The sequence below is a fragment of the Cucumis sativus genome, chromosome 1 (assembly GCF_000004075.3).
Source record: "Cucumis sativus cultivar 9930 chromosome 1, Cucumber_9930_V3, whole genome shotgun sequence".
NCBI lineage: Eukaryota > Viridiplantae > Streptophyta > Magnoliopsida > Cucurbitales > Cucurbitaceae > Cucumis > Cucumis sativus.
Window position 1 is genome coordinate 16,462,056 of NC_026655.2, and position 72,089 is coordinate 16,534,144.

Genomic DNA, 72,089 nt, shown 5'->3' on the forward strand with positions numbered 1-72,089 from the left:
TTTCAAAACCCAAGGACTTGGTTCAAATCTCAACTAGTGTCCCCCTACATATGATTTTTGTGTATCAATAGCCAAATATATATATATTTTTTTGTATTTGACTAATTATTGTTTTAGTATGTTTTAGGGCTGAGTGGGACTATAGAAAATTACTATAAATTAATTAAGGATGTAGCAAATCTTTAAAACAATTGCAAATATGACAAATTTTAATTAAATTCTAAGGTAAAAGATGAAAATGCCCCACAAAATACACTTTATATATATTTCTAAATTGTTATACTGCATGGTTGTAACTATTATTTTGCTTTAAACAGTGAAAAGAACTAATTATTCCCAATGATAGATTGCTCTCTACAAATATATGTGCGTAAGTTTTTTTTTTTATTTAATACTGATTAAATATTTTTTATAGATATTTGTGGTCCCTGTTGTTGCATCTGAAGAAGAAATGTCATCTGAAGAAGAAATGTCATCTGAGTACTTTCAATATTTTGTGGAGTTAGAAAATGATAGATTGGTTGAAGAAGCATATGTTGTAAAGGATAAAAATATTGTAGAAATAATATCTTCTTTACATGAAGATATTGAAGATTTAAAAAAACAGCACAAAAAAGATTTAGACCACCTGAAAAAGGGACAAGAGGAGATCGTTCATTTGTTACTTTCCCTAACAAAAGTTGTGAATCAAATACTTCCACACAAATGTGAAAGTGAAAAACAATCTGAAGAGTCCTTGAAAAAGAATCATCCTCCATCAATGAGTCTAGAAATGATAGATGTTGATATTGATACTAACATTGATCAAGCAGTTGCTTATGCAACCTCTTGCGCAAAAGACAAAGAGGTAACATTATTAAAGCTTCTGGTTCTTTTACTTATATTTTTTCCAAGACTATCACTAGAGTGTGTTTGTGAGTGAACAGTCTATCAATGATAGATCTGTATCAGTGATAGACTATTTTTTCTTTGATTGAATATTAACAGTTTCTATAATTTTTTTCATTGCAATACTAATATTAATTTCTACAAAAGATTGTAGATAACGACGAAACTAAGGAAAGATGATGATAATCATCGTGAAAATAAGTAAAAGACGGTGCATGACATATCAAAGAAAGTGAAGGTATTATAATAATCACAATTGTTGTTTTATGATAGACTCAATGTGTCTATATGTAAACTCTAATTCAATTATTTTTTTCAGGTTGTTCAAGAAAAGGCAAAAGCAAAAACTATGGAAATAGTGAAGAACATTGAAAATGTTAGGTCGAAGAGACAACCTAAACCGTCAAAGAAACTGTTGAAGAATCTGAAAGATCAAAAGAAAGAAAAAGACCAAAAGAATCCAAAATATAAGAAGAAAGAATCTCTAGAAGCAACAAGACAATCTCTTAGAAAAAAGAATTTTGCCCCTAGTTTTGATTTGAAAATCTCTCAATTATGAGTATGGATATTGTAGCTAATGCATTAATTTTGTGGTTTTTTGTGATAGTTCACATTGACATTGTAGTACATTAGGAATTATGGTTCTTTGTCAATGATAGACCATATCGATGATAGACTCTACAATGCATTTACATCTTCATATGTAGTTTGATATTATTATATTAATTGATAGAAATGTTGGATTACAAGTTACTTTGTCTCTGTTTGCATCGAGATTAGTATTTGACATGAATCACATGTTGAACTATTGGCGATAGACTACAAAATAATGGTTTTTTATCACAGGTTGAACTAATTGGTGCATTTTATGGTTTCTGTCACTGATAGAAGCTATTGACGATAGACTACACAATAATGGTTTTTATCACAGGTTGAACTAATTGGTGCATTTTATGGTTTCTAACACTGATAGAATATATTAGAGATGGATTTTTATATGTATTAGTACTTTACAAAATGTAGATTATTATTGACTACTTAAATAAAAAGGAAAGAATGTTCTCTATGCTCAAGCTAAAAGAGTATTATAAAAAACATAATGTCATATCATTGTAAAAATTGTGGAAATTTACAATATCTACGATTGTGACCAGCACGACGACAATGACTGCATTTTGATTGACTTTTCTTCTCGTCAATTGATAATATTCTTTGTTTTCGTGGTCGTCCAGCTCGACGCTTGAAAACTAGAGGAAGTATGTTCATGTCAACCCCAATAGATTTCCAATTAGAATGGTTCCCAACTAGACGAGCTGATCCAGTATAAGCTAAAACCAAAGTGCTTGACAAAAAATAATTGGAAACAAAAGAGTATGTATTCATATTGCGCCCACGAAGAACAACAAGTGCATGAGCGCATGGAATTTCATCACGATCCCAAACGCAACAGGTACATGATTTGCAATTTAAATATACCATAAATTGTTTTCTTCCATCAATCACTTGAAATTCAACATCATTAATAGCATTAACCTGAAAAGAAAAGAAAAAACTAACTTAGTCAACACATATAGTCTATCACTGGTGCATAATAAGAATCTATCGGTGATAAAGTCTATCATTGATAGGTCTTGTTATATTACCCACTAATTAAGTAAATAAGCATTAAAACACAAAAACTTACTGTGAATCTTCTTGAGTTTTGATGTTGTATACATAATTCTCACTCAGCCCAACTAGTTAAAGTAGTTCTCATACAACATGCAACTTTTCTTCGATCATAAAACCAATTTTGAAGTATTTGCCTGATAGAATCGAGTAATTTTGCAACAGACAAATCTCTAGATTCTTTTAGAACTGAATTTAAGCTTTCTGAAATTTTTGTAGTCATCATTTGATATCTTTTCTTTGTACAATATGCTCGAGCCCACTTTTCGAAACCAACCTTACTAAGATAGTCTCGTATACTAGGATACATAGACTCCATCCATCTCATATTAGTCTCAAAATCAACAACAATATATGTTTTTCCACATCTAAAAAAGAGCTTATCAATTATAGGGTCCTTATACATCAGCTTCAAACTTTTTAGAAGGTGTTGCAAACAAACGCAATATTCAGCATTTGGAAAAACGTTATGAACACTTTTCGGAATACTTAAATGTCGATAAGATATTACAACTAAACCTTCCCGATCCCCTAAACTTTTCTTTATATTCTCAAAAAACCATCTCCAAGATTCATCATTTTTGGAATCTACAATACTGAAGGCCAATGGAAAATTTTGATTATTACCATCAATTGTTGAAGCCATCAAAAGAGTTCCACCATATTTAGATTTCAAAAAAGTGTCGTCAACAGATATGTTGGATCTACAATATTTTCATCATTCAATGGATGCTCCAATAGCCATAAAACAATACTTAAAATGTCCGTTTGTATCAGTTTCATAAACAGTGAATGAACCTGAAATAAAAAATACATATATACATTATATCAAAGACAAATAACATGTTCTTTTATTATATATTTGTCACTGATGTAGTCTATTACTGATACTTTATAGTAGTTAGCACACCACCATAACTATGAAACTAATATGGTCTATCATTGATAAGGACTATCACTGATAAGTGCTATCACTGATAGAACCTATAGTAAACCACCATATCGTCAGTTTGATTATATACTCATTCACTATCACTGATACGATCTATCACTGATAGATCTTATAGTAAACCACTATGTCATCAGTCTCATGATATACTCATTTACTATCACTGATACGACATTTATCACTGATAGGTTATACAGTAAACCACCATGTCATCTGCTTATTTACTATCAATGAGACGATATTTATCAGTGATAGACCATATCATTAAGAGCTTCATTGATGATATATATTGTAAGAATAAAAACATACCTGGGTTAATTTCTTTTAGTTTTGTAAAAAAGTTGGGAATCAAGGCATAAGATTCTTTTGCTTCACCATTTAAAGAATTCATAACAATTTCATTTGCCCTCCACGCTTTATAGTAGCTAACATTTGCACCAAGTTTAGTGCGCATGTGAATCATAATCTCATTTGGAGTTGAACGGTCAAAAGAACTAAAGTCTTTTATCATACAATCACTAATCAATGATGAAGATGCTTATCTATGAGTAGTTTGAATAACATTCATGGAGTAATCATGATTAGCAATATAATTTCTTAGTTGCCATAATTCCCCACCCTTGTAACGAGATGCATATACATTCTATGAACAATTATCTTGGGAGTACTTAAACTCAATAGATTTAGAATTTGATCTCACAGTCTTGAACTCGAAATTGTTCTTTATAGCAATGTAGTAAATGACTTTGATAATAGTTTCTTGCTAGCAAACATATCATTTTCTTTCAAATCAAATGTAGAAGATAGCCTACTAACATGAATATCTATAAGAATTTGAAAATCATCATCAATTGAAGAAGAAGGTAGCAAAGAAGACATATTATTTGTCCCACTGTTAACAACACTAGATGACTATTATAAATCCATAGAGACATGAGGAGCATGGACAACTAATGGATGTCTTGTAATTTTCCCTTTAACTAAACTTAGAAACCAAGCAACATCTTTATCTTCATGAATTTCAACCACAGTTTGAATATCAGTGATGCCATAATCCAATAAGATTGACAATTGTATTGAAGAAGGAGATGCATCCAATCGAACTTCCCTTAATATCAAGCTCACTAAATTTTCAAAACAAATTGTCTCATCAAACAATACACCCATAGTTTTGTAATTCAAGTATTTATTTGTATCATCCCACTATTCACTATGAAACACTATTATTGGAAGCTTAATCATAATTCCAAATTAGTGTAAAATAAAAGAAAACAATTATCATCCTACTATTACACTAAGGTATTGATAAAATCTTTAAAGAAAACAAAGATCAAATGTAAAATCTTTAAAGAAAACAAATTTAATTACATACCAGATGATTTAATGAAAGATTGTTGTAAAATTGTTGGACTTTGAGAGCGACTAGTTGGAGGACGACTAATTGTTGGCGCACAATGAAGAAGGTGATATTTAGGAGAAAATCACGAAGAAAATGGAGAAACGACGGTGAAGATGGAGAAAGGAGAAAATAGTGAAGAATATGGAGAAGAGAGAAAATAGTGAAGAATATGGAGAAGGGAGAAAATCGTGGAGTAATGACGGTGAAGATGGAGAAGGAGAAAATCACGCCAATTTCCTTTTAAACTGATGGTAATTTTGAAATATTTTAAAGAATAATTAAAGATTTGTTATATATGCAAATTGTTAAAAAAATTGTCATATACTTAATATTTTATGCCAAATAGGTTACCCATTACAATTAACCTATGTTTTAATAATATTTTTTTATTTTAATTGTTTTTGGAATTTTATGTTTTAGTCGGTTGATGAGAAAATTGGTGTAAATTTTGGATTTTTAAACTTTTCATTCATGAAACTTTTCAATGGTTTGGGGTACTTTTGAACTATTTTCAAAAGATTAAAGATGTTTATGAAACATTTTAAAGTTTAGAGACATTTTTTACGCACTACAAAGATTAGGGGTATTTTTTTAATTTAATAACCTAAATATTTTGAATAATTGTTTTGAATTGTTTATATTTGAATTCAATTTAGGAAAATGCGACTCTATTTTAGTTGAATATGATTGTTTATTATGAGATTAGATAATTTAAAAAGAGTAAATAAAAATAAAGTTGTTTTAGGCACATATATGTTTGGTAGCATAATATATAAGTTGGATTCTGATTTGAAATTATTTGTAGTTACCTTCCATCTATTAGTTTACAATAAGTTATTATTGTTCAACTATTATTAATTAATTTATTAACATGTTTTATATTAAATAATGATTGTTTTGAAATATTATATAATTTGTATCCTACGTTATTTTTCTTCGATAGAATATTATCAATTTTCTAAAGTATGAAATTATCCTTGTTTATAAAAATAACTATTAGAGTATACATTTAAAAATTTATTCATAAAATTAAAAAATTCGTACAAGAAATTAAAGATTAATGTATAATATTCTAATAAAGCTTCAATTACATCATATTTTTTTTATTTTTTTAAGGCCCAACAACAACGTATCTTTTAAGAAAAGTTTATAACATAGAAATGAAATTAGGAAAAAAATAAAGAAAAGAAGGAAAGGAAGAAAAAAATGAGAGAAATGGGAACGACACCCTATCAATCAAAATAGATTTATGGACTAAGTTGTGCAAATTAGTTGAAAATAAACTAAGTTGTGCAACACAGGTGGAATCTTTATCGACTCATACTTCAGTTGGAGTGGGCTGGACAAATTGCTACTACTCTTAAACTTAAGCTCGGCTTAGGTTGAGAACAAGTAGGATGAGGTGTCCAAGCCTATATCTCTCCTTCTCATTTTGCTATTCAGTCTGAATTATCCTATATACACCTTTCATAATCTAAAACTAAACAATTTCAAACATAATTTTATCAAAAAAAAAGGAAAGAAATGAAATTTTATCTGATTTATAATAAAGTTGATAAAATTTTGAGAAAGAAGATAAATTTTTTTTCTTAGTTTACTTTATAAGCATTTAATAGAAAGAATTGTTAAAGCAGTTTGGGAAGAAGGAGTGGTAATGTAAGTGTGAGATATGAAATTCATTTATTAAATTCTAAAGAAGGATTCTATTAAAATGGTTTGAGGGTAAGAAAAGAGAGAGTGTAAAAAGAGCGCTCAAAATTCAAAAGAAAAAAAAAGAAAAGAAGAAAGACTCTCTCACGAAACAGAAAAAACAACGATGGAGAGTGATCCCACACTGCGGATCCAACGGTCAGAATAATAGCTTCATTTGAAAGCCAAACTACGCCCTTTCCCTATAAACCCTCTCCTCTTCCTCTTACTCTTCCACTCTCAAACCCCCCCTTTCTTTTAACCTAATTCTCCATCGCCGATTTCTTCATTTCCAATTCGACGCTTTCCCATGGTGATACCTCTTTACTCTCTCACCTCCACCCACTCCTTACGCTTTCTCACTCTTTCTCACTCTTTCTTCTTTCTATTTCCCAGGCTTTGCCCGACCAGAAGACTGTTGATTATCCTAGTTTCAAGCTCGTCATTGTTGGTGATGGCGGCACTGGTATGTTCTTTCCTTCCTGCCTCCCACTCCTAGTATTCTCTTCCAATTCCAGACTCAAGAACAAACCGTAAAGCTTTCAAATCGTGCCTTAATGCCGTTGATTTCAACCAAGATTGATGCGAGATTGGATTCCTTTTCTCAAACTATAACTTTTCTTTCCTTTATTAGGGTTTTATCAATCCGTTTCATTGCATCCGATACTCCAAGGGCATTCTAGATCAATTCTTTTAAGACCATCTATAATATAATCCAGTTACTTTGTTTGTGTTTTTGGCTTACATAATTTAAATAGGAAATCCGTCATTCTTCGTTGCTCTTTGTTGGTTGTCATCCAATACTTGACAAGGCTTCTAATTCGAGTATGACTGAATCATTTCTGTTATGTTTGCTCAGGGAAAACAACGTTTGTGAAAAGACATCTCACAGGGGAGTTCGAAAAGAAATACGAACGTAAGAATTGTTGCTATCCCCACAATTTTTTTTGGATTATTCATTGTTTGGAATAGGGTTTTAGTTAAAATTAATAAACAACTCTTAAGTATGGGTTTGGCTTTCTGTTGTTTCTTATGAAATTAGCAACCATTGGCGTGGAAGTGCACCCTTTAGACTTCTTCACAAACTGTGGAAAAATTAGATTTTACTGCTGGGACACTGCTGGGCAGGAGAAGTTCGGTGGTCTACGAGATGGCTACTAGTAAGTTCATAAATGAGGCCTTCTATTCTTTCGTATGTTATGCTCCCGAGTTTAAATATTCCCGGTTGTACTTCGTTGTTGCTCTAGCACATTTTCCTCATTTCTGTAGGGAGCTTGTTTCCCTCCTGCAACAATGTTAAATTTTCTATTTTCTTTTTGTACATTTATTTGATCTGATAGATTATTTTATCTTTACAATCTTGTTATCCCTTGGTAGTATTTTTACGATGGTCCTTTATTTCTGTTAAGGACTGTTCTGATTTCAATTTCCTCCTACTGATGAAGTTCCTTATTTTGTGTCTTAATTCATGATTGCAGCATCCATGGGCAATGTGCAATCATCATGTTTGATGTTACTGCTAGATTGACATACAAAAACGTCCCTACATGGCATCGTGATCTTTGCAGGTAATCTAACATTTGTTTGTAGGAAACTGAATTGTTGCAACGTCAGGGCACTCTTCTTCAAGCTGCCTGCCATCTGATGACTTATTAACCTGCAGGGTGTGTGAGAATATTCCAATTGTTCTTTGTGGAAACAAGGTGGATGTGAAAAACAGGCAGGTTAAGGCCAAACAAGTCACGTTCCACAGGAAGAAGAACCTACAGTACTATGAAATTTCTGCAAAGAGTAACTACAACTTTGAAAAACCATTCCTCTACTTGGCCAGGAAGTTAGCTGGGTAAATCCATTTCCTGGTTTAGGTTGTGTTAGTTTTTTCTTTAATTTGGAACATTCATGACGATGGACTTCATTTTCTTATGGTGATTCAGGGATCCCAACATTCATTTTGTGGAGTCTCCAGCTCTGGCTCCTCCTGAAGTACAAATTGACTTGGCTGTCCAGCAACAGTGAGACATCCTCATCCTAAGTCATTACTAAGGAAACCATTCACATTCTTTGGTGTAACCCATATCTATATGTTGTTTGTTTTCTGCAGGCATGAAGCTGAATTGGTAGCAGCTGCCAGTCAACCTCTTCCCGATGACGACGATGATGCTTTTGATTAAGACTGGTCGATCATCTGATGACGTTGCCCTCTGCATATCTATTTTAAGTGAGGTTTTTTTCTTCTTGCTATGATTAACAGAAGGGAATAGCTGCGCAGGGTATGGCTGAGGATTGAAACTTGATATTTTGAAAACGTTAGTTTTCTGCCCCCTGGATAAGAGAAATTTGTTGTGATGTAGATGGTGTGTTTTCTGTTGGTGAGATTCACTATCGATTGTAGTAGAGCCACATGGCATTTGTTGAAAGTTCATCATGCAGAAAATTTTCTAACGAGTGTTGCACTATTTGATTTGTGTTCATTGTTCCTTTGTCTTCTCTGGGGTTGTCATTTGTTTTTCAGAAAAAATGGGTTTGGTGAGGTGTTGAAGATACATAATGGTTATCAATACTTTAGGAACTCGGTTTATGGTTGACGATGAGATAAAATAGGATGATTAGTGGGTTTTTTATTTTTCTGTGGATTCTGGGTGAAATTAAAGAAGAAGCTAATAGATCCAAAATCTTATAAAATATGAGCTATGCAAGTGATGGAATGGGTTTACTTTTTATTGTTAGGAGTTGTATTGAATGTCATAATCGTCTTCTAATCAAATCTATGCACTTATGTTTATGGGGAACAAATCTTAAACATGTCAAACCAACATCAAAATACATTGGTGTTTTGAAAAACAATGTAACAAAGAAGTTATTCGTGTTTAGTTAATGAACCACGTAGGTTTTAGTTTTGTTTCAATTTAGTAAATTTGGATTATTTCATTTGATTTTGAGTTGAGCTTAGAGGTAAAATATCAATTTTTTTACAAGATCCAGTAGTTCTATGTTTCCATTCTCATTGAAACCCAATGTAGGCAAGCTTTTGTTGTAGCTTTGTGTAATTGAATGAGATATCCATTTGAGAGAAAAAACATTGAGTGAAAAGGGAGGATGAGGAAGAGAAAAGATGGAGGGAAAGATAGGAGAGAGGGAAACATATGTGAGATGAGATAATCTTATTCTTATTTTACAAGAAATACTTGTGCATTTTAGATCGTACTCATTCTTATGTTTCTTTTCAAATCTAATGTGCCACATGGGTAGTTATAATTGAATATTGGTAGGTTGAGTGATGTGTATGATATGCACCAAAATATTTTCTTTTAGAATTACTGATTTTGAAATGTCAATCATAATTTAATTAAAGTAATAAATACTAACTTAAAAGCAAAGAGATAATTGCAGCTATCAATAAATTGTAAAATCATAATTGCAACCATGAACAAATTGCAAGGGCATAATTATAACCTTAGTTTATGGTGGTTAATGCAAATTTTTCTTAGATTTAGTTAAAGTTCCAACTAAAAGTATGATGTTAACCTCATGTGATACGATTTGATTTGGGATCAAATCCATTTTTTACCTCTTGCATCCGCATTTCTTTTAATGAATCTAATTGGTTTTTATTCTTTCTTAGTGTTCAACTAATTCTTCTTCGCCTCAATTTACAATTCTTTTTTTTGGAGAATGAAGGTGTGGAACCGAGAGTTGAGATACGAGAACATTTCTAGTTATACAAAAGCATATCGAGAAGGATTTCTAACTATAAAAAAAGCATCCTGAGAAAAATTTGGGAGTTGAACAGTTTTGGAAAAGTTTTTTTTTGAAAATAAAGAGTTTTAAGATAAATGAGGCAGTGACGTATTCAAATTACCTCTAGTAAAAAGAAACCCTAAGATGTTGGTTCCTTCCCTCCGGTATCCTCCATCTTTGCGATTCCCATATTCTCTCACGCCATAGTTGATTTAACAAACGATGATGACGAGGCTTTGGACGGAGGCAGCATAACATATTGATTTTGGCAGCAACTTTGGCCGCGAGTGAGGCAAAGTTATTTATAGCGACTACTTGACAGGGAGCAACAATCAACCTGAGCGAAGTTTAGCAACTTCTTTGTCCTTGTAGTAAAGTTTGTAGAACAATTTCTTGTATTTTTTTAAATTTTAATTTGAGAAACATTTTCCATTCTCTCTTGCACACTCTTTTTTTGTGGAGAAGAAAAGAAAAGACAAACATGTTAAAACACTCCAATTTGAACATTACAATTTGGAGAGATCACTCTAAATAACGATGTATATTACAACTTTTGAATTTGAGAGATATCTCACCGAGATAAAAAGCAATAGCTAAAAACTTTATAAAACATGTATAAAATCATCCTAGATCACCTAAAACAAGTATATAATTGATTTGAAATTGAGTATATCAAGTTTTGAAGTTGCGAAATACTTATGAAATGTTTGCAAGATGTTCTTGAGATAAAAAAACAATAGCTACAAACATAAAACATGTGTAAAATAACCGCAAGTTACTAAAAACAAATACATAATTGATTTGGAGTTGGGTACTTTAACTTTAAGTTGAGAGATAAAAAAACATTACTATAAACTCCATAAACATATGTAAAATTACCCTAAATTACCTAAAATAAGTATGCGATTGATTTGGAGTTTAAGTATTTCAACTTTTGAAATTGTTAGATGCCTACAAGATGTTTGTGATATAAAAGATAAGCACAAAACTCTATAAAACATGTGTAAAAGCACTTGACACAAGTATAAGATTGATTTGTGAGATATTTGTAAGATGCTTTCAATATAAAAGATAATAGCTAAAGAAGGCCGCCATAGAACATGTGAAAAATCACCCTAAATTACCCCAAACAAATAACAAATATAGAATTACAAGCCAAACATCCCTAATAAAAATGATAATCACCCGATAACATATATTTATTCCAAGGATATGACAAATAACAATACAACTTACTTTGAAAGGAGATTTGGGTAAATATCCGCGAAAGTTTAGAAATGAAAGGTATCAATGGAATTTTTAAGTTAAGAAATACTAACGAAACGAGAAACAACGTTATCATGAGGTTGTGAGCAACCTATAAGATATATAGAAAATCGAAAATGAGTTTGAAAGATATGAAGACATCTATTTTATGATGACATTTAACGACATATTTGAGAAGGGGCAGGGGTACATGCCTCCTCACATTCTTGGTTTTCGTATTTTAATATTAATTTTGAAGTTTAAAATACAATATATATTAAATAGTGTTTCTCTAAAAGTAAATTTGGTTTATGGTGTAGTGGTTGTGCCCTCCTTTATATTCTAACATCCTGAATTCGAATCATATCTCTTGCAATTATTCCATGAAGAAGATACTATTTTTATTTTTTTGATGCAATATTTAAATTTACATATTTACTTTACTTTTACTTATGTATATATTTCAAAACATGAAAACTCGTAGAGGATAATTGTAATACGTATTAAATTATACTTAATATTTTTTTAGTATGTTTGTTATATAGCGTTCCTATATAAAATTTTTGGATCTACGACCGGTGACATTGTGCTATTATAAAATGTAATGATATTTATTCATCAACTATTCACCTCAATATAAGAATTAATACGTGTTAATAATAATGAAATTTCTTTCCCTCCCATTCTATTATAAAAATGCAATGTCATTTTGGAGTCCAATGGACGTTGTTCCCCCAAAAGATAACCCCAAAGATGAAGAAATGGAGAAAATGAGTACACAAATCAATAAGTGGAACACTCAGAGAAATTTCATAACAAACTTTCATCAAAGACCATATGGCTCTAATCACTAATCGATAGAGAAGGTCACCAACAGAAACAATCCATCTACACCACAATTTTTCATTCATCCCAGGGGAAAAATCAACATTTTCATAATTCAAGTTTCAATCCTCAGCCACACTCTCCCCACCTATTCCCTTCTATTAATCATCCTAGCAAGGAGAGAGCATCTTACTCAGAGGGCGACAGTAGGAAATAGATAAGCAAACAGCATCATCACCAAATGGTCGATCATTTATACTTGAAAGCATCATCGTGGTCACCGAGAAGAGGTTGACTTGCTGCTGCTGCTAATTCAACTTCATGTCTGCAGAAATAAGCAACATATAGATATGGATTTAGAATGAGGATGATTTCGTTATTAATGACTTAGGATTCAAAAGTCTCACTGTTGCTGGGCAGCCAAGTGAATTTGTTGTTCTGGAGGAGCAAGAGCAGGAGATTCAACAAAATGAATGTTAGGATCCCTGAACCACCATAAGAAAATGAAATCCATCGTCATGAATGTTCCAAATTAAAGAAAAAAAACTAACACAAAGTAAACCAGGAAATGGATTTGTAGTTACTCTTTGCAGAAATTTCATAGTACTATAGGTTCTTCCTGTGGAATGTGACTTGCTTGGCCTTAACATGCATGTTTTTTACATCCACCTTGTTTCCACTAACAACAATTGGAATATTCTCACACCCTGAGAGTTATTAAGTTGACAATTGTTCTTACAACAAATGATAAATTATTACCTGCAAAGATCACGATGCCACGTGGGAACATTTCTATATGCCAATTTGGTAGTAACGTCAAACATGATGATTGCGCATTGCCTGTGGATGCTGCAACCATCTATAAAGATGCGTCTTTAGGATTAGGGTAATTGAAATCAGAACAGAAATGAAAGTCCATCACGAAAAAAACAAAAACAATCTAACAAATCAAGTGTGCTAGAGAATATTGAAATTTCAACAATAGTGTTCAGAATAAAAAGTGAAGGCCAAGTTAATTATGAGGGAAAATGATAATTGAAACAAACTCCCTTCAGGTAAGAGGAAATAGTGCAATAGAGTATTTAATGGGAAAGAAAGAAGTTTGTAAGGATAAAAACACATCCTGAAAAAATAAACTGACTAATTCATTAACTTACTAGTAGCCATCACGTAAACCACCAAATTTCTCCTGCCCAGCAGTGTCCCAACAGTAAAATCTAATTTTTCCACAGTTTGTGAAGAAGTCCAATGGGTGAACCTCCACACCAATGGTCGCTAAAAGTTCAAAGAAACAGAACAAATTCATAACTATAAGGTGTTTGTTCATTTTAACTAAAATCCTAAGAGTGAACAAACCACAAAATGGAGAAATTTTGCAATATTTCTTACGTTCCTATTTCTTTTCCAACTCCCTTGTGAGATGTCTTTTCACAAAAGTTGTTTTTCCTAAGCAACAAAAACCTAACCAATTCACTTATACTTTTAATTTCAAGTATTATATGAATCCATCTTAACAAACAAAGATCATTCAAAACAAACCAATAAAATTAATCAATATGTCCGTTTGAATTGACTTTACAAGTGTTTATTAACATATTTTTTTTGCATTTATAAACCCTTAATTAGACATTTAGAAAGTCAATCCAAACACACTCTACGTAGATTTACAAAACCTATTATTCTAATGGATGAATCCCTTTTTTGTTCTTTCTTCCTTTCATACTACCCTTATAACATTGGAACTCCGAAACAATGTCATGATTTTCAAGTTTTTAGAGCGAACCAAACAAACAACGACCAAAAGAGGGAAATCTTCATGTTCAAGCAACCTCACCCAAAAAGATAAAGAAGTTCAAGTGGCTTATAAAAGATATTAAAACAATAAATCTTTGAGTAAAGGAAATTAGAAACTCAACTTCTCCCTTAAATCCTATGTGTGGTTTTTATTGAATATTTGTATATTCCATTGATATTTTATAGAAATACATGTTTAGTACCATAATAAGGTACCAATCTTATTCTTATACTATAAACTCTTTAAGTTGATCTCGAACATTGATTCTCGTATGTCTCTACATATTTTTTAAGATCCGTCAAACAACCTAAGATATTAGTTGACTGAATTTGGGTTATTAAGACAAAACTAATAATATAATCAATAATAATTATTACAATAATAACACTTTATTAATAACAGTCAATAGATTAGATTTACAATTTACGAGTTTTAGGATATAAATCACAACAAAAGCATGCTGAAAGAACTCGTGTTGGTTTGTGAAGACAACTTTCACTCTACTCTACTAAGCCTTTAGGACATGAAAAGATGATATTGTCAGATTGTAGGGATGCACGGGAATGTTGTGTATCTAAATTCCAAAATTTGGGGCCTCATTTGCTTGGTAGACTTAAGCTTATTATTTCTCTAGCCCAGTTTTTTCATTAGAGCCTTGAATTTGGTTGGATAGGAGAAAACTTAATTATTCAAACTCAATCAAATTATAATTATCACAATGTTTGTTGGGATGGTGTGGCAGAAATTAATTGGTCGAAATTTCTTGCTGAACAAGGGTGTTTATTGCATGTTAATTTCTAATAGGATTAGATGTAATTAGAGTAAATTAGATCTGTTTTCTTCTGCACATGTCTACCATTTCCATAAAGAACAATATCAAAATTATGAAAGTACAATAATCAATAAAATGCAATAGAAAAGATGCACAAATTGATAGAATAGAAGAAGATTAAAGTAAAAGTATGAAGATTGTTGAAGATATTCAAGTGGGTTACATTTTAAAAGACTCTGTGAGGCCTCAAATGTCACGATGATTATAAGATTTGGTCTTTTGTTTATTGTTGTTTTGGACAATGGAATTGACTTTTTAAATAAATTGTTTAGTTTTAAGTTGAGAAATATTAGATGAACTGCTTATCTTTTTTTCTTTTCTAAAAAAAAAAAATGTCAGCACAAAAATAGATATGTTGAATTATGTGTTACATACGTCATCACATAAACAAATACGCAAAATCACATATCACATATATTTGAGAAGTATTTGTATCTAATAGAGATTGTTTTTGTCTCACAAAAAGTATTTGTGCTTCGAAGATTGGGAATGACCTAAAGATCAAGTGGTCAACTATACCGTGTAATTGCATCATGGATGCTTTATGAAAATTAAGGGATTTAATATTCAAAGTCTTCACTTGTTACATGTTTATGTTCTATGGTTTAAATTTTGGAGTCAAGATAAGTTATCTTTTATTATATATAATTTATTTTCAATTCATTGAAAATTTTAAAAATTGAAAGTTCAAAATAACAAGGTTAGAAATACATTAGATTGATGTCAAGTTTTAGCGGAGAAAATACCTAACATTCGATTGACTTTAATGATAAATTTGTAATTTAGAGAACATATGTTCTACAAATCAAATAAAAAAGGATTTGATGCTTAAGTTAGGAAGAGAATTATATAATGGAAAATCAATAAGAACTTTTTAGCTACCTTCTTCTATGATCACATCACCTATTTTATTGTATTATTCTACTCCTAATCCTTATCGGAATAGGAATTCCTCATTGTTCTTTATCCTAGGATCTCAAACTATTTTTTGGTTTGACCACAATCGGGGATAGACCGAGTTGTCCAACACAAGTTTCTTTAAAATCTTTATTGGCTCATAATCAACTTAGAACCCATATTGCTACTGCTCTTGGACTCGAGCTCGATTTGGGTTGAGGACGAGCCGGATGAGGTGGTAATCTAACCGTGAGTCGTGAGATACGAAAACATACAAAATTCGTTCATTAAATTTTAAAAAAGGAATCTATTAAAATGGTTTGAGGGTAAGAAAAGAGAAGAGTGTAAAACGAGCGCTCAAAATTCAAAAAAAAAAAAAAAGAAAGAAAGACTCTCTCACGAAACAGAAAAAAGAACGATGGAGAGTGATCCCACACTGCGGATCCAACGGTCAGAATAATAGCTTCATTTGAAAGCCAAACTACGCCCTTTCCCTATAAACCCTCTCCTCTTCCTCTTCCTCTTCCTCTTCCTCTTCCACTCTCAAACCCCCCCTTTCTTTTAACCTAATTCTCCATCGCCGATTTCTTCATTTCCAATTCGACGCTTTCCCATGGTGATACCTCTTTACTCTCTCACCTCCACCCACTCCTTACGCTTTCTCACTCTTTCTCACTCTTTCTTCTTTCTATTTCCCAGGCTTTGCCCGACCAGAAGACTGTTGATTATCCTAGTTTCAAGCTCGTCATTGTTGGTGATGGCGGCACTGGTATGTTCTTTCCTTCCTGCCTCCCACTCGTAGTATTCTCTTCCAATTCCAGACTCAAGAACAAACCGTAAAGCTTTCAAATCGTGCCTTAATGCCGTTGATTTCAACCAAGATTGATGCGGGATTGGATTCCTTTTCTCAAACTATAACTTTTCTTTCCTTTATTAGGGTTTTATCAATCCGTTTCATTGCATCCGATACTCCAAGGGCATTCTAGATCAATTCTTTTAAGACCATCTATAATATAATCCAGTTACTTTGTTTGTGTTTTTGGCTTACATAATTTAAATAGGAAATCCGTCATTCTTCGTTGCTCTTTGTTGGTTGTCATCCAATACTTGACAAGGCTTCTAATTCGAGTATGACTGAATCATTTCTGTTATGTTTGCTCAGGGAAAACAACGTTTGTGAAAAGACATCTCACAGGGGAGTTCGAAAAGAAATACGAACGTAAGAATTGTTGCTATCCCCACAATTTTTTTTGGATTATTCATTGTTTGGAATGGGGTTTTAGTTAAAATTAATAAACAACTCTTAAGTATGGGTTTGGCTTTCTGTTGTTTCTTATGAAATTAGCAACCATTGGCGTGGAAGTGCACCCTTTAGACTTCTTCACAAACTGTGGAAAAATTAGATTTTACTGCTGGGACACTGCTGGGCAGGAGAAGTTCGGTGGTCTACGTGATGGCTACTAGTAAGTTCATAAATGAGGTCTTCTATTCTTTCGTATGTTAAATATTCCCGGTTGTACTTCGTTGTTGCTCTAGCACATTTTCCTCATTTCTGTAGGGAGCTTTTTTCCCTCCTGCAACAATGTTAAATTTCTATTTTCTTTTTGTACATTTATTTGATCTGATAGATTATTTTATCTTTACAATCTTGTTATCCCTTGGTAGTATTTTTACGATGGTCCTTTATTTCTGTTAAGGACTGTTCTGATTTCAATTTCCTCCTACTGATGAAGTTCCTTATTTTGTGTCTTAATTCATGATTGCAGCATCCATGGGCAATGTGCAATCATCATGTTTGATGTTACTGCTAGATTGACATACAAAAACGTCCCTACATGGCATCGTGATCTTTGCAGGTAATCTAACATTTGTTTGTAGGAAACTGAATTGTTGCAACGTCAGGGCACTCTTCTTCAAGCTGCCTGCCATCTGATGACTTATTAACCTGCAGGGTGTGTGAGAATATTCCAATTGTTCTTTGTGGAAACAAGGTGGATGTGAAAAACAGGCAGGTTAAGGCCAAACAAGTCACGTTCCACAGGAAGAAGAACCTACAGTACTATGAAATTTCTGCAAAGAGTAACTACAACTTTGAAAAACCATTCCTCTACTTGGCCAGGAAGTTAGCTGGGTAAATCCATTTCCTGGTTTAGGTTGTGTTAGTTTTTTCTTTAATTTGGAACATTCATGACGATGGACTTCATTTTCTTATGGTGATTCAGGGATCCCAACATTCATTTTGTGGAGTCTCCAGCTCTGGCTCCTCCTGAAGTACAAATTGACTTGGCTGTCCAGCAACAGTGAGACATCCTCATCCTAAGTCATTACTAAGGAAACCATTCACATTCTTTGGTGTAACCCATATCTATATGTTGTTTGTTTTCTGCAGGCATGAAGCTGAATTGGTAGCAGCTGCCAGTCAACCTCTTCCCGATGACGACGATGATGCTTTTGATTAAGACTGGTCGATCATCTGATGACGTTGCCCTCTGCATATCTATTTTAAGTGAGGTTTTTTTCTTCTTGCTATGATTAACAGAAGGGAATAGCTGCGCAGGGTATGGCTGAGGATTGAAACTTGAATTTTGAAAACGTTAGTTTTCTGCTCCCTGGATAAAAGAAATTTGTTGTGATGTAGATGGTGGGTTTTCTGTTGGTGAGATTCACTATCGATTGTAGTAGATCCACATGGCCTTTGTGGAAAGTTCATCATGCAGAAAATTTTGGAATGAGTGTTGCACTATTTGATTTGTGTTCATTGTTCCTTTATTTCTTTTCTGGGCGTATCATTTGTTTTTCAGAAATATGGGTTTGGTGAGGTGTTGAATGTTTGATGAAGAAACTTAATGGTTATCAAAACTTTAGGAACTCGGTTTATTTGTGTTTTGAAAAACAATGTAATAAAAAAGTTGTTATTTGTATTAGTTGATGAGCCATGTATGTTCTAGGTTTGTTTTTAAGTAAGTTAATTTGATTATTTCATTTGATTTTAAGTTTGAGTTCAGAGCTAAAATGTCCAAGTTTTTTTTACAAGATACAGTAGTTCTATGTTTCTAGATTCGCATTGAAACCCAATTTAGGGAAACTTTTGTTGTAGCTTAGTGTGTAATAGAAAGAAATATCCATTTGAGAAATAAAAGACAATGAGGGAAAAGGGAGGGTGAGGAAGAGAAGATGGAGGGAAATATAGGAGAAAGGGATACATATTTGAGAGATGAGAGAATTTTTATTCTAGTTTGAAGAGGAATACTTGGTGGTTCGTCTGTACTCATTTTCTTGTGATTCAAAATAAAGTTATGAAGATACTTAAGAGTAATAAAAGACTAATTTAAAACAAATAGATAATTAGAGCTATTAAAAAATTGTAAAATCATAAGTGCAACCATTGATTGAAAGGGCATAATTACCACCCAATTTTTATTACATTTAATTAAAGTTCCAACTATAAATATCATGTTAACCTCATGTGATAAGAATCAATTTACAACTTTTTTTTTTTGGAGAAAGACAAAAAGAGAGATCAAGGAGTGCAACCGAGAGTTGAGACACGAAAATATTTTTAACTATAGAAAAGCATATTGAAAAGGAGGATAAAAAACCACGTATAAAACTTTTGAATAAATAAGCTTGTAAAGTGGACCAAAGCCCCTTTCAAGAATATTTTGTTGCATCTAACAAGTCCCGTATCATGGAAAATTACCAAAAACAGAATAAAATTTTGGGAGTTAAATAGTTTTAGAGAAGGTTTTTGAAAATAAAGAGTTTTAAGACAAATGAGGTAATGAGCATATTCAAATTAAGCATAGTAAAAAGAAATCCTAAGATGTTGGTCCCTTTCCTCCTGTTTCCTCCATCTTCGAGATTCCCATAGTTGAAGTCAACAAACGACGATGTCGAGGCTTTGGACGAAGGCAGCACAACAGGGTAATTTTGAAAGCGACTTTGTCTGTGAGTGAGGCAAGTTATTTATAGCGGTGACGTGATAGGGAGCAACAAGCAACATGAGCGAAGTTTAGCGACTTCTTTGTCCTTGTAGTTCTATTTGTAGAACAATTTTATATCCTTTTTTAATTTTATTTTGAGAAACATTTTTCATTCTCTGTTGTCACTCTTTTTATGGAGAGAGAACAAAAACGAAAACATGTTCAAACGTTATAATTTTTCGAACAATTTGAACAAGTGTAAAATCACTCTAAATCTCCTAAACACTAGTGTTACAATTGGTTTGGAGATGTATATTACGACTTTTGAGTTTGAGAGATATTTGTAAGACGTATGCGAAATAAAAAAACAGTAACTAAAAACTTCATAAAACGTAATCATCCTAGATCACCTAAAACAAGTATATAATTGATTTGAAGTTGCGAGATACTTATTAAATGCTTGCAAGAAGTTCCTAAATTAAAAGACAGTAACTACAACGCTGCATAAAACATGTGTAAAATAACCTAAGTTACTTAAAACAAATTTAGAATTGATTTGGAGTAGGGTACTTCAACGTTTGAAGTTGCGAGATAAAAAACATTAATCACAAACCCTATAAAACACGTGTAAAATCACTTGAAACAAGTATAAGATTGTTTTGGAGTTGGATATTTTGAGTTTGAAAATTGCGAGATATTTGTAAGATGTGTGCAAGATAAAAAAAACAGTAACTAAAAATCTCCATAGAACGTAAAACACACACTAAATTACGTAAAACAAATATAGAATTACAAGCCAAACGTCCCTACTAAAAATGATAATCATTAAAGAACATATATTAATTCCAAGGATCTAAAAAATAGCAACATATGAATGAAATGAAAATACAAACAGAAAAATTACTAAATTACTTTTACACATTAACGAACCATATATGGCAACAGAACCTAAATCACCAGAAGTTTCAAATTAGGGAATCATCCATAGTTATTTGGAAGCTAGGAAGGAGCTTCAAAAAAAGAAGCACTGTGAAAGAAATCTCTAAATCCGACTAGAAAAATTAAAAGGAACCGATGATTCTCGCAATCTAGAACCACCAATTTTTCTACCTCGAGGACCCTAAAAATGATACGAATTGAAAAATTGTTCAAGTGGTACACAATAAACATGTATGCGACATGCCATAAGCGGATAATGTTGAGAATGACCAACTTAATGTATTGAAAATCGTCGTCGGACATCGAGTGCCATATTGACACTTTCTTTGTGACCACTATATGACTCGAAATTTCTAGGTGATTTATATCGTGTCTACATTAATAGTCATTCGTTCAAATTTTGTTTGGATAACGTTTTAATTACACTAATTTGTTTGATTGTATGAGCAATCAAGTGCTTGTAAGGCTGCTAGAGCGAAACGACTTAGAACCGCAACAAACTTACAACCACAGGAGCGGTTCTAAGTCGTTTCTTCAGCGACAAGTCGAGCTCATTGTAACACGCGATCACCCAGTGGATCATCTTGAGTTGTTTAGGGAGACACACGCCAGTAGTACTTGCGAGTTCGTTTCAACGGCGGCAGAGGATGCACATGTAAGTTCATCATAACTTATTAATTATTAATTTCTATTTAAATTTCGATGACCTCTCATAATCTCAGTTGTATTATTGTGCAGAATCAAATGTTACAACTTCAGTTGCAACATGTCCCATAGGGTTCTCAACCACTCTCGAACGATGAGATATGCAATACTATTTTGGATAGACGACTGGGCTACTCAAAAGGCCTTGGTTGGGACCCCAAACCCATGTCTAGGAAGAGTTCTGCTTCCTCTGCTTCTTCCTCTTCTTACGACCACAAAGCACATATTACGGAGGTTAACCAACCTAGGAACGTCCAAATGTGAATCGACACAGGCTTTGTCGACGCTTTATGACCTTTGGCCGCCGCCATTGTGCGTCGGCGAAAGTCTTCTTTCTTATAGTAATTTCAAACATTTCGTGTCTCTTACACCTACTTCCACGTAACCTCTAATTACATCTCTCTTTCCACTTTTTGCATCTAACATATCAAATATTTTGGTTCAACTCAACTACAACAATTTTTGTAGTGTTATTTCACCCAATACTTTTGAATTATCTATAGATACATTCGTATCTCCCAATGTAGACCCTTGTTCACAACAATGTCCCAATCTATTTGTGTAAGATCTCATATGATATCATTTCATTCTCATGCTCTATACTTTTTTCATTTCTAGATAATTCATCAACCTCTACATCTATATCACTATCTCCATCATTACCAGGTTCAAGAATAATTAAATCTTCATCTTGCATCGACATATTTAATCAGCAGTTAAATTTTGAAAAATATCAAAAGATACATCACTCTAATTAAAGTCAAGTAGTTCAATACCCAAATTCAATCTTTACATATGCCTAAATTACATTTAAACTCTATAAAGCCTAATCAATACATGAATTGAAGCTCTAAGTTTAGCAACCAAAAAAATGCAATCATTACAAAAAAAATGCAATTAATATATGAATTCAAGCCCTAAAATAGGTTATTCAAACACATGAGATTATAAATTCCCCTCTCTTTATTCATGAACTCACCCTATTAAATCAACATCCTACGTGCATTAACATTTAAAATAGAAATATTGAATCAAATGACAAAAATATTTAGAAAAAAATCAACCCATGACATCTTTTTTTTTTGCATATTGCGAATATGAAAAATATTACAAGTAATTTAGTGACATTAGACAATTATCAGAGAGCTATTATATGGTTATCAAAGGGCTATGAGAAGGTTATCGACCTTTAAATTTGCTACTTTTGCAATTTAGAAAATGTAATAACATGAGCTCTATTATCATAATTATTTTTTGCTATTTTTGCGAGCGCACTTTAAAATATCCTAAATCGTCAAAATGTAAGTTCTAAAATTTTAATATACTGCTAGGTGGATTTTGAATCTAAATGTCATAATTATTTTCTAAAAATTGTTTTTATTTGGTTTTGATAGAAAATTAAGTTTTATGAAATTGAAATAATATACCGAAAATAAAATAAAATACCTAAAATCAAATGATTCAAGATTTACAATTAACAAAATTGTGTAATCCGTCCATAACTAAGTTAATTCAACAAAATCATATATTTTTCTTGTGTAAACAAAAATATTGACAACAAAACTATATAAATGTAGGCATATTATATAAACATTAAATATAAGGAAAGAAAACAAACATAGCGTGTGAGACGGTGAAAGTCGGAAGGCAAAATGGGAGGGGGGAATTTTTTTGTGTGAAGGCATAATGGTAAGTGACTGGAGGGTTTTAAAATGATGAAGTCGTGTACCGAGTACATAATTTCAACTTTCTTTTGAAGTAAGTTGAAGTCGTGTACCCAGTCCATGACGCCCTACATGTTGGACCATGTGGTAGTTAACTGCAACGTTGACTGCCATACAGGATAGACACGTGAGCGGAGTCGTGTAACCTAGTACATGACTTCAATCCCACGTTGTGAACTGGATTCACGATTTCGAACCATAGATATGTACCAGGTCCACGACTTAGCCTAATTGTGGATCAGGTACACGATTTAGCAACACTATTTTTTCGCTTACACTATTTTTGACATTATTTTTTAAAATAACATTATTAAAAAAAATTCCACAATTTACCTTTCTCTTTCACTTTTTCTGATTACACTCCAAATACGATGGCTGTTAGATTTTGGTCACAAATTTTGAGTAGGTTTATTTGTTTGAGTAGTACTAAGTTTTCTTGAAATTTGATATTCGGACCCCATTATGCTATTTATTACTAACATCTTTATCCATCAAATTAAATTATAGATATTCAATTGCATTTTCCTTTTGTTTAAAAAAATGTTTTAACTGCTTCTTTCGTGTCTATACTTCCAAATTATCTTCCTTTTTCTTTTTTTTTTTTTTTTCATTTTAGTTCAAATACCTACCATTTCCATCCATGTTTTAATTTTATTTACTATGAAAATCCTACATAAAAAAAAAGTAATGAGTAAAATGTCAAGCTAAAATTTGGATATGAACAAGTAATTAATGATATTAAACAGGTATCCATTTTTAAATTTAGTACTTGTACGATTGACATGAGTTTTATCACCACAAGAATTTTTACTATTTTTTCAAACCCACCTAAATTGAACCTTTTGGAAAGTAGATGGAGTGTGTTAAAAAGAAAAGTAAATTAAAAAAATTGGGCCAAACCCAGTTATGGGGGACAATGATTACACACTTCGAATGGGCCAAATAGCCAATATAAGCCACCCAAGTTCTGCCATCCAAATTTAAAAACATACTGTCTTAACCAATTAAACCCTACTTACAAATTGCTCACCCTTTGTAGTTGTCACTGGATGTCGGTCTCACTCAACCAAAACATACCCCTCTCATTTCACTTATGAACTAAACCCTTCAATCCTCATAATATTTTGTTCTTGTTTTCCTTAAAAGCAAAGAAAGAAAAAAAAGCCCCAAGTAACAAAAAAAGGTATACATAAAGTGAAAAGACAGTGTCCATTTCAAGGGCATGTGAGAAGTGGCATTGGAGGCCGCCGGCATGTCTAAGATATGTAGGCACTGTTTTAATTGTGAGCTTGTGGGGGTGCGGCGGGGCCTCCTTTTCTTCTCTTCCTCAAATATCACCAACAAAACCACACCCTATATTAACATAAACATCCATCTTCTTTTCTCGCTTGTCGGTTGGTTGTCTCTTTTGGTTACCATCAAATTCACTCATTTTCTAAAACATTTTTTTGTTTATAGGCTTTCATACAATGTTAGATAAAGTAATTTTATGTTCCAAAATTAATTTCTTATCTATACGTTTTCTATCCAGATGTAATTAGAGTGATAAAAGAAAAAAATATTATTATAAAAATTCAAAGGGTTCTTGAAACGATCAAGAAATAAATAACTTTCAATAAGTAAAATTTGGCAAAATATACTACACATCTAATTATTATACTTGAAAGTCCTACTTGTTACTGATCATCAAGATTGGTGAACGTAACCTAAAAGAGACATTATCTTGAGGGAGCGTGCTGAAAATCTCACATTGAAAAAAACAAATGGAACTTAAACACTTTATACAATAGATAGATTACTCTTCTCGTTACAAATTGATTAAATTGATTTTAAGAGGGAGGAATACGTCTACTAAGTACTATCCTCGGGTAAATACTCCCAAAGTAAAAGTAAAAGAGTAGTAACCTTGAAAGGAATTGAGAGGCATGATGTGTGTTTAACTAAATAAGTATACACAGTTTTTGAAGCAAAGGCATTTATAATGTGTGGCAGAGACTTGAGCTAATGGCTTATGCAGTGATAGGTGAGAAAGCAAAAGCAAACCATGAGAAGGATTCAAGTGACTATAAACATATTTAAGAGAATTTCCCCCCTCAGTGTTTATGCAAAATTGTTGTGTTTTGAAGTGATATATTTTCAAAAGCCTTAGACAAACCCCCACTTAGATGTTAGAGAGTAAAGCCACAGTCTGGTTGGTCCTCCATTTAATATGAAAAGAACCAAAGCAAAAGTGATGAAAAGAGAATTATAGGTTTACAAACATAAAAGAAATGATTAAAACCCAAAAGAATGTAATATATAGAAAGGAAAACAATGGAATGTGGAAAGGGGATTGATTGTATTTGATTCATGTAAAACTTTGAAAACAGGACATGTTCTGTTTCTTTCTTAAGCATTCAATTTTGTAACCCACCTCTGTTTGTCTCTCCATCCCCATTTTTCCTCCTACCTATTTCTTTCAATATTACATCTTTTATTTCTTTCTTATCAATGAAGATATCTCTCACTCTTTTTTACCAAAAAAGTATTCATTATTTCATTCAGTTGTCAATGACTTGAAGGAAGATGATGATTATTATTTGGATTCTCATGTTTAAGAAAAAGTAAATAAAAAAAAACTTTTCAGGTTTTAAAACATGAAGTTGGAAGGCTTTTGCCATTGTCCTGTTTTATCCAACTTTGTACACAAAACAAGAGAATGTGATTATTATTATTATTATTATTATTATTATTATTATTATGTTTTGTTTTGTTTATATGTTTCAAACAATTCCTTCTCATTTTCTTTCTCATCTCAATTCATTTTTCTGTATTTCTAACTTATAGGCTATACCACAGCTCTTGTAATTTCAGTTTTATTTTGTGTTACTTTCTTTATATATTTAGAAATCTACCAATTAAATTTAATCATTTAAAATATGGAGCAAACTTTGGCATTTTCAATCATACTTCCTTAAAATAAAGTTACCAAAAATTGAAATATTAACCTTTAAGTGTATTTATTTATTTATTTTGGGAGGGGCAGAAGGAGAGTGAATTAGTAAATAGAAGAAATGATTAAAAAAGGACAGAAAGAAAAAAAAAAAGAAAGTTTTTAAAGGGAAGAAAATTAACTCCAAAATGCTTTTGTGAACAAAATTTGATAGCACAATCTTTTGCTTATTTTTTCTTTCTCCCTCGTATATTTCTTACTTCTGCAATGAAAATTTTCTATCATGTAAAAATTTGATATGATTATATTACACAATCTCAGTAGTAAAGAATGGATGTAAGAATTACATAGAAAAAGGCTTTATTGATATATTTTATAAAAGAAATGAATGATTTATGAAGAAAGTGAAAGTGATGATGTTGATAATAGAGATGGCAGAGTAAAGTCTGAAATTGAGAGAGAGATTATAACTGAAAAAGTGAAAAAATAAAAATAGAGAAAGGCTTCCAATTGCAATGAAAGATGGTTGTAAGTAAGAATAGTACAAATTTATTATTTGTATTTCTTTCTTCTTTTTTTTTTTTTTTAATTTTATTTTCAGCATATATATATATATTATTAGTGTCAGAGTTTGTTATGTTATGTTTGGTACAAGAAGACAAGTTTTGTTATTCATTCTTATATACTCAATAATTTTTCTCTCCATCTACTTTCCCTTTTTTGTCAATTCATTTCACCAAAAAAATCCTTTTCAAAATTACCATATAAAAAGTTCTCAATCAAACTAAAAACGAAAAGAAAAAGATTTGGTAATGCTATTTTGAGCTTTCTAATTAGAAGTGTTGTTTGTTTCTAAATTAAAAATTAGAAAGGTTCAAATTCTCCTTAATCACTCTTTTACTTTTACTCCAGTCTCCAACAAAAATAATTAGGGGAAGAGAGAAAAACATTGATGTCAAGTTTTGGGTAAAGAGAAAAACATATAATCTTCACGTAACAACTATAAATTTATAATTAGGGGAAGAGAGAACCTATAAAATAAAGAAAAAGAAAAAAAAGTCTCAATGTCAAAACCAGAGATGGAGAACAATATGATAAAAAAAAAAAAGGGAGTTAGTAGTTTAAATTATCTCATATAATTACGATGATATATTTATAAATAAAGCTGACCTAAGTTGTTTCCTATGGTTTTAGAGTCAACCCAAGATAATAAAAAAATCAACCCGATGGGTACACTCAATTTCATGTTTGGCTAGGGTCCACCTTAGCTAGAATCAAGCATCTTCCTTAGACTATATTACAAGCCTAAAATGATCTCTTGAGTTACATTGGGGCATGCTTCTTTTACACATGCTCATTAGGCATATGGCAAAGCTTGATCGAACATATATCTCCCTTAGGTAATATATATTCTAAGCCTAAATGACCTCTTGAGATGAGACATGCTTTATGCATCCTGTTAGGCATTTGGCAACTAACTCTAGTCCAAGCTAGCCCTTTTTTCAAGGATCAAAATGTCACTTTCAACTTTCATCAATATTGTTTTCGTGACTTTGTCATTCCTATTATGTAATGTTAGATGTCAATTACATAGATCGATCCAAAATCACCTTTGACAATTGAGTTTCATTTTCTAAAATTTTTTAGTTTACATTTTAAGTTTTTATAATAATCTACCTTGTCTAATTTTATAATATTGTTTAATTTCACACTAGTGTATATATTTTAATGATTTAGATCCTATTTTCTAAAGCCATATTCTAGATTTCATTATGTTAATTAGTATTTCATTGAAATTACATCCTTTTTTTTTTGTTAAGTAGTAGTACTTTTGTCCATTAAACAATTGAAAACTTTTTCTTATATTATACATTTGGTTACTTATAATAATAATAAAAAAAAACCATTTTAATCTAGTATATATTAGAAGTGGGAGAGCCAAAACCTTCCTAAAATTGTTAATTTGTTATATATATATCTTTAAAATCTAATAATTTCATAAAACTGGGACGCTTAAATTGGAGGAGAATTCGAATTTTGTAACTCGAATTGTAATTTCTATTAGAGAAACTGAAGAAGAACAATATGTTTATGGTTTTCAATTGAGGATAATTAAGGTTGATTAATAGGGATTGATTGAATAGATAATTTGGAAGATTAAAAGAGGATAAAAAGAAAAAATAAAGACAATGTTTAGAGCTAAATATATGGATTGGCCTTTATAGGTCTGCCACCTTTTGAAATCACAATTAATTAAAAGAGGAATAGCCTTTTTAATTAATATCTTGTATTTAATATTATGCATATGATCTTTTTGGCCCACTTGCTTTTCATATAGCTCCCTAAGTTCATGCCTACCTTACCTTAGATTAGCTTCCCCACATTTAATTACTTAATTCATTCTTTAATCTTCATAATTATTCTAAAATCTTTGTTATCTTTTTTAATCCCTCATGCTCTCCAAACCTTTTTTTAAAAAAAAATTAAAAAATAAAAAATAAAAAAAGTGCATCCTTTTGAACTATTTTACCCAATCTTTGATTTGACCAAATTATGACATTGTTTTAGAGTAAGATTATGTTGTATTATTTTATTAATTAAAACTTTGCTTTTTCTTTTTTTTGGTTCAAATTTCACTTTTTTTTATAGCCTCATATACTCATATCTCCAACATCTAAAAAAACAAATGAAGAAAACTATATTTTTAGTTTACAAGTTCTCGACCAATATGTGTTTTTGGTATTTGAGTTTTAGAAATGGACCTTTTTAATCTCTAGGTTTCTAATAATAGACCAATTTGGTCATCGGGTTTTCAAAATATACCTTTTTAGTCCTGAGTTTTGAAAAATGAGTTTATAAGATTCTAAAAGTATTTTATGCTTTATTTTTTTTAAAATAATTATATGTTATTTAAAATTAAAAAAAAAAAAAAAGAGGATATGATTATTAGAAGTTATTCTTCTAATTTAAAATGTCAAATAATTATTTTAAATAAAGGTATAAAGTTATTTAAGAGGCTTTAATTTTAAGCCTAGTTTTAAAAGCTTAGGAACTAAAAAGATACATTTTGAATAAACTCGAATCAAATATGTTTATTCTTACAAACCTGGAGCTGGAGACTAAAAATGTCTATTTTTAAAATTCATAGACCAAGCACACGTACTCATCCAAACTTAGGGATTAAAATGGTAATTTTTCAAAAATAAATCTTAAATGGTTATTGAATTGAAAACATTAGTGGATTATCTACCTAATATAATTGATATTTTATTACCAAGGTATTATATCTAGTGTTGTTTTTTTCCAGTTGTTTTAACAAAAAGTTTTTACAATTACATTAAAAATTATAGAAGTTTATCACAATCAACTAATATAGGAAGAAATGAACTTTTTTCTGCATTTGTAAATATTATAACATTTTTGTTGTTGAAAATAGTTTCTCTTAATAAGGTTTTTTTTTTTTTTTTTGTTGCATGAAAGACAATTCTATGATTAAACTTGAAATTACTCAATAATATTATTAAACTTGAAACTTAATTTGAATAAATAGATTCAAACTTTCCATCTTCCATTCTCAAACTACACATGATGAAACAAGGAAGGCAATACGTGAATGAATTTGAACATTTAATTTATTATTATTCACATGATACCCCAAAATTATTTAGAAGGCAAATAGGACAAATAATCATTGTAATATATATATGTGTGTGTGTATAGAATAATAATTGTTTGGAAAAAGAAAAAGAAAAGAAAAAACAATGATTGGGATATATATATATATATTTATAAAGAAGGGTAATTCAGTAAATAAGAAGAAAGAAAACAAGGATCTGCTGCATCTGCCAAAACCATTGAGTTGATGAAACTAAACACTTTCTCATTTCCACCTCCCTCACTCAATCATTAGATGACACGTGCCTTCCTTTTATTTGACATTCCTCTTTCACTTCCCTATTATATTATAATATATCTATATCATTATTTTTCATCAATATTAACAAATATAATTTCTCTTATTTTATCCCCATCCCTTTTACCATTCTTTTTTTTCTTTTTTTTTTTTATAAAAAAAATACATATTGTTATTATTATTTGGATAATGTACTTTGAAAATAATAATAATAATTATTATATATATGTGATTTTGATGGTAAACATGTATATTTTTATTTTTATTTTAAAAAGGATTGAAAAATCTGAAAAAGTAGATGAAAATGAATTTTGGGCAAAAAACGACAATGGAAAATCATTTCATTTGATTTTTTTTTTAATAAATAATTTTCATAGAGAAAAGAAAATGGTTGAAAATATGAATGCTAAAATCCAGAAATGATGTAACTACACAATATGGATTTTGTGGAGAAGTGGATATTGAGAAAGATGCCCCTAAATTCACTTTTTTTTTATTTTTTAATTCTTACGGTGCTCAAACAAAAATAAATATATAACGAACTTCAAAAAATATATATCTTTTTAATTTCCTTCTCTCTCATTTATAGAGAGACAAATTAATTAATCATAAAAAAAAATGAATATTTTAATAAGAATAATTTAATTTCCCCATCCCCTAAAGTTTGGTACACTTGAAAGTCTCTCTTCTCTTTATAAAAAGAAACAAAAACAAAGAGAAATGAGGAAGGATCCTTTTCTTGTTCTGGCAGTGTGGCAGATATGATTTGTTATTTAACAATACAAGATGCTATTATATTGAGTTGGCATTTCTGTTTATTTATATATATACACATTCATATATGTTATAATTCACTATTTTAATATTTAATAACTGTTTCCTTAAGGCATATTTAGTGTGTTTTCAATTTTGTTTTAATGTCGTTTTGTGTAATAAGATTGTTTGTTGCATTGTTAGAGAAATTGGTTCGATTTCGATGTTGAGAAAGTTGGTTCTATCTTCTTTTTCGAAAGATGTGTTGGATTCTATTTTTTACTCTCGATTTTTTTGGTGAGTTACTTGAATTTTTAATAATAAATAAAACTTGGAATCTTAACAAGTAATGCAATTGAAAAAAAGAAAGAAAAATACATAAATAATTTGCATCTGGTGTGGAAGGAAAGGCACATAATTGGGAGAATGATAAGTGAGAAGAAGAAGAAGAAGAAAGTGAAGGTGGAATGAGGTGGCTAATTGCGCATGCTAAGTAATGAAATTGAGGGTTTTAATTAGTTGATAATTGACTAAATAGAAAGATAATAATGGCCATTATATTAATTGAGTATCCACTCTTCCTTATCTATGAAAAAAAAAAATGATTGATATATATGCACATAATTATATGGATGAAAAAACTAAAATCACAAAGTTTTTCTTTCTTTTTGAAATAATGGATTTGGCATTGATTATTTATAGATCCTGAGTTAAAGTTTATGTTAGGAGAAGTCAAAATGGTTCTTTTAAAAAGGACTCCAATTTTTTGTTATAATATATAATAAAAAAAGGGGTCATTTCCATTATGTGATCTAATAATATATATATAGTTAGTGATGTGTGATGATCAATTATAATCGCTCACTTTATTTTTTATGTTTCTAAATTTAAGAAAGGTTCGAGAATGATTCTAAAATGATTTAATTAATTCATTTTTTTTTTAAGTTCACTCCAAAATGTATTTAATTATTGAACATCAATTTTAATGGTATGAAATATATACTTGACATACCTCTTCTATATAAGAATAATGCTTATTGATACCATTGTCCATAATTTTGCACCAAATGTATATTTAACATTTAGAAATGACAAAATTAAAAAAGAAGCATGATACATCACAAAACTGACGACAAAAGTCGAAGTGATCATAGGAAAAAGGGATGGACTTAGACCAGACTCAAACCAACAACTTAGGCCGAGGTCAACCCTTGCCGAATATGCAACAAAACATGTTTTACACATACCCGAACTAAAGTAACACACTTTAAGCCCAAGATATATCCCAAGGAAAACCTTCAATTGAAACCAAGGCTGATCCTAGTCAATCACGAAACTAATCAGACCGTTTGACTCGGTTAATTGTCTAATTATCCTAAGCCAATTCGAAAACCCTAGAAAACACCTAAGTCTACTTTTTATGTAAACACATAATTATAACTTCATATAACGTAACTGGAGTCCGACTCTCAAATGCTTTCTAGCTTTAACACTCTTTCAGTACTATCTAAAGTAAGCATTATAATGTGTCTGGCAAGCACTACATCGTCGTGTGCATGTTTTCTCTTTTGAAGACCACATTTTTCTCCTCTTCAAACAAATCTTAGACCATACAAGTCATGTATGCTTACCTCTATCCAAAATTTGGATACTACTATTTTTCTTTATTAAAGGATCAAGAGTATTAAAATTATTTGCATAAACGATAATTTAATATTTGTTGAAATTTACATATGAACACCAATGAGTGAATTGAGAATATATCAACAACAATCTTACAAGGCACATAATTAAGAGGAGAATAAAGTTACTCATAATCTACATCTTTGGCATACATATCCTTCTCTTGGTCTGAAAAAACCTCCACAAACTTGTTCCAAATATTAAAGAGAAGTGATGGGTTATGGTTTCTTTGAGGTTAGTAGTATTTCTTTCTTTTCTTTTCTTTTTTATTTTTTAAATCACAACTTAATAATAATATAAAAAATATATAAAACAAAACAAATATATAAATAACCAAAAACAAAAACCCCATTTTTAAGGTTAAAAATGGATGGGGGAAGGATTTGGTGTGGAAATTAAAATCATATAATTTAGCATATCCCATTTTTTGCTCCCCAACCCTTTTTTGTTTAGCCAAAATAAAATAATCTTATAATTTTATAATACCATGTCGCCTCCAAAAACTTCCAAAGACCCAATTTATTTACATCATTATTATTATTATAATTCTAACCAGCAAAGCATTTGAATTTGAGAGATTTATTTAAGTATTTTAGTGTAGATATAAAGCAGGAAAATATGGCCAAAAAATACACATATCAAATTGACTTTTAGAAAAAGGTGGAATTGAATGAAATTTTCATATGGATGGCAATGCCTTAAACCAAATGCCAATAAATACAACTACTATCCCTTTTTTTATAAACTGACAAAATTATTCCATTATTATTTATTTACCCTTCTTCTCAATACGATTTCTTTTTCTCAAAATATAATATAAATAAATAAAAGTTGGCAGCTTTTTATTGATCACCATTTAAATCGTTTATATATTATAATAAATGGCTGCACCCAAAAAGAAAAAGAAAAAAAAAAAGAAATTGCATATTTTGAGGAGTTGAGATTAGAGGGTGGGTTCGTACATTATCAGCTGCAGGCTTTTGTTGGTTGGATTCTTTTGGTCATTTTCGATAACTCCATCCATTCTTATGTTCTCCTCTTTGTCCTTTTCCTTCTTCTTCTTCTTCTTCTTCTTCTTCTTCTTCTTCTTTTTCCTTCTTCTTTTTTCTTATTTGAAGTGAAAAATAAATATCTATCTATTTTTAAAATATTTATGAAAGAGGCAAAACTCTCTCTATTTTTTCCCCTTTTTAAAGTTTCTCTCTTCTATCAAACTCTCTTGTCTAACTAAACTTAGACACTCAACTTTGTGTTTTGCAAGGACCTTATCTCATATCTTTTCTCAACTCTCTCCATCTCTAAAAATAAAAATAAAAATCAATTACCAAAAACATTAACCAAACTTTCCATGGCCATGGAGGGACACTCAATTAGGATAAATATCATTCCAATACGCGTTCTAACCTATCTCAAGAAATGATATTTGTGAATCAAAAAAATTACAATAACATGTGTCAAAGAGTTAGTGGACGACAAAATTATTACACAACCGCTTACAACAAAAAGGAAAAAGTAACACACTCCTAAACAAGACAATTGCTAGAGTTTAATCGACAACTAGATCTAACACACGTTCTCTCTAAAGAAAGTAGAAACTTTGTTCGTATGGATAACATGTGAGAAATGTAGGATAAAATTAAAAGGAATAGACATGTTAAGAACACAATACTAGAAGAGTTGTAGTTAGTAAAGAAAATGATCGACAAGATATTGCACAACGTCTCGTATCTATGTATATTATTGCTTGTTTTTTCTTGAATCTGCAATTATTCCTCTCAAAATCCATAGAGATTAACATATGACAGTTGAAGTATTGAAAATGATGCTTTTTCTTAAACCATCAACTGTCTTAAAAGATTAAATTGATGAGTGAAGGTAAATTTAATTACATATCATCTAACACTCCCCTCACATGCGGGTTTGAAATATGAAGAGAATGTTGAACAAGTGAAAGGAGACAACAATACAAAAGTTTTACACACGAAGTTTCTTGAACCAATATGTTTATAATATTATCTTAAATCACCAAATTAAGTTAATTAGTGGATGAAATTTATATATCATCTAATAATTTATCTTGAGATGATAAATTCATAGCTGAACAAAGGACTTTGTAAAGAGAAATAACACCTATGTGATACTTGTAGAAAACGGTTTCAATTTTGCAAAGTAGAAAAGAGAGGATGGTTTCAATTAATTCTCCTTACCCATGTTGAAATATTTTGAGTTTGTTATCTAACACTTTGAATATAACTAGAACGGAATCTTGCTTAAGCTCTCAAACTCTAAATTGATCTTTGTATTTATGTGATTTATGATTTTGGCTCTAAGATTTAGAAAATAATATGCTATATATACACGCTCTAACTCTACTTATACCTCCGAAACTATAATCTAATACCTTTCACTCTAACAATAAGTTGCTTTCATTTTCTGCTATCACACTACTAGTGAACCACATAAATTTCTATTGTTTATGTCTTTCTTCTTATCATGATCCTTTGCCAATTTCTTAACAGAATGGTACTAGTGACTACGCGACCTTCCCTCCTTACTAATCAAATATTCTAAAAAATGAAAAAGAAAAGAAAAAGGATGAGATTGAAGGTGGTAATAGAAAAACTTTGGTGGGTTATAGAGAAAAGTTAGGTTTAAAACAAAAGGAGACAAGAGATGACCCAAGTTGTCTGAAATGTATTGGGACAAAGTTTTGGGGTGGATGGCTCCTTGTGGGCACCCATTGTTGGGTCAACTAGAGCATATTTCCCCACTTAAACCTCACAAACAAACTCTTGCATAGACACCATTGTTCCCATGTGCACAAATTTAATAGCAACATTCCAAAACAACAAACTTCCTTTCTGTTTCTCCCTCTCTCTCTCTTTCTAATTTCTTCCCCCATTGATCATGTTTTTGAAACAACAAAGAGGTTTATGAGAGAGGGAGAGGGCACACACATACATACACAAATTCTATGATTTCCTTCAATGTACAAACATGAGAAGGATATTGAAGATATTTTAAACCCTAATTGGTCTTATGTTTTTGAATCACAACTTTAAATATGTTGTGTGCATATAAATCAAGAGACATCAACGTTATTCAATCGTCGTTTTTGTTTCTTTGCTTGGTATCTTACATATTCATCATATATGATGTTGTCTATTTTGAATAATTTAAATTGAAAGAATACCTCGAATCTAAAGAAATATGCTATAGAAACTCTCTAATATAGCCCTAGATTTGTCTATAATCTATAATATGAGTTATTCTCTCAAATAATAAACTACTTTTTCTTTCTTTGTGCATAGATGTAACTAAACACACATTGATAGTACGTAATCTACTATATAAATCTTTGGGTCAACTTTGTACTGTTTACACTTTTGTCTATTTATATTCATTTAAGATAAACTAATGGTGTGTGTAGTAAAGATTATATTTATAGATTGTAGTTGGAAGTAGAGACAAGTATAATTGTGTAAGAAAAGTAGAGAAAGAAGGGTATAAAGAGAAGAGAAAAAGGGAGAGGGAGAGGGAGGGCTTTTTCAGAAGTTGACTGGTAGAGGAGTTTGGGGGCAGCCAAATATAAAAGAAAATGATATAATTCTGAAGATAAGTTGGGTTCAATTTGGCTTCTTTTGTGTGGCAGTTTTGTTGGCTGATGTGTGGTGATTTGTCATTTGCCAGAAACTCACCCCCCCAAATACAAAAAAGCTTCAATAAATCTTCATCTTTTTTTTAAAAAAAGGAAATATTATAAATTTTCTAATTTCTTTTTTCACTTTTGGTTGTTAAGATCACTTTAAAATTTTGTTTGTATGCATGTACTTTCAGATATCAACTTTTACTTCTTATATTTTTAATAAATCATAAATTTAGTTCATTTTTATTCAATATTGGCTAAATAATAATATTGGGTTTTGAATGATACGTAACTTTGTTTTCAAAATTTAGGAAGAAAATGCTAATATATAGAAAGATTTAATTTTAAAAGCAACAATAGACACTGATTTAAAATTTTGTTTTTTTTTTTAACTTTGGTATGATTGTCTTAATTAAGATTTAGAAGTGTGCATAAAATGGCCTAGTTTTCACATATTGAAAATAAATATTAAAGTTAATTACTAAAATTGAATAAACTTAAAAAGGATCTTATTAAATTTGGCGTGTGAAAAATTTAAATTGAGCAAATATAGAAGTTTTTTTTAAGGTTACAATTTGATTTGATTTTAGCGTGAAAAATTAAAATTGAATAAACATAAAAATTTTGTTTGAAGGTTACAATTTGAATTTGATTTGATCTTTAGTGTGTACAAAATTTTAGACATATTGAACAATTGTATGCCAAATTTGGAATGTTAGTTTTAAAGTATAAAATCTATTTTTAGTATTATAAAAGAAAAGAACATTAGAGGTTAATAAAAAAAAACACTTGGACTTGTTTCCTAATTACGTGTGTTATTTGAAAATGACTTTCCATAATTACTTCTTAAAATTATCTTTCAAACAAACAACCCTCTAACTTTAATTAGTCATCATTCCAAATCAATATGCTCTTTCTCTTTAGGGTAAAATTAATTGTTTTTAGAGTTTGATTTGTCTTTCTCATTTCATATTTGGAGAGTGTTGTTTATATGAGTATATATTTAAACTTGTGTACTATATGAATTAATAGCAACTTAGATATATATAGTAAAGATAATCGTTCATTCTTATCCTTACGTTACATAGGTGAAACATGATATTTTTTTTTCTTTTGCCATTATCTTATTGTCATCTTGCCTACAATTTACAAATATATGAATCATATTAATTTACTCAATTGATTCTATATAGATAGACACAACCTATGCTTATATTTATCTTTCCATATGCTAAGAAACTATATATAAAAAAGTATAACATATTCTTGTTTATATTATATATGATAAGACAAACAACTTAAAAACTTAATTTGATAATGGAAACATTGAAAATTGAAATTAGATTCTTTTTCATATTTTTTTATTTTCATTTCCTCTTGTTAACTTTATTTTTAAAAATTAAAACATTTTCTTTAGCTTTCAATTTGTTGATTTTAGTAGTAGAATTTTGAAGACATAGATACTAATGTGACGAGGATCTCTTTACATCTCAATTTACTAATTTTAATAGCATTATTGTCATGACTCAACATTGTTTGCGACCATAATATATATATATCCTTATGAGAAAGTTTATATTATTAAATGCGTGTTTTAATTAAAAAATTGGGAAAATATAATTTTAAAAATCATCAAAGAATTATATAATTAAAAATACCAAATAATTGGAGGAAAAATGTTCCATCCAATATCCCATCATTTAGCCCTACTAAAAATTTTAGTTTTAAGTAGTGAATGTTATCTCATACCCATAATTAAATAGTTTTTTTAAATCACTTTTATCTATATTCATGAATTTTAATTTACATTGTTTATGTAATGGTATGCAAGCTGTTTGATTTTGACATCTACAAAACAATGTATTTCTACATGGTAAAAACTGAATATATATATATATATATATAGAATACAAAAATCAAACTGCTAATTTTGAAAATCTTATTTTTCACTCTATATAATTTTTCAATGAAAAAATACATCGACACAAATTAAAGTTTTACTAAAAATAAGTCATCTAATTGACTTCAAAATTTAAGCTTAAATGAAAATAAATTTAATATAACATTTAAGAATATAGTACTAAATAATTGTAATCATTGTTAATATTACTAAATTTTGTTTTATTACATGATTGTTTTGACTTCTATATTCAAAATATATGACTGCATTGAAAGTTACAAAATCTTAAAAGTGGACTTTAACAACTTAACATAATTGAATATCAAATTTAAATAGTTGATTACTCTTATTTTTGTTCTATATAAAATCACCCATTTAAATTATTTCATAGACATGTGTATTTTATATTGATAATTTAATATGTCTAATAAATGTGTGGGGTTTGAAATTTAACTTTAGAAATATAATATATTTATCTTACATATTTGAAATATTATACACATATGTAATAAAAAAAATTATTTTTCAATTTGGCATCTTATATATTAATTTTACCATCATACAATAAACCATAACCATCATCCTATTTAATTTCTTCCCACGTCAACCGTTTCAATAACTTTGAAATATAATAATCCATAATCCATATAAAGGTGATTCAAGATATAGATAAAGGAAAAAAAAATTATGATCTCATAACGCAACATAGCTAGAATACTCATAAACTCATTTCATTTTAAATCCACAATCCTTTCATTTTTTATGAACACGTAACAAAGTTAACATCTTTAAGCATATGACTCATCAACCATGTGTCATGAAATCGATTCAACACATATCTCATCAAACCATAACTTGATATACATCATGAAATTATTATGTTTTATTAACATATATTGACACGTAAACCGTGAATAGAATATTACTTACAAATAGAAGAAAGAAAATTCTTCAATATTACTATATATATATATATGTAATATAGATATAATACTACTTCATCCTACCTATTATGGTTAAGTATATCACATATTTTTTTTAGTTTAACAATTAGGATAGTGAATGATTTATGTATCAACTATACTATACATCCATATATATTCTATAAAAAAGAGTATATATATGGTTAGTAATAAAAAAGAAATTCCAAAAAAGATCAAAACTTTTTTCATTATACTTTTGGAGGTGGGCTCATTTATATTATATAATATAATAGAATAATAAGAGAGGCCAACTTTTTTTTCCCTCTTATAATAATGGAAGAAAAAGGACAAAGAGTAGAATTCCCCTTCAAACAATATATATATATATATATATATGTATATTTAAAATAAAAAAAAAAAAGAGAAAATTTTTATTTTAGAAAACAAAAACAAAAAAAAAATCGTTGACCCTCAGATTTGCAATTGCGGCCCCTACGGCGTTGGGCGTTGGGCTTGTTGGTGTGTTTGTGGGTTTTTTGTTTATTTAAAAGCCACAATAGAACCCAACATTTTAAGTAAAATTATAGATGTATTACCCATTTCTCAAGAGAGAAAAAATAATAATAATGAAGGAGGTGAAGATTGAATCTCCGGCATGGTCCGCCACGGTGGTGACGATTGTGGTGTTGTTGATCTTCATTATAACTGCGAAAGTTGGTTTGGTTTTATGGTGGAAACCAAAAAAAATAGAAAAACACTTTGATAGACAAGGAATTAAAGGCCCTCCTTATCGTTTCTTCATTGGTAATTTCAAAGAACTCGTTTCTTTGATGCTCGCTGCTTCTTCCCATCCAATGCCCAATTTCTCTCATAATATTCTCCCTCGAGTTCTCTCTTTTTATCATCATTGGAAGAAAATTTACGGTACGCTTTTATTATTATTATTATTTTTTTTTTATTTTTTATTAATTGTATCATATTATTCCACTCCCCACCGGAGGATTTTCTCTGATTCAACGAAAATGTCTGTTTGGATTGAGTTTCTAGGTTCCACTTTTCTAATTTGGTTTGGACCTATTGTTCGAGTCGCTGTCTCTGACCCAGACATGATCCGAGAAATCTTCGCCACAAATTCCCACTTCTACGAGAAAAACGAAGCTCATCCTCTTGTTAAACAGCTTGAAGGCGATGGTCTCCTCACTCTCACTGGCCAAAAATGGGCTCTCCATCGCAAAATCATATCTCCCACTTTCCATGTGGATAATCTGAAAGTAAGGTTTTAGTTATATTATTATTGGTTTAATAATGTATATATGTTTTAAGCAGTTGATGGAGTTATATATATGTGTGAGTTTTGGAATTGTGTGTGTGTGTGTGGGTATAGTTGTTGATTCCGTTGGTGGAAGAGAGTGTGGTGGAAATGGTGGAGAAATGGTGGTCGATGGCGGAGAGTATGGACTCGGGTGAAGTGGAGATCGATGTTTACGATTGGTTCCAAACCCTAACGGAAGATGTTATTACTAAAACAGCATTTGGAAGTAGCTACGAAGATGGTAAAGCTATATTTAAGCTTCAAACTCAACAAATGATATTAGCTTCACAAGCTTTTCAAAAGGTCTTCATTCCTGGCTATAGGTAATTAATAATTTATTTATTTTATTTATTTTATTTGAAAGAAATTCCTTTTTGGGATTTAATTAATTTAATTTTCACAGATTTCTACCGACAAGAACGAATATAAATTCATGGAAATTAGACAGGGAAATAAAGAAATCATTGATGAAATTAATCGAGGGACGAAAAAGGAATTTAGAGAAAAAGAATTGGGGGATGAATGAAAAAAGACCAAAAGATTTGTTAGGGTTGATGATTCAAGCTTCTTTGTTAAACAACAACAACAATAATAATTCCTCCATTACTGTCCACGACATCGTTGAAGAGTGCAAAAGCTTCTTCTTTGCTGGCAAACAAACTACTTCCAATTTGCTGACGTGGACTACTGTCTTGCTGGCAATGCATCCACAGTGGCAAATCCAGGCACGTGACGAGGTCTTTAACGTCTGCGGTCCACGTGCCCTCCCTTCTAAACATGACGTCTCTAACTTTAAAATCGTAAGCCCTTTCTCTTTATCCCTCTCTTTTCCTTTTTCCATTTCATCTTCTTCCTTTTTTATATATAAAATATATATATATATATATATATATATATATATATATATATATATATAAGATTAAAATACCATTTTATCCCTCATACTTTGACTTAGATAACAATAATTATATGTATCCATTAAAATAATAGCTCTACCATAATAATAATAACTGATTTGTTTAAGCAATACATTATTATTGAGTATATAGGGTAAAAAAAGAAGTTAAAAAAATTATTAGTTTTGTCATTTTACTAATAAAAACTAATAAACTCCCAACTTTTGGTTTAGGTTGCTTGGTTTATTTTGATGGATTTCTTTTCTTTATTTTTCTGATTGGGTGGGGTAAATGATTGGGTGTGGCAGCTAAGCATGATACTAAATGAATCCTTACGATTATACCCACCCACGGTGGCAACTATCCGACGTGCAAAGACTGACGTGGAGCTAGCGGGACGAATGATCCCACGCGGGACCGAGTTTTTGATCCCAATCATAGCCGTTCATCACGATCAAACCATATGGGGGAACGACGCAAGCGAGTTCAACCCAGGGCGGTTCTCTGAAGGAGTGAGCAAAGCCGCAAATCACCCCGCCGGGTTCATTCCATTTGGACTCGGTGTCCGTACATGCATTGGTCAAAATCTAGCCCTTTTGGAAGCAAAATTAACCCTCGCAATTATACTCCAACGCTTCACATTTCGTTTGGCTCCCACTTATCAACATGCACCCACGGTCCTGATGCTTCTTTATCCACAGTATGGGGCCCCCATTATTTTTCAGAAGATACCCATAAATTAAGATACCTATATATATATATATGGCTAATTTAACCCCATAATTATTATTAATCTCGATTAGTATAGTTAGATCATTACCAAATGGCTAACACTATAGGGTAGTGTCTTCAAATATATATCATTCTCTCTAAGGGGGAGATTTCTGTATTCAATCGGTGTTTAAGTTTTAATCTGTTTCTATACTTTACTTTTAGAGAGATCATGTTACACAATTTTGGTATATGTAATGTTAATTTGTTGTTTATCAACAACTTATATGTTATTGGGTAATTAGTTAAATTGGCGTGATATTTTAATCTCTATGATTTATGTTATATGGTATGCAATGGATACCCAAAAACATTGGTGCTGATCTAAATAAATTTTTGCCCAATAATATATTGTGTTCTATTTCACCTATCATTATGTATTATATTTTATTAAATCTGATTAATTATAGTAATATTGTTTTTGCTCCAACACCATTTAAATTAACAATAAGCTTAAATTGCTAAGGTACAGTTAATTTAGTTATAGTAACACTTCCACATGCTCTTTAATTTATGTGCTGACAAAAATTTAAAAGAAATGAACAATTACTAAGGAAAATGATATGATTGATCCGAGGTTAAACACGAAACATTCATGTTTTGTTAGATGCAAAAAAGAAAATTTATGAGCTAATGGGAGAATGATTGCTATTAAGTACACACAAAGTCTCACATTTATGGTATTATCACGTTATTGTATGAATAATAAATTAATCTATTGGTTTTAAAATCTATTTTTTTAAGTTAACGAATTACAGTGAATTGAATTATATGGTTACTCTATTACTATATTAAAATGATAAATTAGGCATAGAGTTATAAAATCATTGTATAAAACAAATGAAACAGATTGAAATGGAGTCCAGTTAAGATTGAGAAACCCTATAGAAAAGAAGAGAGAGAGAGAGAGAGAGGGAGAGAGATGTGGGAATTTTGCATTGGAAAATCCAAAAGAATAATTAAAAAAGGAAGATTTATTTATTTAGAAAAAAGACAGAGATATTCCAAAAATAAAATAAAAAGGAGGAATTTACTCCATGACTGCGCTTTGTTTGTCACCTTAGTAGGTTGCAATCTGTATAGGAAAATGAAACCTAATTTCCTTTCATTTACACTTTAGGTCTTAGGTTTATTTCATCTTAAATTGAAATAATTAATCTCCACTTTCAAGGAATTAATATATATATATATATATAGAAACTAAAAAAAATGTTCATGTAAGATCTTGTTTACGCCATGCTAACTTAACTTTATTATTAGATACATTGTAATCTAACTTTATGATAAATTATAATTTTTTTGAATCTTTAGGGGGTGGGGGAGTGTATAATTTGTTTAATCAAATTAAATACTCTATGTTATTTTGGTTAATTAAATAACAAAGCATGCCTCCAAGCATGTGTTGTAAACCATGATTGCTTCATGTCTCTAATCTCTAATCCCTAAATCTCCTTCTAATGCAATCAAAAATATATATTATCATGCTCTCTTTCGTCATTAATTAATTAATCCTCTAATTTATTAATTAAAAAAAAAGTGATCTATTTTTGTGGTAATATTTGAGAGAATTGTCTTGTGTCTTGTGTTTGATCTATTGGACATAATCAAATAATAATAACAATTTTACACTTCTCAAGACACAACTAATATATATTTTAATTATGTAATTAATTGCATTAGCAAAAAGTTAAATAAAGGCATGTCTTCTTCTCTCTCTATCTCATATTTTAAACAGAAACGTGATGGTTGAACTATAATAACCCTTTTTTATTTATTTATATTAAGAGAATTTTATTAGACCATAATGATAAGTTCCAACTTTTAAAAGTGTAAAAACTACTCCATTCCAACTTTCTCAAAACTAGGACCAGATTTGCAATTTAATCTACAACTTATTACTTTGATATAGTTTTCTTACTTTATAAAAATATTTCAAATCCTTTTTAAAACTAGAAAAACACTTTCTTAAGAATTCAAGCGTGTTTTTAAATTAACGGATAGGTTTTTAAAAGGGTTTTCAAAGATAGGAGTGTCATCTCCACACCCTAAACATCAAAATTTATATAGACTTCTTTAACCTAAACACCCTAAACATTACTCCACACTTCCTATCATGAACGCTAGAAGCTATCAAGGGAAATGGTAAGAAGGGAGAGAAAAAATACAAGTTTACATCATGAACTATACCCTGTTTTATTTGGATACACTATAAAGTTGAATGTTTAAATTTATTTATTTATGTAATTTCGAGGTTTAATTCGATACATATTTACAAGTTCAAAATCCAAATTGATACATCTACTAATTTGGAGTTTAAATTAATACACTTCAAAGTTCAAAAATTTTAAATGAATGGATACAATTATTAATTCACGATCTAAATTGAAATCGATAAAACTGCATAGTTAATTGATATTTAAATAAAGAGGGGGAAGGTGCCCCTCCAAATTGACAGGAAACAAATTCATGTGTACTATTTACATATGATATGTCTCTATCTCTCCACCATGCCATGATTGTGTGGTTCAGATCAGACACAAAGAAATAGAGAAAAATAAAAAAGAGATTTGTTTAAACAATTCAATTGGATCCCCTTGGGAATATCAACCATTAATCCCTAATCAATATAAGTAATGGCTTATGTTTCCCAGACTTGGGCTCTTATGCCAAAGCAAAAGAAACTGCCTCTAATAATATCTCTACCCTTTGATTAAAACATCACAGTTCTAAATTTCTCTCTCATTTCTGAACAGAAAGATGATTCCACCATATCTCAGTAGTGTTGCAGTTACAACCACAGGTCATACCTTTTATTTTAACTGCCATATGATTACTTGTGTATATATATATATATGCATTGTTGAGAAGACTTTAGTTGGGGTCTGCAATCTGCCTCATGTACTTTCTATTTTGCTTTTCAAAACACTGTGTGATGAGATAAAGGTGACAACAACAAAAACAAAAACAATAACAACAACCATTTCTCTTTTCTCCAAACAAAGAATCTATAACTGTAACTAAAATACAAGCACATATCAAAAGAGAGAGACAGAGATGCCAATATGTGATGGGACTTCCTGACCACTTCTTTCTTACTTGCTTGCTTCAAAGAATCAAATTATGTTCAAAGATTTAACAAAAAGATACAAACTTTGAATTCCTTGTCAATACCCAATTAAGGGATTTGCTTAATTGGTAATATGAATGGACAGAGAGAGAGAAAGAGAGTTGTGATTGTTTTTGTGGGGAAGATTATGGGTAATATGAGATGATTAGAAGAAGGGTATTGGAAGGAGACATTTTTCTATTATATCTATATCTCTTAAGTGTCAGTGTGAGAAAGGGAGCAAGATCACATGGGAATGCCAATCAGAAAGAGTTGCTAATGAGACAATAGCAGAGGATTTGGTGGAGCCCCATAAATGCTGGTGGCCTTTTCCTTGTAGGGTTCATGCCCATCAACCCCCCTCTTTCTTAAGATCTCAAAGACAAAATCAAAATCAATTCACTTTCCCATCAACAAAACCCACTTCTTCTTTTCTCTCTCTCTCTTTCAATTTTTCTTTTGTTTGTTTTATTAAAATGCAGGGTATGTATGCAGAAAACAATGACTACTTGGCTACTTTTTGAGATGCCAATTTTCATACTCTCTCTCTCTCACACACACACACACACTCTCACTCTCTCACCAATTTGTTCTCTTTTATACATATCACAACAGAAAAAAAAAAAAAAAAAAAAAAAAAAAAAAAAAAAAAAAAAAAAAAAAACTAACATTTATCTCGAGCAGTGAGATTGTTTTCTTTGTCCTGATATTAGACCATGACATCTTCCTTGAAATTTTAAGAATAAAATATTAGGCAAAAGAAAAGCGGGTTTGTGGGTTGGTTTTATTTTCTTCTGTTGAGAGAAAAAGCATCCAAATGAGGGAAAATTGAATTTTGATGAGGAATCATCAAATGGGCTACTTGGGTTTTGTGTGGAAAAAACTCCTCTGTTTCATTTGGTACTATACTACTTGAATCTCAGCTGGCTGTTAAAAATGGGACCTCTAGTATGGCCACTGCCGGACACTCTTTAAAAAGCCAAGGCCTTTTGTAGTTTTGTTTAGATGCTGTCTTCAGCAGGCAAAAACCATAAAAACAGAGTAAAAACAAATCCCAGGTAATAACAATATCCAACAGTAAAAGAATTTGAAAAATAAATGGTTGAATATGATAGATGTATCCCTGACATGGTTAAGCGAATTTACATTACCAAAAGTTTTCACTATATGAAGCCAAATATCTGTCGTGGACTGTGGTGGTTATGCAGTTGGTTTTGTATACCAAGTTGAATATACAAAGTGATTGAAAGGTTTAAAGTATAACCTTTCGAGCATTCGCCATCGCTTGGCATCGAGAAGACTCCGATCTCGATCTTAACCAGCCTGAAATGGAGAAATGTAGTGAGGAACCATGTAATGAAAACAGTGGCTCATCAGTCATCACAAATAATAACACCCTAAATAACATCGCTTGCAGTGTCAAATTGTGTTGAGATTACAAGCTCTCTCAACAAGATGTACTAGATAACAAGTCTATGCCATTAAAGGTTTTCTCAGAACTTAGCAGGTCCTCAATCTTTTTTCATGCTTAATTTTAGAGAACATGATTCTAATGAATCTGATGGCCAAAGCTATTAACATGATCAGTAATTCTATCAGTGAAAGAATGACTCTATAATGGCACAAGTGCCTCCCAACAGTTATACAGAGTTCTTAAAAGTAAGCGACAGGATGCAAAATTTTCTTATTATTTTCATATCTCAGTTTCCAAATGGAAGCAATGAACGTATCTATAACAACAACTTCATCAACTGATTCCAGAAATGAATCCATGAAGCATAAAATTCAACTAGACTAAGGAGCTTGAACAAAATCAATTGTTGGCTATGTTGTACATTGAGTTTATATCAGAAATGCCTACTGTAGAAACATAAGAGAAGGAATCACTATGAGAATAGAGCTGAAGAAAAATATATATGTAACAGAAGCAAAAGAATATATCTCCCAATCATTTAATTGGAATACTGGTATCTGCAGAAATTAAATATTTTAGCTGCATTAAATGTTCATCATTTGATATGTTAAGCGAAAGTCGAAGATTTGTGATCAATACTTCTTGATCCCAACTCAAAGGTCCTGATGCATGCAATGCCTCAATAGTGCAACGGTAGGCTTGTAACTCTAACCTATGGATTTCAGCTGCCAATTCTTCATTGGTAGGGAGACAATGTCCTTCGTATCCCGATTGATGAGGTGATCGATCATCACAGAAGTGACCAGCAATTTGATCAGTCACACCACCAGACACATCACAGGGCATCTCACTTGAGTTGTCACTGCTGATGCTGCAACTACCAACAGAGCAAATAATGCTATCTGCATCATTCAATTCTCGAACAGGACTAGCTGCTAGTTCCTTACCCTTGATATCCAATTCCAAATACCCACCCAGTCGGTGATTCAGCGATGCAGCCCTCTGTCTTTCACCCAGAGAATCTCTAGGATAAGAAACAGGATCAACCTGCAGTTTAGGTAACTCAGTTGGATTTGCAACAACCACCTTAACATATCTGCCCTCTTTCTCAATCAATCTAACTTTATGGTTAGCTCCATAAATTGCTCTAGACGAGCAATCAGTTGATCTCTTCAGAATTTTCACATTGTAGTTATCTTGAACATTTTGGTTCCTAATAGCAGAACAGTCATCTTTTTTCCACAGAGTTGTCCTTGAGTTTGTCTTCTGAACTTGAGAGGTTGAATCGTGACTGTGGTTCAAAATTAGATTGGCATGGAGCTCCCCTCCATTAAAATTTTTACTTCCCTGCATGCAAAAGATGTTGCTTCTTCAATTATAATTTTATAAACACATGAAAACTGCAAGAGAATATGACATGAAATCACCTTACTGTTTTACCCATTTTCCCTCAGCATTTTCAAGTGGTTAGCGTTTTGCTAGATGTACTTTATGCTATAATAATAATGAGGAACTGAATAAATTACTAAATGGCCCTATTTCTGTATAATAATGTTTACATAAAGCCAATTACAAGTGAGGTATAAAACTGAATGTTGCTGAAGACATTAGTGCATACTCAAATTCAACAATGACAGCATGACCACAAGTTCCCCATCACATCCCATTCTAGAAGAAAAAACCAATACAGTGGAACAAAAGTAGATAGACATTTACCTTTCCAACCATAACCCATGCAGTATCATCATCTTTCCATGATTGTCTAGCCCGAATATCGGTTTTCCTGACTTTAAACTCCTGAGAGGATCCAAGTAATCTGACAAGAATGTGCATTTTCCCCAAAACCTCAGAGACTGTGGCCAATTTCCATGAGTTGTTATCAAACACCTCTACAACATCACCCGGAGCCCAAGCCCCTGAAAGGTCTAAATGAGTGTGGCAGGGCATGATGACATTTTCAGACACCTGCTTCACCATAGCATGGTTGTCGACACCCTTAGACTTAACATGTCCAGCTATATAGTTGGGGCCATTGCTTCTTAATGCTTCCATAGAACATTGTGTTCCTAAAGGCACCTTCTTTTTGCTCAATATTTTCAACTTACTCCCTTTTTTGAATTTCATCATTGTGTAGCCCAAATTACTGCTTCAAAATCTGTTATTTGGGGTTACAGAAAACATGAGTTGAAGCAAAAATAGACACTATAATACTTGCAAAATTCGAGAGATGAAAGTTTATAATATCTGAAAAGTTGCATCCTCAAATGAATGGTTCAAATAAAACAAATTAATACAAACTTTAAGAATGATAAAATTGAACTCTTCCTCCAAGATTTTTAGTTTCTTTAAAAAAATCCATTCACTATGCAAAAAGTTAATGAAAAAGAGAACAGGAATAATAGATCAACACAATACGTATCAGGCTACGTCTAAAATATTCTCCATTGTAATGCACAACAAAAGAAAAAAAAAAAAGAAGAGAATGCCACAATTGCTCAACCGAACGTCAACATCATGAATAGTTTAGTCTTTTCAAGCCTTGATCTAATCGAAAACAACATCAACCACCTCCAATTCAATTTGTTTCATTCCTTTTCTTTTGTGGATTGCTTATACAAATGCCCTTATGTTGTCTCTAAAAAATAAAAAAATAAAAAATAAAGCAGTAGAATCACCACCACTGCTCATACAATCATTCTGCAAAAATAAATAAAAGCAAATAAAAAGAACATTTACAACCAAAAATATCATCTGGGATTGATCAGAAAATGTAATAAAAGAACACAAACTAATTTCAGTTACGTTGCTCCCTGGTAAGAGGGAAAGAGAAGAAAAAAGCAAATAAAATCTTGAAATGCAATTCAAACGATGTCTTAATAAACACAAAATCTTCATCAAAACAAGTTCATGGAAGTAATTGGTAAGGATAATAAATTTTTTTGTTCGCACCAAATTATCCAAACCCATAATTTTCCGTACGTTTTCCACTGTTTTCAGAGCAACCAAACACCAGGCAGACAAATTGAGAAATCCCCAAACAAGAAAGAGAGAGAGAGAGAGAGAGAGAAAACCCAGCAAACAAATGGAAATTAAAAGACAAAAACGCTTAAGAAAGCGAATGAAAATTGAGAGAAATAGTAAGAAAAGAGCATCAAGAATGAAGTAAGTGCTTGAAAATGCAAATATAGATAGAACCCAAATGAAGATCGGTTTGAAAGAAGCAAAAAGGAAAGAAATATGACTAACCCGTTTGAATTTGAGAGAGAAATTTGTAAACCCAGGATCGTCACAAGGCCATTTCTTATTCGTTTTCTTTATTTTGTTTGTGTATGTAAATGTGCTTTGTATTTTGTGTTAAGAAGAGTTTGTGTCGGTTCTTATATTGGATAATTAAGCGTGATTTGCTTTTAATCTTTAGGCCATACTAAGAACCCCCACAAAAAGAAATGCAATTTTTTATTTATTTATATTTATATATTTTAGAATCCTTTTTTTCTTCTTTTTAATTTTAAAAATAAAATTTAAAATAAAAACTTAATAAATAAACAAAGAATAATAGTATGGTTTTTATGCCAAATTGCCAACAAACAACCCAAGAATAGCTTCTTCAGTTCGGAATTACCTCTTACTCCTTCATCAAACCAATCACTATAAACTTTTGTTTTTTCTTTTCTTTTTAATTTGAAATTTTTCCCTTCGGTTTTTAATCATTTTTATTAATGAAGGTGGATTAAGTTTTTAAAAAATTTGAGACAAAAATACAAATTATATACAATATAACATGTGGGGGGGTGAAGAAATGGAAGCTTTTGAAAATTGTTGTATAATCAAAATCCATTAGGCAAATCATATACCAAACATTTAGGCAAATATTTAATAGTTTGGTGGATTTGATTTGGCCACCATTTCAATACCCCACTTCTAAAAATGATTAATATGTATATATTATATATAGTTCTATTGAAAAGAGTTTTTTTTAAAAAAAAAAAAAATTATTCTCTTTTTAGATTTTAGTTTTCACAATTGAAACCAAAGAAATAAGAAAACTACTTACCATATCAAGGAATTGTTATCATTTAGATGCTCATAACTTAGCATAAAATGATAGATTGGACTAATTCAAATTTTAAAGGTTTGTTCTCAAATTCTCCTTTAAGATATTAAGAAAAAAAAATTGTTACACTTCAATTGGAATTAACCATGGTTGAATTCTAATTTATGACACTACTTAAATAAACTTTTTTTATTTTTTTCTCTTTATAAATGAAAATATCATCTAATGATGTTGATCACACACTGCTATAAATATGCAAAATATTAATTTTGTTGCACTTTATTGCTTTCATTTACGATCTAATTTTTTTGGTTGAGATTATATGTCCTAATCACTATTTTAATATAATATTTGTGGGAAAGAAGGATCGAATCTATAGATGAAAAGTCAAGTCAATTATCGTCGAGTTAACTCACTTTATCGCTGATCTAAATTTACTTTAGTTGTGCCGTAATAAATTGAATTATGTTTAAGTTGACAATCACAAATAAACATATGTTTTATATAATAACTCAGTTGATAAAAAAATTTCTTAGAACGGTGTTCAATTAGTAAAGAAGTTTATATACCTTCGTTCAAATTGAAAATAAAGATTAATTAAAAAAATTTAATTGATTCACTTATTAAAGTAAAGCAACTATATTAACAAGGACCAGCATAATAGTAGATAAATTAGCATAAATTTTGTATGGCAAACGAAGAATGTAATAAAAAGCTTTCGACATTTTCCATTCACCAAAGAAAATTGAAAAAAAAATATCAAAAAATAGTTTTATTGACGCTAAAATATCGAAAGAAGCAACAACGTTTCCCAACATATTATCCATAGCATTGAAGATTAGAGGCTCTCTTGACTTTACTTATAATTTGTCAAGACTCAATATAAAAGATGATCGTATTCAAATATTTTAACCTATCTTCTCCCGATGTCATGTAACTTCTCTTGACAATACGTACTTGTCATCATGAAATTAAACTTTTTTTTCAATATGGCACAATTAACCATCACCGACCTTGTATGACATCAATGAAGTATATTTTTCTCTAAATAATTCTATTTCTTGTTTAGGAATGTTAGCATCTGTATGAAACTATTTTTCTAAGAGTGTAATTGAAATCTCCCAAGTCCAATTAGATGGTTAAAATAATAAGAAAAGAAGAGAAAACATTGTATTTGGTTGTGTAGAATACACCTCAAAATAGTTGCTTGTAAGAGAGTAAGAGATGATAAAAAAATTGGAATATTCTTAGACTTCAATCACAAGGCTTAACATATTGCCTCTTCAGAATGACTCTTCAATTTTCATTATCTTTGATCTCAAAAACTACAAACATAAACAAGAGAAAGCTTTTAGAGAAACAATATTATAGTTATAGTTACTAATTCTATATCTTCTTTTTCCCCTTTTTCTATATTCTCAGGATTTGTCTTTGTCTTTCTCTCAAAAGAATATGTCTATAATATACATACTGTATCAGTATGACAGTAAGTGTAGAACTTTTACTGTATAATTGCTTTATCTTATTCTCTTTTTACAATAAAGAATTTTGTCATAGATGCTTCAACAAAAAATCCAATAACTGTTTTCTAAACCTATGTAATGTGTGCGTTTAATGTTGGACATTGATAGAAGTCTATCAATTATGCTCTTATTATAGTCTATCACTAATAGACTTTAAGAATTGGATCTAAATTGATTTTGTTACATATGGTAGGTAAATTTATTTTCTTGTTTCATATGTACTAATGTTTTTGACATGAATGTCATAAATGCAATTACGTCGGTATTATAACTCACAGTTAGTTACTATTTGCAAATTCCTTATGTAATTAGTTTTTGATATAATAACCAACTTAGCACTCCAAATAACTCATTTATTGAGAATATTGGATCTTGTATAAAACCATTTTTAAAGCCTGATGTGGATTAGATTTTAAGAACAATGTGAATGAATGTGTGTATCAAAATAAAAATGACAAAAGGAAAGAAAAGGAAAAGGAAAAGGAAAAGGGAAGAAATTGAGTGAAGCAAGTGGTTGTGTGAGGTAGAGAGGTTGAGTAGGGTGAAAGGATTGGAGGTCTAATATAAAAAGGCAAAATGAGGGTTGTTGAGAGGAGAGGACAAAGTTTGGAGATTTAGCTTTAAAGCTTCAAATAACCTTAAGATACAAGTTATGTAATTTTCCTCTCCCTCCCCCTCTACCAATTCATAATTTATATTTAATCAACATTTTGTTTTTCTCTTTTCTAACAAATATTCTCCTAATTCTGTTATAATCGTCTCCATCAATTTCTTTTTCTCGTCTGTCCTTATGTCACATTATGTCTTTATTATCATGGTTAAATAATAGAATATCACTGTGAATAAAGGCTTAAAATGGTGAATCAAGTTGGACAAATCTTGTTTAGAAAATGATAGGAACGTTGAATAGTGATTCAACGTAACTTTCTTAGTCTTTAGAAAAGTTCTTAAAAGGTCGTTTCAAACAAGCTTGTGATTGCATGAAAACCATAAAATCCAACGCAGGTTCAAAGCTAGAAAATTGAAAAGCACATTTTTATTTCAATCCAACAGTTACTTCGCTTTCGCTGGGTGAAGAAAGCAGCATTGAGTTACATTATGGATCTATAATCAAAATTTACCTGGTTGAACAAACCCAGAGGATTAAAGCACAAAGAAACAAAGTAAGAGGGATTAAATGAACTGCATTTTCTCCTGGAGACTTAAATTGCGACCCCATTTCTTTCTTGGCGTCACTATTACTCTTAAACAAGGGCAAAACACCAGAAGCTTCATTCTTCAATGGTGGGGAGCTTATAGAATCTGGCAGCAAGTCAACCGAGAATTCATTAAAGCTCCGAGAAGTGCTTGAAGACCTATACATTCTGAATGAGAAGTACTGTTATGGAGTAAAAGAAAGGAGAAAGGAATGGCAGATCTTATACACAAAAAAATGGAATACTATAAAAGCCTGAAATTAAGGAGAATCAAGCTTTGCTTTTGCAGTAAAAAATGGTTTGGAAGAAGAGATTTCAAATCCCAAGAGTTGACAAACATGAATAATGCTAGTTGGGGTTGGGTACCTTCGTTAAAAAGCAGCTTAAGGAGCAACTAAAGGCAAAACCATGGGCTTTTTCATGTGAGGAAAATGTATATAAAATAAGAAATAACAGATTAGTTTAATCCAGTGCATGGAGAATGCTTACTCAAACGGATATTCCCTATAGATTGAGTATCTTGTTCATAGAATCAAAATAATTCAACAAGGATTTGAACAAAGCTTCAAGAAGCATCCTCAGAAACCAATTGAAGTTCCTGCATAGTATGTACAATACAATCAATCCAATTAAAGGAGTTTGATTGCAAAGAACCAATATAATCTGAAATCAATAATAGAGAAGGAAAAGAAAACCAGCTGTTAACGCCCTGTTATTGAACAGGCAAAATCCACGAGATAACCCGGTAGTGAAACCAACCTAGATGGAAACTAAGAACAAATTCTTACTTGAGAAACAAAATAATTAAATTCAAAATTACACTAATTTTCATCAAAGAATTGCATGGGCAACAGTTACCCTTCTATCTTTATGTTCCCCCATTAACAGGAACATCAATGCCTTGTGTATAAAAATGTTTTACACACCAAGAATGCAAATGATCAAGTCTTATTACAACAGCAAAGTACAGTACTAGTTATCCAAAAGTAGAAGTCTTGTCGGAGTCGTTAGAATCCGATCAGAGTCAAAATTCAAGTGCTGCTTTCTTTGTTTACTTCTCACCCTCTACGAAAAAAGCAGTCGGCAGCTTGCACACCTATAAATGGGAATCAGAACACAATTAGCAATAATAAGGAGAATAAATCACAATAATTTTTATTGATGCACTGAGTTTTGAGATCATACATGCTAGATAGTATAATAAGTAGTAATGATGATTATAGCTCAGCATGGTATTGAAAATTAAATCAATATATGAGCAAGAGAAATTTTCTTAGACCATCCATTCATATGATTAAAAAAATGAATAAGGAAATACCATTGAAACCCAATGTTCACAACTCCAAGCTTCCGCACATGGTCAACACCATTTTTTTAAGTACCAATTGTTTTAAGTTTGAACTAGAAAAAGTGAATCGTCTCATCTTGAAGTTTGGGGAAAATTAGTATCTTGATGTACTAGATGCTATAATTAACAATGGAAAAGAAATATAGTGAAATAGATAAGAAAACAAATGAACAAAAAAACCACCCACCAAATAGAATAGCATTGTTAAAACAAACTATCCCAAAGGAGTCTTCATTTCCTACTTGGATCTTAATTTAATTTGGTTATAACCTAAGGAGTCAGGACACTTTAGTTTGACTAGTGCATTTGTTTTCGACGCTTGTTGGACATGTATCAAATGCTTGTTAGTGCAATAAATGTGAAAAACATTAAATGTACAAAGTCAAAGTGCGTCTGACATTTGTTTGATATACATCAAACGCTTGTTGAGGATATTGCTAAATACATTTGAGAGCAAGATACATCAAACCTGCATAAATTAACTGACTTTGAATTTTCATCTGGTATAAAAACGATTGTCTTTGACATATCTTTATCCTAGATTTTTCTAGAAAATGAGATTGTGCATGTCAATGCTGGATCATATTCCTGTCTCATATTTGTTATTGTTCTTAGATTCTAACCTTCCAAATCATGAAAATGGAACCAGAAAATGCACAAAGAAATTAGATGGTCAAATGCTAGTCAAAGCATGGTTAATTGGACACGACACCACAAATAATTAACAGAAAAGCATGCAATAAATTATCAGGAAACACTGTTAGATGAAATGGAATCAGAAAATTGAACAGATCACATTGGTTTACGCTGATCCCTGAATTTTACCTCAGACACCACACAAGAAAAATGTCTGCACATACCTCTTCTACTACGTGTATGTATATTCTTCTGTGACTATTTCATCTTCACTCAATGTAAAACTTATTTGTGAATGGCTGTTGATGCAGCTTGCCAGAAGGTTGGTTGATTTCACAGCCAAACTCAACCTCCATTAGCCGATGATTTTCATTAGAGCGCTTCATAAAGAAGGAAACCTTCAATTCATCTCCTTCACTGACCCAAATGGGAGGATGCAAGAGGAAGACCTGCAAAATGAAGAAAACATAAAAACTGGAATAACAACATTTCTTGGTGCAAACCAAGAAGCAACCAATCAATGGTAGATAAATAAAGTACTGGTTTACAGAGAATTTGCCACAGGCAGCATAAATTATAAAAAGATGATGGACCAAGGGAAGGATTCAATGTTACATATTCGTTGATTTTTTATACAGACCTGTTGTCCCCAGTGTGTGCCATTACTAACGCTGGGAGCAGTTGTCAACTCAATCTCCAATTGAGCTGGATCCTCATTTCTTCCCTAGTAAACCCAAATTATAAAAATTATGCAACTAATGAACCAAAAGCAAAAACCTGGAGCGAGCCAAGATTATATGGTTCAAAAGAGAAATGGAAGCTCAACTTACTCGAAAATGGACATCGAACCATCCACCATATCCACAAAACCGTGTGTTCTCTGAGTTGATTGTTGACAAAAAGCTTGATTTGACTTCAAGAATCTCTTCAACGGTAGCAGTCAAACAATCAATGTCCTTTATAACAGCTGCTGTCCCGATAATTTGTTGTGGATGAAGGTTGTTCCACAGTGATGTCTACAAATATTAATAGAACAGTTTCCAACGTTGTTAAGGAGTTACAAAAGCAAATCCCAAATCTATCAAAGTAATTCAGGTAGATGGTAGAGGGATAGACCATTAACGTTCAAATAGGTTCATAGGAACAACTTGCCAACATACAAAGTAGCCACAATTCAAAATAATAGTTCTGCACCCAAGGAACTTGTCAATAATCACTAAAAGATAAGTTGCACATTCTCTTGGCATGTGAAAATGAACTAAGACAGACATACAGTTGAAAAAACAACGAGGATCTGTAAATAATACATTTGACCAACCTATTTAAGATTGCTCGTCCTCTAAATCTAGACAAGCTTGATTATGAAACATAGTTTAAAATCCACCAAGATATTTGTCTAGAAGAGAGTATGAATGCTATTAATTAGAAAACTGTAAGGAACTAAAAGAACTCCCAAATCTGAGACTAACCTGAAGATAGTATTTTCTTTGCTCTTCAGAGAATGGTTTTGTTAAAACAGACATGTCAACTCCATAATCCGTTTTGGTATCAGCAACAAAATTGTACCAATCATCCATTGCTCCTTCGTAATCATTCATTTTTTGATCTCCCAGTTTAGACCTAATTGGTGCCACCCACATGCGTGCATGACTAGGATACCTGGATAACCCAATCTTTGTTATAGATAGTTTGTACAACATGCAGACAGTTCCTTTAGCTCACAAAATTTCTTTTTTAATCACAAAAAATGCTCATCAATAGTACAAATCACTTGAAAGGTTTTCAATTCATGGAGCTGTGAGGACCAATAATTGTAATGGGGAAAACTGCATCATTTTTCAAAATTCCGTAAGGCATTCAAAACTATCAATAATATGAATATATGCATGCACCTACGTAATTTTACCATCAATTCATCTTAGTCAGGAATGTGCCACTATCTGGATCCATCATCAATGAGTTATAAACAATAAAGCCTTTTACCCCGTTTCATATAATCTTCGAGTAGATACCTTTTTTATTGTATGAACTGGGTGACATCAGAAAAACTGTACAAATTTTTCTAGTAACAAGATCGTCAAATAGTTTCAGAAAGCATCTATAGGTCTAAACTTGCCTACACACCACTACAAATATCTCCCACCAAAAACAACAGGGGAGAATCATTATCCATCTCTAACTGATTGGTAGATAAAGCAACAACTTTTCAAACCATTCCATGGTTTATAAATTCTACTATGCTGAGAATAATGCAAAACAAGATGATTAATTTACAACAAAAAGTAAATTCTTCCTTCAGGAACAAACAAAAAAAATGGCAAGACGAAAGAAAAGGAAGTTGAAGGGATACTTCCATCACTTACATCACCCCGCATGGCTTCAACCAGTGGTCACGTGCATAAATGACGGAGTCAAACATAGATTCCCGCAAGAGAAAATATCCCATCCACTCCGATATAATGACATCAACTGAAAATCATTAAAATCAAAGAATAAGCAAAGTTAGACACAAACCAAATTACCATACGCTTTGCTCAAAGATTAGTACACTTATAATAATAGCTTCAAACGCGCATTAGATAGTATAAAGTTTTATCCTTTGATTTTCAGTGTATCTACATTTTCGTTTTGTAGAAAAAGGGAGGAAAAGACCTTTCTCTGGAAGGACAACATCCTCCATAGATCCCTCAATTACATCAATTATGTGCTGAAGGTTGTTTGCCTTAATGAGTGCACGGGCATGTTCGGACATCCTAGTTGCTTCCACTGCATATACCTTTCTTGCACCCGCCTGTGCTGACCAAATAGCTAGAATCCCACTCCCGGTTCCCACATCTAATACAGTCTACTCCAAAAAAGAAAAGAAAAAAAAAAGGTAAAATCAATGGCTAAAATAAAGCTGAAACAGTTATGCTACTAAAGAACCGATTCTTTGTAAGTGACCCATTGTTGAAGCAGTAGAAATATGAAAAGAAAAAGACGAACCTTTCCTTCAAAGTGATGCTTGTTCTTAAAAATGGCATTAAAGTAAGCGTCCATGCGAACTCGGTCACAGAGCATCTCCTTCTGGTGATAGAGAAAGGCGTAAGTGCAGAAATACTGAGCAAAATCGACGCCCTTATCGACCTGCAGGGCACCATTGGTGGCGGCGCTCCGGTCCCCGAGGCCGTTTGAGGAGCTTCCCATAGTATGGCGTTAGCAAGCAGAAACCGAGGGAAAAGCCGAGGGCGAGAAACCAAAACGAAGAGGTTTCGAATTTAGGGCAGCGGACTACTAAGGATTTCTAGTCTTCTGTACTCGATTGTACTATATGTTTTCTCTTCTTTCCTAATGGAAATTTGACACGTAAGTAATAACTGACGTCATCTAAGTTTTTCACTTAACGTCCTAAGCCAAAGTAAAAATAATTGTCCACTTCCTTTCTCCGACTTAATTTCAAAGTAATTGGAATAAGTGACATTAACATATAGGATAGTAGGTAGAACTTTAATATTTGATGTATAACTTTAGATATACTTTTTTAAATACAAACACTGCCAAATATTTATACTTTATACCATGAATGAATTGTAAAAATTTGTTAACTTTTTCTATTTTTAAAAAATCTTCAAATACTTCCAATTTTCTAATATAACACCTAATTCATTCAACAAAATTTAGCCACAACCACAAGTTTCCTTGAAAATGGGTGAGGATAACGAGTATGGGATAATACAAGGAATTCTAATTACTTCTTCAAACCTAGAAGAAAGAATTATCAACTGACATATCATATAAACGACATTGTGGTACGAGCGAAGCGATGCACCATCTCATTAGCATTATGCAAACACCAAGATCAAAGAAATGACATGTATGAGACCATTATCTAAAATAGAAGAGTCATTTTGGAAATAAGAGTTTTGAATGAAAAATTTTGAAGGAGGTGTTATGAGTAGTGGATTGGGCTGAAGCTATGCAATGCTAGGAAGGAAGAGGCATTTTGGTACCAGGCCAGAAGAGGCTAGGCATTGAGAGTTAGGAATTTTTTTAGAATTTTCCTCATCACACTAAGCCATATATTTTAGTGGCACTAACCCATATATTTTAAATAATTATAGTGCTACGTGTCAACAAGGCGAGAAGAGGCTACGTGCCAAGAATGGCTAAAAGAAATATTGAGCTAATACGTGTGGCACTATAAGAAGGAGCTGGCGATTTAATTATGTAAAAAAATGTAAGGGTGTTTTTATAAAAATAGATTGTGTTGACATGTTTTGCATCATCATTTCCATTAATCTTGCGTCGGCATAAATATATAGAAAATGTATGATTTCTTTTATAAAAAAAACTTATGTCGACATTGTTTGCATCAACATATGTATAAATATTTTTATTGACATAAATATGTAAAGAAAAATGTATAGGTTTTTTGTTTTTAAAACATTTGTCAATGCTTTTTGCGTTGTATAATTTTTGCATTTGCATAAATATGTATAAAATGTATTGATTTTTCTTTTTCAAAACTTAGGTCAAGACGTTGCTTGCGTCACCATATGTACAAATCTTGCATAGATATGTATAAAAATGTATTGATTTCTAAAACTTTGTCCACGAATTAGAATTTCGTCAAGATAAACACGATTGTTCCCACATAAAATGATGCGTCGAGATAAAAAAATGTCAGAATTGCCAAAAATTATTCTAGTGCAAGACTAATCCAGCTTAAAGGATGACTAATCCAACTTAAGATTAGAATAAATAGAAGAAAATGTCAGAAGAAAATGAGGTTACTCTAAGACTTTGATCAGAAAAAGTATTAAGTATTGTCTTGTTGAGAAGTTACCAAACGAGAAGAAGATCTTAGAGGACTAAGTGTTTTAAAGAAGGAAATTAGCCGGTGAGTTAATTTACAAAGATGAATTGTTTTAAAGCCTTCTTCTATGATCTTGTTGACTTGTAATGTTGTAATTTAAGTTAATGTTTATGAAAAATGTGATTTCTAAAGAAGGTTTGTGTTATGTTTCAAGTAAGTTATGTTTGATGTATGTATGCTATGCTTGGCAGTAAATCATTAGTCTTATTCCTATAAATGAATCTAACTATTATGTGCACATAATGAGTAAAGGCAACTTTGTAGAAATTGACTGCATGCTAAAATAAAAGTTGGTCGGTGCTTAAAAGGAGCATATTGAACTCAACGGCCTGAGCAACTGAAAATGAATTACCAAGAAGTTCTCTAAGAGATGTTGTTGATGAAAAGGACATCACATTAGTCTATGGTGGGAATGATTCATGTTCTTGGAAGAAAGGAATATGAAAGACTAATGTGTGATTTATGTTTAATGAAATGAGACGATGAAAGTCCATGTTTATGAAAATGATTTAATATATATTGTATGCCCAAAAAGGTTCTAAAAAACTACCGCTCACTAAGTTTTGACTTGTGGTTTTTAATTTTTCCTTTTTAGGGCCAAGTTGGAATAAGAAAGACAAGCTACCACACGTTAAAGCTAGCTATGCAAGGTGTTTAAAGCTAGCTATGCAAGGTGTTTAAAGCTTATTGTTATAATTCATTTACTTAAGGAAGCATGTAAAATGTACCTAGATTGCATATTGTTAAGTTAATAAAGGGAATTGTTGTTATTTTTTCGCAACGTTGTATTATTCTTATTGCTTAGTAGCTAAAGGGGTTAGGTTGAACTAGGCAAAAAAGCTAAGATTCAAGGACTTAAGTTAAGCGTTGTGACGTTCCATCTTGAGGCGTTAGGGGTGCTCAAGTCACGACGCGTGCTGCAACGCAAGAACGTTTTGCAAGGCATGGCGTGACAATATGAGCCAACTTGACTAATGACACAATCTCAACAACAAACCCCACCAACTCCTATAAAACAAGAGTCTTATGATTAACAACTTAATAAGGTTCACACAATTTGACTCTACGAAAACACGAGGGAGAGAGACCCATGAACAAAAAGAACAACAAGAACTTCCAAACCTTTAACTAAAGCCAAGGCCTCGAAAACCTGGGCAGTATTTCGCAACCAACCAGAATGAGAGAACCAAATGAATCACATACTTTCCAGCCAATCCCACCCACCCCACCAAAATTGTTCCACAACGCATCAGAATTAAACTTCCAATAGTCAACATCAAACGTCGACCATAGCTCCTTATTTGTTACATTTATGGCTAATAGTTAACTCAACCATATAATAGATTTTAAAAGTTAGATCTTAATAATAGCAATTGACCCTCTAAACTTTTAAAAGTGTTAAAATTGGACCTTCAAACTTATAATAAATGTAAAAATTGGTCATACATATTATAAAAATTGAATCTTAAACTTATGTAATCATTATAATTTATACTATTATGTAAGTTTGATGATCCAAATTTAAATTTAGATAAGTTTGAAGGTTCAATTTTAATTTTAAAAGTTTAAAGTATAATTGCAACTCTCTCCATATTTTGAGATGTAATTTGCAATTTCTTCAGTTTGCACATTGTTACATTGTACTATATCTACTAATACTTTGAGCTTTTGATAAATTTTGTATGAGTCTATCAAATGGATGATCCAAAATTGTGTGAAAATCAAATGATCCATTTTTTGGAAAAAAAAGAGTCAAATAACCATTTCCTTACGTCAAATTCGAGTGGAACTACTAAACTACATTCGCGCACATACAGAAAAGCAGTCTCGCTCTCTCTCGTTCAGCTTGTCTTGCCCATCTTGCTCAATCTCTCTTAGTCTCGCATGGCTAGTGTCATTTCTCTCTTAGTACTCTTGCTCGATTGGTGTTGCTCTTGTCCATCTTCGATTGGTGTCGCCACTGAAGAAGAAGCGAGAGAAGTGTGCCAAAGAAGAAAACAATGTGTGGAGGACATGTGGAGGAAGACGACAAGAGGAAAAAGAAATAAAGACAGATAGTATTGTAATTTTATGCTATCATGAAATCACCAAATTAGCATTTGACATTTTTTTTATTTCAAAATTGAGGTCATTTTCCATTTTGAAGCTTTAAAATGGATCTTTTGAAAAATTATTTTGTTTTTCATTTGCCATAAAAATTAAAGTTTAAGATTATTTTTATAAGTATGTTTTAATTTTATATCTAATAAATCTTTTTTTTTTTATGAAATTGAATATGTCATACACTAATTAAACATAAAGTTAGAATTATACGTTTTTTAAATTTAAAAAATTAAAGAGGTTATGACTTATGTTTTTTTAATTAGTCTTTGTAACTTTCTACTATTTTGGACAATTTTTTTAAAAAAAGAAAATGGATCCATTTATGCTCTAGATATCAGTAAAACTTATAATTGTATTGATTATTCTAGGAATTCCGTATATTAATTAACTTGAATTTTAGCGTCCAAATTTCTTTTAAAATTCTCCTTACACTTATTTATATCGTTCATTTTATAAAAATGTAAATTGAGAAGTCTACACCTATGTAACACTAATCGATCAATTTTGAAATGTAAGTGTGGTTTAAATTGATTAGCTTATAAAAATTTAAATTATAAGTCACCCGAGATATACATATTTGTATTTAGATATGATTTGCATCGTTGTAACAATATAATAATAACAATAATAATATATTTTTTTTTTGATGCTAAAATCACACTACAAAATCTAAATTGAACTCTTAAAATTCATATGGTTTACACGAAAACAACGACACTCATTTTTTTTGCCATCGGTAGAGGCTCTATCGATGGACCTACACAAATGGTTTGCGTCGACAGTTACATTTCATCGACATTAGATGAGCCGACACATTTTTCATTGAGCTACATTTCATCGACGAAATTTGCCATCGACAAAAGTTCAATTTATTGTAGTGATGTAAAGACATGTCCATTGAGGTATCCTATACAATGAGATTGTATAAGACCGGATCACTAAATATATAATTTTTTATTGTAACAATGTTAACTAAAGAGATTAATATTTCGAACGATGATCATGTAACTCAATTTGAATCTTAAGTGACTTATGAACTCTTGTTCATGAGAGGGTCGTCTTCTGACTTGTATGGGTGAATGTGACCATAAGTTGCTGACTCAGTATACATACCATTTTGGGGATGATATCGAGTGAAGAGTTGAAAAATAACTTCAAAAGATGGAATTCACTCGTTCATGTCTTTAAGGTAAGTAGATAGATTGTCCCTTAAATGCGTTGACTTTGGAACTTCAATAGTGAGATCTCAGCCTCTCATTGATCCAATAGGGATTTTGTTTACAATTGGACCATGAACAGAGATTTGTGTTGGGATTGATATCCTAAATCAATTAGGTTTTCGTAATTTGTAATGTATTACATATGAACTATAATTTATTCAATAAAGTAATACGTTATTTTATTCTATTTCCATTTACTCAATGAACAAAGATTTGTATTTATTTATGTAAACTTAAGCATTCATGTAGTTGACATATAAAGTTGGATTGTGTTTAAGAAATTAATAACCAAAAAGGTCTTTATAAGATCAAATCACAAAAAAATAGTCTTTCTTTACACCATTATTACAAGAAGAGACTTACATTTCATTAGAATGACAATAGGTTCGAGTTGTAAGCTCCTACTTATAAAGGCAGTCTTTTGATATGCATAGGCGAGAGTGGTCAGATTCGCTGACACAAATATGTCTACCATTTTGAGAATTCGTTTGATTGGGAAGCTAGGAACACACCACACAAAAATAAATTCACTCCTTTCTGTTGCTAAGGTAAGTAGATAAATTAATCCCTTAAGGGTTGATTTCAAGTATTGAACAATGTGGCGCCTCACTCTCTCCTAGCTCAAAAGTGGTTTAGTTATAGTTGGATTATTAGCTAGTTGTTCATTAGAGGGATTATTAGTACTTAAGGAGTTCAACGTAACTACAATGGTAATAGTAACTTTGACCTAGTTGTATTTACAAGCAATTTGTGAAGGGTCAACACATTGTTGGTTAGTTATATCAATGGACAAAGAAATATATCTACAATGCAAAGAGTGCATTAGTCGATTTTAGTGGAGTGACCAATCGTTAATGAATGGAGATCAACTTAATTAATGAGTTTGATTAATTAATCTCATATAATCAGAGATTCAATTTAGATGTCCACAAGGTGCTAAATAACTAAATTTATTTGGGTTTAATTCATAAATTGTTCAAATGAACTAAATTAGAAAAATAATAGTAAATGATATGTATGTGATAGATTATATGAATGAGAATCATATATAAATTATAAGTTAAAGTTAATACGATCATATTCATAATAAATATATATAAGGCATATGAGATATAACATAAACTATATATATTATATGGAATATAATATATGGTTTAAATTTGTTTATATTAAATGAGTTAATATAAATCAAATTTAAATTTGAAATAACTCCGTGGGGAATTATTTTACATTAGTGTGGAGTGAGGGAATGCATTCCAATTACATGGGATTCACAAGCTCTCTCTCCTTCTTCTTCGTTCTTATTCCTCTCACAGAACTCTCATTTCCTTTGACCAAACTTAACCAAGGAAGCTCCACAACTTTTCTTGATTTTCACTTTCAGAATAACAAGGTAATTCTTGTGGTGGTGTTCGTTTTTGGACCCTTTGTTATTGTGTCTGTGAGCGAGTTTTGGCGAGAAGCAAAGAAGAGATTGTGGTCATTCATTAGAGAGGAAGCTAATAAAGGTTCTTTAAGGGTAAAGGGTTAGTATTTCATCTCCCTTTTCTTTTCTTCTCTTAGGTGTTCCATAGAAAGATGTGTATAAGTCGTAAGCGAAATTACCTCAATCACGTTGGAGAATTTTCCTTATTTTAGATAAAACCCTACAACAGTAGTAAGAATAACCCTGATTAAACAAATAGCTAACAACCCCAAGAAAGCTAAACAAATTTTGGCTTGGAAAAGGTTGATAAAAAATCGAGAAGAAAGGAAAACTTGTTCCTAACTTTAAGATTTCGACCTCTCCACAATCTAATTGATCAAACTAGATTGAAAGTCCTAAACATGCATTCTAACACACAAGAATACAAAGAAAAGCATAAAACTTGAGAGATAACACTTTATAGAAATTTCATTCAAATTCAAATTGTGTATAAAATGTGGAAACTACAACTCTATTTATATTAATTAAAAATATTATATGAAATGACACAACATTTAATTTTACGTCCTTTCAATAGCCCTAATAAATGTTTAGCTTGAAAGTTACCCGTTCTATGTTTCAACTAATCAATGTCAAATATTTTCTTATCAATAAGGGTGTATGTATATCCATGTGTTTCCACATTCTTTGTTATGATTAAGTTTTACAAATTAAATTCGTGACATAAGGCGTCCGTACGCTTCCATTGTGGGAATTCTAATCCCTTCATATTGTTCATTAGAAGATAGTGGTACTTAAAGAACGAGAGATAATTGTAGGGGTAAATTTATCATTTAACCCAATTGTAATTACGAACAACCCGTGAAAGATTAACTTACGAGAAATGATTAAATCAATGGACTCCTAAATATTCTACAACTCATAAGAGTACAATTATAAGTCCATTAGCTAATATAATTAATACTATCATAACGAAAAAAACAAGAATTTAGTATCGAAAGAATTTGGAGTGTTCAACCCATTTAAAGGAATTTATGTTAAATGTATATAATATAATTAATATAAATTAATTTATTCAAATTAAAACTTTATAATTTACCGATATTAATATTTGAATATATTAAATTAATATGGATAATTGGATTCTTACTAAATTTATATGTTAAATTAATAGGATTGAAATTCATATATATATATATATATATATTAGAATATGATTCATATATACATATAATTAAATATAAGATATTTACTATATGTATGGATTAAAATAGATATAATTGATATTTAATTAATTAACTTTGCTATAGTTGTAGGATAAGTGAAGCAGGGACGTGAGTTACCTGCCTACAATTATCGCTTAAGGCAAGAGAGTTTTGCAATTAAGTACAAGAATCTCGTAGTTTTTATGTTAACAACGCACACTTAAATTCTATACTTCTCTCTTTCCATATAACTCTCTCAAAACGAAAACAAGGAAAACTTCTACGGTATCTATTTCATTCTCTTCTTGCTCACTGATAGGATCCCACAATCCTCTTGTGCCCAAAGGATAGAAGAAAATAGCATTGGTGGTGTTCTTGTACTCTTCATGTTGGGTTTTTAGAAGAAGATTGGATCTACAAGAGCAATTTATTGTTCTCCATTAAACAAACGCATAGAAAAGCGGTCACACACTTCAACCCCTTCACAATAAAAATAGAAAATTTAAACATATAACTTTTACTCACTAATACATATCGTATGCTAATTGAGTTGTACTTGTTTTAGGCGGAAGAGATTTCGTTATCAATAGTAATTTCTCAATTCTTTCTTTCATTATTATTATTATTTAATTATTTTGTTTCGAGGATTTGAAGCTTAATTTGTTGGTATTTGTTTTCGTAATTTGCTTTAATTGAACAAGTCAAACTTCCAATTCTATATAAATATATATTTGAGAACAGATATGTAGCTTTTGATCTCATCATCCAAATATTAGTCTTCTTTTTATTATTATTATTCTCCATATTAAATTTATTTGTTCTTCCATTTCAGCACAGAATGCTTCAATATTGAATTTTAAAAAGGGGCAAAATATAATTGTTTGTAGGGAAATTTCCATTCTTGACCAAAATGGAGTCCATCCAAGGCCAAGGATATTTACTTCATATTGTGCTCTCTATTTTCTCTATTTTGACAAATTAGTTAGCATATATATATATATAAGAAAGTATGCTACATTAATCAAATTATTTCAATGATATCAAACAAAGAGAGTTATAATTGTTGGATGTTTAAATTAAACATTTTAATTTTCCATACCCTTAAACTTAGTTTTTTTAAAAAAGTCATAATTTTCGTTGAAATGAACATAACTTAACTATTTAGAGTATAGGTCATCTCCGTCTCAATTTAAATTTGGTCTAAAGGTATGGATCTGTTTGGATTGCCTATGAAAAAAAATATTTTTTTAATAATACATTTTTTAAAAAAACTTTTTTGTAAAATGAGTTTAAAATCTAAACACTTACATGTTTTGTTTGACCTATTTATAAATGTTTATATGTAAAATTGTATTTGGTTTGTCCTATACTAACAATGTTTATACTTAGATCAAATTATCATAAAAAACTATTAAACATTATAAAATATTTTCATAAATAAATATACACACATTTTGAATCTTTTTTTAGAAATATACTTTAAAATTAATCGCACGTTATTTTAAAATGTTTAATTTTTAAATTACTTGAAACTAAACCTCAGTTTCATTTTTTTATTACTTTTTTTACAATTTAATTTTAAAAGCAAATATGTTAAAATGTAAATATATAACCATTAAAAAAAGGAAAATTTTGCAAAAATAGCAAAAAAAATTATGATAACATAGCTCATGTCACTTGCATTTTCAAAATTGCAAAAATAGCAAATTTAAAAGCAGATTATCGTTTGATTACCATCATATTTGCTAAATTTACAATATGTAAAAGATGTGTTACGAGTTGTTTTTTTCTAAATTTTTTTGTCATCTAATGCAATTTTTCTTTAAAAAATTGATTTTCAACAACAAAATATAAATAAGATAAATAATTTTTCGTGACAATATAATATCAACTAGAAAAAAGACGTATAATTTGATCACGTTTTTCAATCATTGTTATAATTTATTGACAGCTTCGTGATTCTTTTTACCGATGCTAAGGTGAAGTAGATTTAGGTGAGATAAACATTTGCAAATTTATTTATTTACATTTAAATGTATAGGAACACATTAAAAAAATATTGAAAGAATTTTAAAAAAAAATAAAAAAGTCAACGAAGTGAAAAGTAAATAGTAAAAAGAATATAAAAAATGGATATTAGAAAGAGATTTCTCTTTAAACTGTTTTCTCTAAAATAATTTATTTCTTAATCTCATTTATCTAGAATTGAATTATTTTAAAAATTAAACCCTTCACCAATCAATCCTGTAAGTTTAAATCCCAACTAACAAAGAATTGAAATTTAGTCATAGCAGCTACTTGCATATGCTAATGACATTTAAGTCCCATTGGATATTCCATTTTGGGTTATTATTGTTTAAACATAGGGTTAAAGAGCTTTGTTGTTTATCTCACAACCATCCTTACACAATTTGTGTCTAATACAATCTTTACCGTTTAACACAATACGTTTTTTTTTTATAAAATGTATTTATAGAAATAAAAATGGTTTTTTTGGTTGATTTTTCTATATAGATTGTATTTTAAATATATTTTTATTAAAATAGTTTAAATAAAAATGAGTTTTTGAATAACATTTTTTCTCAAAAAAATTGATTGTTATAGTGAGAATTGTCAAGAAAAAAAATGTGACAAAATATATTTATACTTTTTTATAAAAACAACCAAATATAATAAATCTTCACTTTTAATTGGTTTTTTTATGAGGTGTAAATAGTTTTTTTTTAGAAAAGAAATACTCTATTATAGTTGAGTTATATAATAATTTGTGCTCGAAGCCTAGATTATTTTAGTTTGAATTATGATAATATGTATTTGAAGTGTGAACTATTTTAATTTAAGAATAAAATAGTAAATATAGTAGCAAATAATAAAAAAATGATTATTGTAAAATAATAAATAGTATAGCAAACTGAAATTTTGAAATAAGGTTGACGTTCTTAACTGAAAAATAGAAAATAGTAGTAGCAAAAAGGTGTTTATTAAATTTTATTTTTGTTAGAATTTTAGATAATTCTTTAAAACCAAACGAAAACTAAATAATTAAAAATTTTATAATTTTTTTTTTCTATCTCTAAAAAGGAAATTTTTTAAAAAATAATGTAAAATTTGAAACATATATCAAACATATAAATTATTATTATTATTACTCTTTTAATTTGTTTAATATATTTTTAATAACATGTTTTGTTAATATATGAGATTTTTTTAAAAAAATTGAAAATTGGAAAAAAAAATATATGTATAATTTTGATTAAGAAAGAATTAAATTAAATTAGAAAAATGAATTTAATAAGAAAAATTGAAGATTGAAGATTGTGATATTTAAATATATATAAAGAAAAAATAAAAAAATAAATTAATTTAATAAAGAAAGATATTTTTAGAATTTGAATGTATAATATATATATTATATTATATGTGAGTATGTATATATAAATAATGAGAAAAAGTGAAGTGTGTGGGACCCACGTATATAAATAATGAGAAAATTAAAAATTGTGGGGCCCAGTATAATATAAATATAAAAGTAAGAAAAGATAGAATATGTGGGGTTCACTGCATGGAAGTCGTGTACCCCTCAAATCACCTATTTTTTAAAATAGTTTTGCATCCACCCTAATTTTGATATATGTTTCAAATTTTACATTATTTTTAGAAAAAATCCTCTAAAAAGTTTCAAGTTTATCTTTTATATAACACTGTCTGTTTACTAATTCTCCATCTAATAATTTTAAAATAATTAGAAATCACTGGTCATTTTAAATATATTTTTAAATCTAATTTTAATGATCCAAAAATCAGTAAAATTTAACATTAAAAAATCATATTTTAATGTAAATTTAGAAATTTGATTTGTGAGGATAATGGCATTTTCATTATTTGCTGCAATTAATGGAAGGAGAACGAGACAAAATTTGTATGGAATCATTTAAAAATTAAAGCAATTATACATAAAATTCAAAGTTTTGTTGGACTTTTCTATTTTATAACATTTTTCGTCAGTTTTTCTTTAGGATTAACCAATTTTCACATTCAACAACCTCAAAAGTAAACCAAGACATATTCACGTACGTACCACACATTAAAACGTACGATTTGAAAATAATTTCTAAGAAAGGTAAAAAAGCAATGGTCTTAATACACCAAAAAAGTTATATAAATTCGTTTCTACCATCCATATATTCATAAATAAAAGGGTTCGACACCTATATTAAATATTAATCAATATAGTTAATATCTTTTATATAGATAATACAACATATGTTGACGGTGAAATATGATCAAGAAAACTCACACGACCTTCACATGCCACCAACACAGTGTACTTATAATTTAGGGAGGTCATTAGAAAAATAATCAAAGTAAGACATGGTGTGTGATTCTTGATGCAAACATTCAAATACTTAAATTGGATCTCAACACAAATGTAAGAGCAAACAATTTAAAGAAGAAGATTATCGACTTATCTTTTATGGAGTTGTGAAATCTTATTTAGAGAAGTCCATTCATGGCTACATGGAGGGTTAAGCTCGTTCCGTATATGAAGTTAGCCCCTTGAAGGAGAGACCGACCATGGGCTTCGAGGTCGAGCGGGTACACTGGGTCGCTTAGCTCAATTCTCTATGTTCTAGATAAAGAATCTCTATCAAACTTCTTATGTGAGAGAATGTGTTAACTTTGACGTTAAACTCGACTAAGCTAAGGTAGGTGTGTATTAGGCCAAATAAGGCAAGTTGTTTGTTCATGCAACTTATAGAAATCCTGTCTTGAGTCCACTCCCAATCATTTGTAAGTTTGTTTGAGATAAGTTAACTTTTTCTAATTAATTTTTATTATTTCTTTATTTCATTATATATATACTAACATGAATACTAATAATACATATTTTACTCTAACAAACTTATTTGAAGACTTAAAAGAGTAAAAAGAATTGGAATATTAACTAATAATTTAAGATTAATTATGCGGATATATATATAATATATATCCATGGACCTAATATGTATACTTTAATATTTTTATTACAACAATTAAACAGTTAATGTTTAAATTACATTTTTAAAAAACAGTTATAATTAAAATAGTAATAAACAATAGTCAGTCAACGACTTGGACTCCGCAAATTTATTTGCAATTGCTGGTCGGCCCACCAAAAACTAATTAAGATATTTAGACTATTCTTCTTCTTCTTCCTCTTCTTCTTCTTCTTCTTCTTCTCCCCCGAAACAATTTTCACATCACCAGAGAAATAATGTTAATCTGTTCTGTTTGAGGAACCAATTTCCATGGAGGATCAGAAAGCCAACATAATTTCTCTGTCCTTAATTCTCCTCCTCATCCTTCTCCTCATTCTCGCTCGAATTTTCCTCAAATTTTCCAAAGCTTTTTTCCTCATTTGCGGCATCGATGTCTCCCTCACCGTCGCTATCTTGGTCTACATGGTCATCCGACTACGCTTCACCCGCAGAAGAAAACAGCTCGAATCTCAGTTAGTTTCCGAAGGTCGAGAGCTTCGGATCGAGTATAGTTTCTTAAGAAAAGTCGCCGGAGTTCCCACCAAGTTCCGCTACAAAGAGCTCGAGGAAGCCACTGACTACTTCCGAGCCTTGATAGGCAAAGGATCCTCCGGTTCTGTCTTCAAAGGAATCCTCAAAGACGGCACTGCCGTAGCTGTCAAGCGGATCGAAGGTGAAAATCGAGGAGACAAGGAGTTTCGAGCGGAGGTATCCGCCATTGCTAGTGTTCAACATGTAAACCTCGTTCGTTTATTTGGTTACTCTACTAATTCATCTGGACCTCGATTTCTTGTTTACGAATTCGTACCCAACGGATCTTTAGATTGCTGGATTTTCCCTAAAAAACCTAGACACAAGAATCGAAATCGCCCCGGCGGTTGCTTAGCTTGGGATCTGAGATACAGTGTCGCCATTGATGTTGCTAAAGCCCTAGCTTACCTTCACCATGATTGCCGATCCAGAATCTTACACCTCGATGTGAAACCAGAAAACATCCTTTTAGATGAAAATTACAGAGCAATCGTTTCGGATTTTGGCCT

General features: G+C 30.8%; 6 protein-coding genes and 1 pseudogene across 10 annotated transcripts in view; 4 read left to right on the forward strand and 3 right to left on the reverse strand.

The window, feature by feature from the left end:
• Positions 1 to 6,746: 6,746 nt before the first annotated feature.
• LOC101211465 (GTP-binding nuclear protein Ran1B) lies at positions 6,747 to 9,136 on the forward strand. Its single transcript, XM_011657885.2, has 8 exons — positions 6,747 to 6,906; positions 6,990 to 7,059; positions 7,453 to 7,509; positions 7,636 to 7,753; positions 8,072 to 8,161; positions 8,257 to 8,436; positions 8,528 to 8,605; positions 8,695 to 9,136. Exons 1-8 carry the CDS (start codon positions 6,904 to 6,906, stop codon positions 8,762 to 8,764), a joined length of 666 nt encoding a protein of 221 aa, XP_011656187.1. The 5' UTR covers positions 6,747 to 6,903; the 3' UTR covers positions 8,765 to 9,136.
• Positions 9,137 to 12,650: 3,514 nt separating this feature from the next.
• LOC101208272 lies at positions 12,651 to 16,540 on the reverse strand (annotated as a pseudogene).
• Positions 16,387 to 18,907, forward strand: LOC105434483 (GTP-binding nuclear protein Ran1B). Its single transcript, XM_031884628.1, has 8 exons — positions 16,387 to 16,541; positions 16,625 to 16,694; positions 17,088 to 17,144; positions 17,271 to 17,388; positions 17,692 to 17,781; positions 17,877 to 18,056; positions 18,148 to 18,225; positions 18,315 to 18,907. The coding sequence occupies exons 1-8, from the start codon at positions 16,539 to 16,541 to the stop codon at positions 18,382 to 18,384; spliced, it is 666 nt and encodes a 221-aa protein (XP_031740488.1). The 5' UTR covers positions 16,387 to 16,538; the 3' UTR covers positions 18,385 to 18,907.
• Positions 18,908 to 39,460: 20,553 nt separating this feature from the next.
• On the forward strand, positions 39,461 to 42,294 carry LOC101213466 (cytochrome P450 734A1). Its single transcript, XM_011657890.2, has 5 exons — positions 39,461 to 39,890; positions 40,014 to 40,237; positions 40,351 to 40,601; positions 40,682 to 41,078; positions 41,483 to 42,294. Exons 1-5 carry the CDS (start codon positions 39,554 to 39,556, stop codon positions 41,915 to 41,917), a joined length of 1,644 nt encoding a protein of 547 aa, XP_011656192.2. The 5' UTR covers positions 39,461 to 39,553; the 3' UTR covers positions 41,918 to 42,294.
• Positions 42,295 to 44,343: 2,049 nt separating this feature from the next.
• On the reverse strand, positions 44,344 to 49,864 carry LOC101213700 (hypothetical protein). 5 transcript variants are annotated; one of them, XM_004149974.3, is made up of 5 exons: positions 49,712 to 49,864; positions 48,182 to 48,620; positions 47,178 to 47,812; positions 46,316 to 46,374; positions 44,344 to 44,870 (listed from the first exon to the last, which is right to left on the reverse strand). In XM_004149974.3, exons 2-5 carry the CDS (start codon positions 48,590 to 48,592, stop codon positions 44,863 to 44,865), a joined length of 1,113 nt encoding a protein of 370 aa, XP_004150022.1. In that variant the 5' UTR covers positions 48,593 to 48,620; positions 49,712 to 49,864; the 3' UTR covers positions 44,344 to 44,862. The 5 variants fall into 5 exon arrangements, with proteins under 5 accessions (XP_004150022.1, XP_011656205.1, XP_011656195.1 ...); XM_011657903.2 differs by lacking the exon at positions 44,344 to 44,870 and having other exon boundaries at positions 46,065 to 46,374; XM_011657893.2 differs by lacking the exons at positions 44,344 to 44,870; positions 46,316 to 46,374 and having other exon boundaries at positions 46,721 to 47,812.
• A 4,052-nt stretch (positions 49,865 to 53,916) lies between these two features.
• On the reverse strand, positions 53,917 to 58,493 carry LOC101210794 (protein arginine N-methyltransferase PRMT10). The gene is made up of 8 exons (XM_004149962.3): positions 58,208 to 58,493; positions 57,875 to 58,067; positions 57,586 to 57,691; positions 56,692 to 56,881; positions 56,053 to 56,238; positions 55,863 to 55,946; positions 55,447 to 55,671; positions 53,917 to 54,334 (listed from the first exon to the last, which is right to left on the reverse strand). Exons 1-7 carry the CDS (start codon positions 58,406 to 58,408, stop codon positions 55,492 to 55,494), a joined length of 1,140 nt encoding a protein of 379 aa, XP_004150010.1. The 5' UTR covers positions 58,409 to 58,493; the 3' UTR covers positions 53,917 to 54,334; positions 55,447 to 55,491.
• Positions 58,494 to 71,191: 12,698 nt separating this feature from the next.
• The window catches only part of LOC101211041 (probable receptor-like protein kinase At5g20050), a 1,752-nt gene continuing 854 nt past the window's right edge, over positions 71,192 to 72,089 (forward strand). The window contains exon 1 of the mRNA XM_004149963.3: positions 71,192 to 72,089. This exon is cut by the window's right edge and continues 854 nt beyond it. Within this exon, the coding sequence (XP_004150011.1) occupies positions 71,320 to 72,089 (770 nt within the window). The 5' untranslated portion in view covers positions 71,192 to 71,319.

Excerpts from the sequence above, each read along its gene's own strand:
- LOC105434483 (XM_031884628.1), top strand. Across the intron at positions 17,145-17,270 it reads GTTCGAAAAGAAATACGAAC|CAACCATTGGCGTGGAAGTG; the intron begins GTAAGAATTGTT and ends TTATGAAATTAG. Across the intron at positions 17,389-17,691 it reads GGTCTACGTGATGGCTACTA|CATCCATGGGCAATGTGCAA; the intron begins GTAAGTTCATAA and ends TCATGATTGCAG.
- LOC101213466 (XM_011657890.2), top strand. The coding sequence starts at position 39,554 with ATGTATTACCCATTTCTCAAGAGAGAAAAAATAATAATAATGAAGGAG. Across the intron at positions 39,891-40,013 it reads TCATTGGAAGAAAATTTACG|GTTCCACTTTTCTAATTTGG; the intron begins GTACGCTTTTAT and ends TTGAGTTTCTAG. Across the intron at positions 40,602-40,681 it reads GTCTTCATTCCTGGCTATAG|ATTTCTACCGACAAGAACGA; the intron begins GTAATTAATAAT and ends TAATTTTCACAG.
- LOC101213700 (XM_011657893.2), bottom strand. The coding sequence starts at position 48,592 with ATGATGAAATTCAAAAAAGGGAGTAAGTTGAAAATATTGAGCAAAAAG. Across the intron at positions 47,813-48,181 it reads CATGGGTTATGGTTGGAAAG|GGAAGTAAAAATTTTAATGG; the intron begins GTAAATGTCTAT and ends TTTTGCATGCAG.
- LOC101210794 (XM_004149962.3), bottom strand. The coding sequence starts at position 58,408 with ATGGGAAGCTCCTCAAACGGCCTCGGGGACCGGAGCGCCGCCACCAAT. Across the intron at positions 57,692-57,874 it reads TGTTGTCCTTCCAGAGAAAG|TTGATGTCATTATATCGGAG; the intron begins GTCTTTTCCTCC and ends AATGATTTTCAG. Across the intron at positions 56,239-56,691 it reads AAAGAAAATACTATCTTCAG|ACATCACTGTGGAACAACCT; the intron begins GTTAGTCTCAGA and ends TAATATTTGTAG.
- LOC101211465 (XM_011657885.2), top strand. Across the intron at positions 7,060-7,452 it reads TGTTGGTGATGGCGGCACTG|GGAAAACAACGTTTGTGAAA; the intron begins GTATGTTCTTTC and ends ATGTTTGCTCAG. Across the intron at positions 7,754-8,071 it reads GGTCTACGAGATGGCTACTA|CATCCATGGGCAATGTGCAA; the intron begins GTAAGTTCATAA and ends TCATGATTGCAG.